The sequence below is a fragment of the Gastrolobium bilobum genome, unplaced genomic scaffold (assembly GCF_033153095.1).
Source record: "Gastrolobium bilobum isolate Gb01-03AN ecotype WA unplaced genomic scaffold, APGP_CSIRO_Gbil_v1 utg25466, whole genome shotgun sequence".
Lineage (NCBI taxonomy): Eukaryota > Viridiplantae > Streptophyta > Magnoliopsida > Fabales > Fabaceae > Gastrolobium > Gastrolobium bilobum.
The window spans coordinates 1028-72581 of record NW_026899095.1 but is presented as its reverse complement, the minus strand read 5'-3'; the positions used below and the strand labels follow the sequence as shown (position 1 = coordinate 72581).

At 36.6% G+C, this 71554-nt stretch overlaps 6 protein-coding genes across 8 annotated transcripts in view; 5 read left to right on the top strand and 1 right to left on the bottom strand.

The window, feature by feature from the left end:
- The window catches only part of LOC133287137 (uncharacterized), a 597-nt gene extending 324 nt beyond the window's left edge, over positions 1–273 (top strand). Inside the window, exon 1 of the mRNA XM_061484693.1 lies at positions 1–273. This exon is cut by the window's left edge and continues 324 nt beyond it. Coding sequence (XP_061340677.1) covers positions 1–273 — 273 coding nt within the window.
- A 3766-nt stretch (positions 274–4039) lies between these two features.
- LOC133287135 (uncharacterized) lies at positions 4040–4420 on the top strand. The gene has a single exon (XM_061484692.1). The coding sequence runs from the start codon at positions 4040–4042 to the stop codon at positions 4418–4420; it is 381 nt and encodes a 126-aa protein (XP_061340676.1).
- A 25245-nt stretch (positions 4421–29665) lies between these two features.
- LOC133287132 (protein NRT1/ PTR FAMILY 5.10-like) lies at positions 29666–33360 on the top strand. Of its 2 annotated transcripts, XM_061484688.1 has the most exons (5): positions 29666–29848; positions 29951–30168; positions 31079–31572; positions 32258–32568; positions 32647–33360. In XM_061484688.1, the coding sequence occupies exons 1-5, from the start codon at positions 29719–29721 to the stop codon at positions 33069–33071; spliced, it is 1578 nt and encodes a 525-aa protein (XP_061340672.1). In that variant the 5' UTR covers positions 29666–29718; the 3' UTR covers positions 33072–33360. The 2 variants fall into 2 exon arrangements, with proteins under 2 accessions (XP_061340672.1, XP_061340671.1); XM_061484687.1 differs by having other exon boundaries at positions 32258–33360.
- A 2334-nt stretch (positions 33361–35694) lies between these two features.
- LOC133287138 (MICOS complex subunit MIC10-like) lies at positions 35695–40958 on the top strand. Its single transcript, XM_061484694.1, has 3 exons — positions 35695–35900; positions 40149–40288; positions 40718–40958. The coding sequence occupies exons 1-3, from the start codon at positions 35768–35770 to the stop codon at positions 40736–40738; spliced, it is 294 nt and encodes a 97-aa protein (XP_061340678.1). The 5' UTR covers positions 35695–35767; the 3' UTR covers positions 40739–40958.
- Positions 40959–42766: 1808 nt separating this feature from the next.
- LOC133287133 (uncharacterized) lies at positions 42767–46568 on the bottom strand. Of its 2 annotated transcripts, XM_061484690.1 has the most exons (4): positions 46389–46568; positions 43489–43783; positions 43134–43366; positions 42767–43040 (listed from the first exon to the last, which is right to left on the bottom strand). In XM_061484690.1, exons 1-4 carry the CDS (start codon positions 46495–46497, stop codon positions 42844–42846), a joined length of 834 nt encoding a protein of 277 aa, XP_061340674.1. In that variant the 5' UTR covers positions 46498–46568; the 3' UTR covers positions 42767–42843. The 2 variants fall into 2 exon arrangements, with proteins under 2 accessions (XP_061340674.1, XP_061340673.1); XM_061484689.1 differs by having other exon boundaries at positions 42767–43366; positions 46389–46567.
- A 5631-nt stretch (positions 46569–52199) lies between these two features.
- Positions 52200–64536, top strand: LOC133287134 (uncharacterized). The gene is made up of 3 exons (XM_061484691.1): positions 52200–52599; positions 62952–63097; positions 63590–64536. Exons 1-3 carry the CDS (start codon positions 52398–52400, stop codon positions 64262–64264), a joined length of 1023 nt encoding a protein of 340 aa, XP_061340675.1. The 5' UTR covers positions 52200–52397; the 3' UTR covers positions 64265–64536.
- The last annotated feature ends 7018 nt before the right edge of the window (positions 64537–71554 follow it).

Here is a 71554-nt window from a genome sequence, read left to right as displayed (position 1 = left end):
GTTCCCATCATTCTGGGTAGACCGTTCCTAGCAACTAGAGGAGAAATTATCAATGTACAAAAAGGGGAACTAACCATGAGAGTTCATAACGATGAGATCAAGTTCAATATTGTAAAAGCAATAAAGTTCCAGGATGAAGGAGAAAACTTGGAAGAATGTTCTGCTCTCACTTTGTTAGACAATCAGCCTAGCAAAAAAACAGAGGAAGAAGAAGAAGATCCAAATAGGAAGAGCAGAGCTGCTATCAGCAAGAAAGAAGGCTTGAACCTTTGATAAGAACTGAAAAGGAGAAGCAACTCAAAAGACCTTCTTCAGAAAAACCTCCTGATTTAGAACTAAAACCCCTTCCCAAACATTTGAAGTATGCATATCTGGGGAACAACAACACCCTTCCTGTGATCATTTCTTCATTTCTTACCAAGGAACAAGAAGAACTGTTGCTTGACAAGCTCAAAAAGTATCAAGGAGCCATCGGTTGGACCATAGCTGATCTCAAAGGTATCAGTCCCTCATTCTGTATGCATAAAATATTATTGACTGATCCTAACAGTTTTTCAGTGGAACACCAAAGAAGATTGAACCCTATAATGAAAGAAGTGGTGAGAAAGGAAGTCATCAAATGGCTGGATGTAGGGATCATATACCCAATATCTGACAGCAGTTGGGTAAGTCATGTCCAATGTGTCCCCAAAAAGGGAGGCATAACAGTGGAGAAGAATGAAAAGAATGAGCTGATACCTATAAGAAAGGTTACAAGATGGAGAATCTGCCAAGATTACAGGAAGCTCAACAATGCCACCAGGAAGGACCATTTCCCACTCCCTTTTACAGATCAGATGCTGGACCACCTAGCAGGAAAAGAATACTTCTGCTTCCTTGATGGATATTCGGGGTATAATCAAATTGCCTTGGCACCAGAAGATCAACATAAAACCACCTTCACCTGCCCGTATGGAACGTTCGCTTTTAGAAGGATGCCCTTCGGGTTATGTAATGCACCAGCAACGTTCCAGAGGTGTATGTTCTCAATCTTTTCTGATCTAATAGGTGAAGGAGTAGAAGTCTTTATGGATGATTTTTCAGTACTGGGAACGTCATATGATCACTGCTTGGACAACTTAGAAGAAGTCCTTCAAAGGTGTATGTCCTCTAATCTAGTGCTCAATTGGGAAAAATGCCACTTCATGTTGAAAGAAGGAATAGTCCTGGGACACAAGATTTCCAGAGAAGGACTGGAAGTGGATCAAGCCAAAGTAGAAGCTATAGCAAAAATACCGCCACCAGTAAGTGTAAAAACCTTGAGATCTTTTTTCGGGCATGCAGGCTTTTACAGAAGGTTTGTTAAAGATTTTTCCAAAATAGCTAGACCTTTGTGCCACTTATTAGAAAAAGATATAAAATTTGAGTTTAACTCTGATTGTGTGAAAGCTTTTGAATCTTTGAAAAATAAGCTCATCACCACGCCTGTCATCCAACCTCCAGACTGGAACTTACCCTTTGAACTAATGTGTGATGCAAGTGATCATGCTATTAGAGTAGTTCTGGGCCAGAGGAAGGACAAACTTTTTCGTAGCATATACGCCAGTAAAACTCTAAATGAAGCTCAGGTGAACTACACAGTCACTGAAAATGAGCTATTGGCTGTAGTATATGCTTGTGAAAATTCAAGCCTTACATTTTAGGATCAAAAGTTACTGTCCATACTGACCATGCAGCTCTTAAGTACCTCTTCTCGAAAAAGGAAGCAAAACCAAGATTGATAAGATGGGTCCTACTGCTGCAAGAGTTCAATCTAGAGATCAAAGAAAGAAAAGGATGTGAAAATCAAATTGCAAATCATCTGTCCAGATTGGAACACATTGAAGTGGGGCTACCAATCAAGGAAACGTTCCCTGACGAACAATTTCTTATCATTAATCACATAGAGACAAATGCTCCTTGGTTTGCTAATATAGCCAACTTCCTTGCAGCAGGGCTGGAACCTTATGAGGCGAATAAAATGCAGAAGAAGAAATTTTTTCACGATTGCAGGAACTAGCTCTGGGACGAACCACTACTGTTCAGAAGATGCACAGACCAAATGATAAGAAGGTGCGTCCTAGAAGAAGAACAGCCTCAAATCCTTCAACACTGCCATTCGTCCCCATATGGAGGACATCTAGGTGGAATCAGGACTGCCTCCAAGGTTCTTCAATCAGGTTTCTTCTGGCCTTCCCTTTTAAAGATGCACTTCAATATGCAAAAAATTTCGATAAATGTCAAAGAGAAGGTAACTTAACTAAACAAAATGAAATTCCTGATAACTCATAGTTTATTACACTTATTTGTTACTCTTGATTAGTATTTTTAGGATTTATTTGAATAAAATAATGATGTTTTGAGTTAATTTACATTTTTAGTGTTTGATTGAGTTTAATTTATTTTCGTCAGAATTTTTCAGCTGTACTTCTGTATTTTGGCCATATCTCGGTCCACAATTGTCGGATTGACTCCGTTCTTATTGGGTTTTTCAGATAACACAGAGAGCTACAATTCTTATGAAGAGCTCGAAGCCCAATTCGGACTGGAATCTGGTTGATTTCTGACGCCACGTATAACGTGTTTTGCGGAAGTTTTAGACTTGTAATTTAAAACCCAATTACATAAGTGGCCCAAAGCCAAGTTTTATTTTATTTTATTTTATTTATTTTATTTCGCACTTTAGATAGATGGTCCGATCAGAACTGAACCCTAACCCGCTTTGGGTAGGGGTATATGACGGCAGAGTAGAAAACACTTGACTCATTCTGAATTTTCGTATTTTGGGATCAAAGCACTTTCTCTAGAGCGTTCTTCGCGTTCTTCATCTTTTTCTTCTTCTTCTTTTTATTTTATTTTAATCATGTTTACCTTAGCCATGCGAGGCTAAGAACTTTTTAATCAACCTAAGGGTAACGGATTCCATGGATTAGTCTTGAGCGTCTGCGCTTTATTGTAAATCAATTTTGTTTCCCTTCCCAACTCAGATTGATATCGTGCGATCGTGGGTATTCAATCTGAGGTTCACGATTGCGATTATGGAAAGGGATTAATCATCAGATTTGATGATTAAATTGATTGACCCTATGACCTTAAATCAATCGGGCTGATACTCTACGACTGTATAAGTAGAAGCACCGTATTTGATCAAATGCTAAGCGATCGCTTAGAAAGGGTCGTCAATTGGAAATAAGGATTCTGATTCAATTGACAATCAATCACGATTCTGACATTTTTTATCCGAGGAAAGACGTCCATGGAACCCTATCCTTAGGTTGGTTAATTTTTAATTACGAATTTTTATTCCAAATTTATTTTCTGCCTTTTTAATTATTCAATCAAAATCCAAAACCCCCATTTTAATTTTCTGTCAGCATAAGCGATTTTTACCAAAACAATTTCCTTGAGAGACGACTTAGGGTTTCCACTTTACTACAAATTTTATGAACCCTAATAAAAAAATAATTTTTAATTTGCGCGAGTTCGACAGTCGTGTCAATGCCCCTCAATCCGATCCTAGAAGTTGAATTATTTGATGTTTGGGGCATTGATTTCATGGGACCTTTTCCTCCTTCGTGTGGGAACAAATTCATATTAATGGCTGTAGATTATGTAAGCAAGTGGGTAGAAGCAGTTGCTTTACCCACTAATGATGCTAAGGTGGTTATAAATTTTTTAAAGAGGAACATATTAACCAGATATCGAACCCCACGTTGTCTTATCAGCGACGGAGGGAAACATTTCATCAACCGCCAACTTGAGAGGTTGTTGGAGAAATATGGAGTCAAACACAAAGTTGCAACCTCATATCATCCACAAACCAGTGGTCTCATTGAAGTCTCTAACCGAGAGGTTAAGAGAATTTTAGAGAAGGTAGTTAATCCTTCTCGAAAAGACTGGTCTCAAGTTAGACGAGGCTTTATGGGCTTACAGAACAGCATACAGATTGAAATTTGGCAAAGCTTGCCACCTCCCCCTCGAACTGGAGCACAAGGCTTACTGGGCAGTCCAAACCCTCAACATGGATGAAAAAAGAGCTGGAGAGAAGAGATTGCTGCAACTCGAAGAATTAGAGGAGTTCAGAGGGAACACATACGAAAATCATAAATTATACAAGGAGAAGATAAAGAAGTGGCACGATAAAAGGATCAGGAACAGAGATCTCAAAATCGGTCAGAAGGTGCTACTCTTCAACTCCAGACTTAGACTGTTCCCGGGTAAACTCAAATCAAGTTGGACCGGGCCATATCAAATTATTAACGATGCAGTAAATGGAACTTTTGAAATCCAAGGTTCAGAACATGGCCGTTCCTTCAAGGTAAATGGGCACAGGTTGAAACTATACAATGATGAAACCTTTGATGAAAAAGAGGAAAGTACCCCTCTTTCTGAAACCCCTTGAGAGGTAAGTACCATGTCTAGCTAAAGACATTAAACTAAGCGCTGACTGGGAGGCAACCCAGTAGATACATTTGCTCTCTGACAAAGAGCAAAGTTTTGGGGTGGTTATCCATAACCACATAGCTCCCAAAAAGGAGGGAACGTCTGATGTTTCTCTCCAAAAAGTCCAAATAAAGTACATTCCGTTCCAGGAACGTAGTTTTGGGATGGTCCCTGACCACACAATCCCAAAATATATATATAAATATATATATATAATATCTTAGCTTAGTTTATTTTCAGTTCTGTTTTAATTTCTTTTCCTTTCCGTTCCCTTGTAATTAATCTTTTTTGCAATGAAAAAGACTTTTTGATCAAACTGCTTGGTATATGCATGTATTTCAGTTATAGTATTAAGATTGCCCAATTCTTTTGGATTAACTAACATACATGAAACACAAAGTCACTGACTAATCGTGCTTGTTCTTTCTCTGAGTACTTGAAAATAGAAACAGTGCAGGGAATTTAATCCTCAGATTTTTGAAAGAAGCTGATCTGTGTGAACTCAAATAGGTAAGGAACGGAAAAATGCCAAACACCTACTTCTGAGAGCATTCCTGAGGTGTAACCACAATTAAACTTCTCAACTTGCCTTAATGCTGTAAGTACTGCTGAAGACAGATGAATTCTGCTGTCAAGGATCAAAACAGAATCACACACTCACCTCACCTCCATTATACACCATCTGGTCAATCAGAAAGAACAAGGAACGTACTCAACAATGAACAAAAAAGGGACAGAAGAAAAACAACGAAAAAGGGGAACAACCATTCAAAAGAATTCAAGAAAAACCAGAAAACCTTCCTCCAAAGGGGGAAAAAGGTTCTAGAAAAGGTGTTCCCTCAAAACAGAAAAAGATCAAGTTCAAAGGCAAAAAAGCTAAAGGTTCCTTGATCCCACAAATCAGACCACCACTTCTTCCACATTTCCATACACTTACCCATCAAAGAATCCTTGGAACGGAAGACAGTTGTACTTCATAGGAACGCAGCAGAAAGGCAAGTTCTGAAGAATCACATCCAGGAATGGACAAAGCAAACACCAACCCATGAGTGACAGTGAGACAAAAGATCAGCAACCTACTCTTATCTGGGGACAGAATCCTCTTACTGTTTACTATGGAGAGTAGTTCATTTTCTGAAAAGTTCATGGTTGCTCCCTGGCTCAAGTTCCTTTCTGTTATGCTATTCTTTTAAATGGGGCAGAAAAATACAATATTTCTGAGTTGTTTGAGGACAACCAACAGTTTAGTTTTGGGGTGTTTGATGGGACGTAAATTCGTTCCCATCTAAGCCCATTTTGATGGCAAAATACCATACGTTCCCTCATCTGATGAGCAACTTCAGCATGAAAATCACTTGTTTTACACATTTGTGACAAAAACACAGTGGGAGAACGGATGGTAACGTATTCCTTTAAAATATATTAAAAGGGGAATGGACTGAGACACATTTAATGCACCTGCTCCATTCATTTAATGTTTCTGTAGACTTTGCAGGTAACGTAGAGTTAAAGACTTCTAAAAAGCAAGGCGGTGCACCAACTGAGCAGCTGGAAACGTGAAGAGTAGAGAATCAAGAGTTCTCATTGGCTGAAAACAAAAGCAAAGCATGGGAAGGTCTGCAAACAACAGCTAATCATCACCAAATCTTGTTCCATCCAGCAATTCACGCAAGCTTCACACTATGCTGCCACAGTCTCGTCCCCTCATTCAAGCAACTAGCTCCAAAGGAATTACAGTCTTGCCACTCCTCTTCCAGCTATAAATAGGACCACCCTCACACAAAAACATCATTGAATCCTGGAGGGTTTGCAGTCCGAAAGGAAGAGATCACTTAGTAGTAGTTAGTAACTTAGTTTAATTTTAAGTTGTAACTGTAGTTAAGTGACAACCCCTCTTCTCTTCTTTGTAAACAACCATCAAGACTCCTCACGAGCAAATACCCATCTTTCTCCATTTTCTGTTTCTTTTTGTAAACTGTCTTTTAAATTAATATAAGTGTTTTTCTCTTCGTTCCAATTGTTATCTCTTGACTAAATCTCGGGTCTATGTGATCTCAGTTGAGAATAATTATGTTTAAACTATCAGCCATGAGCTGAACTATCTGTGGAACGGGTAAACTGTGAAACTCTTAAAGAACTATTTTCAAAACTCTTGACCGAAGCTTTTTGTATTTCTTTGGCTAAGTAAGCTATATTCATTGTGTGTCAATGGAAATTGGGTACATACTGAGAAAGGAACTTCCATAAGGAAGGGATTTTAGACAGCTTAGCCATTGGGGGAAGGTAGATGTCATGGCAAAAACGCTACTGGTCACCTTAGGAATAAGGGGCCAACTCGTCTATTTTAAGGTTCTGAACTAAGTACCTGTTGGAGTCAAGGGAGCCATAGGAATATGGAAACTTGTGAGCCATCTAGACCATGAGCTGAGGAATCAGAGTTGGCAGGCAAAGAAACTGGGACAAAGCCAAAAGGTGTTAAGTCTTGAGCAGAGAAAACAGCCCCTTTAAGAGTGAAGCAGTGAATCTGTTCCTTCTGTTAAACTGTTTTAACCACCACCCTGTTGTCTCTTGATTATAGTTATTTTTGTTTTAGTAGTTTTTATTTTATTTTATTTAGTACTTATAAAAACTCCAATGATTATTATCTCACCTTCTTCTAAACAGGAAGGATCACATACATAACGCAGCGAGCAAATGTTTGCCATTAGGTTGAACCTACTGTTCCTGAGGAACGTTGTCAAGACAGTAGGGAACGGTTGACCAGACAGTTCATTTACTAACTTTTCTTCTCATTTTCATTTTTTATAAACAGTGATAAAACAATAATTAGCACTCTATCCTCGTGGCAACGATAATTTGGGCATTAATACTCCCTTTATTACTTGATGCGTGCACTTGCGCACTTGGGTTGGAACTAAGGGACGAATCTGTGTTCTGCAAGAACAGAGGAACGTCCCCTATCAGAACTTATATTTTTCCACCATCAGCAAACAACCCAACAAGCACACAACACATCATCCAAACAATTTTAACAATATCAATTCCCCATTTATCCCATTTAGGCCGAATTGTACATAGGTACATGTTGGGTGGTTTGTTGTTGGTGGAAAAATATATATTCTGATGGTGGATGTTCCTCTATTCTAAATTAGCAAGAGAAAATAGATTTGTTCCCTTACTTCCAACCCAAGTGCACAAGTGCACGCATCAAGTAATAATGGGTGTATTAATGCCCAGATTATCGTTCCCACGAGGATAGAACTCTAAATAATGCCTTAAACTATTTTATAAAGAATGAAAATGAGAAGAAAAGTTAGTGATGGAACTGTCTAGTCAAACGTTCCCTACTATCTTGACAACGTTCCTCAAGAACAGTAAGCTCAGTCTGATGGCAAACAACTCCTCGCGTCGTTATATATGTGATCCTTCTTGATGAGAGAAGGCACGACAATAGTCATTGGAGATTGATAGATACAAGATTGAATTGATTAAAAATAACATAGTAATAACTATAATCAAGAGACAACAAAGTGGATGGTTTTAAAATAGTTTTAACACAAGGAACGGATTTAATGCTTCATTCTTAAATAGTTATCTTCTCTGTTCAAGACTTAGCACTTTTTGGCTTTGTCCCAGTTTCTTAACTGCCAACTCCGATTCCTCAGTTCATGGACTAGATGGCTCACAAGTTTCCATATTCCTATGGCTCCTTTGACTCCAACAGGTACTTGGTACATAACCTTAAAATGGACGAAGTGGCCCCTTATTCCTAAGGTAACCAATAGTGTCGTTGCCAAAACAAACCTTCCCCCACTGGCTAAGCTGTCTGAAATCCCTTCCTTAAGGAAGTTCCTTTCTCAGTATGTGTTCAATTTCTATTGATACACAATGAATATAGCTTACTTAGCCAGAGAAATTCAAAAAGCTTCAGTACAAGAGTTTTGAAAATAATTATTCTAAACTGAAGTCCTATAGACCCGAGATTCAGTTCAGAGATAACAAATGGAAAGGAAAGAAGGAACACTTATATTGAAATGAAACAAGAAAGATTACAACAAAATATAAAGTGGAGAAGATGGTTGATGCTCGTGAGGAGTCTCAAGTGAATGTTACAGAATAAAGAAGTGTTGTCACTTAACTATAGCTACAACTATAAAAAATTAAACTACAAATTAACTAAATAATACTAAGTGATCTCTTCTTAAGGAATTCGATGATGTCTTCGTGTTTGGGATGTCCTATTTATAGGAAGAAGGGTGAGTGGCAATCTTGTAAAATCCCTTGGAGTTGGTTTCTTGACTGTATGGACGGGGCGGTGGCAACAGTGTTTAGAGGCTTGCAACTTGCTGGATGGGACAGTTATTGTTGAGATTTGCCATTTCTTGCAATCCCCCATGTCTTGTTTTCTTCTCAGCCAATGAGAACTCTTTATTCCTTGTTGCACATGTTTCTTCGTGCTTAATTGATGCACCGCCTCTGCTTTATGGAAACTTCGTTTCAACATTTCCTGCAAAGTGATCAGAAGCATTAAATAAGTGGAGCAGGTGCAATAAATGCTCTCAATCTGTTCCCTTTTTAATATGTTTGCCAAAGGATTACGTCATCATCCGTTCCCCCACTGTGTTTTTGTCACAAAGATGTAAAACAAGTCATTTTCGTGCTGAAGTTGCTCATCAGATGAGGGAACGGATGGTATTTTTCTATCAAAATGGGCTTAGATGAGAACGAATTTACATCCCATCAGTACACCTCAAAGGATTCTCAATCCAATTCAACTATTCCACACCTCATACAATGTTATTACAACATCATACAACCATACAACAACTCACCAACACAATCCTAACAAAGTTCCAAATTTCAAAGTCATGGTATCATCCAAAATTTCCAAAGTTAAAATCATATTTTCACCAATAATTTTTATTGCATTTATAGCTCTAACACATTATTCTAAGACATAATCATCTAAAAAACATTTTCCATATGAGCTCTCTAACAACACAAATCATCAAAAACCCCTTTAGGGTTCATGAAATCAATCCAAGAACTAGACCATCAAAAAGGTGAAGAAACTTACTCAAAAGCTTAGCACAAGGCTCCTCCAAGACATACTAAACCATTGGAGCATCAATCAACAACATGAACACACATCTAAGCAAAATGGTTGCAGGTTTGGGGAGGGTTTTTCTCAAAATGTAGTAGGTTTCATGGCTTAATACTACTACCAATGGGTTTGGAAGGTTGTTTCCAACAAATTTCAAGTTAAGGATCACTTGATTTGATTGAGTTTTGAGTGGTTTAGAGGAGGAATAAAATTTGAACCAAAACTTGCCCTCCAAAGATGATGGGCGCGGGTTTAGAGAGAGGAAGGGAAGGGAAAGTGATGATGAATAGTCCTAGGTACATGTGGCATAAGTGATTTAAGTGGGGTGGGTCTCACCGCCACCTCACGTGATTTCAAACTAATTCGAATTTTCCTCCGATTCCACTAAACGTCCATAAATTCATAACTTATTTAGAAACTCTAATTTTTAACATTAACCATTGTCCTTTAATCACCCTTTATCAGATGAATCCTGAGTTTTTCGGTCGTTCGGAGAAAATGCAGTTTTAAGCTGTTACGCGCGCCGTAGGAAAACTTCCCCAAATTTACTAATTTCTGTCAAATTTCATCAGAAATCATATTTTCTAGTTCTATAAACCATTTATAACTCGTATTCAAAACCTAGAGCTTAAACTCAATCGGCACGTTTTAAGGTGCAATCGTACCGCGGTATCTTTACCCGGTAAAAACACTATTCACTGAATTTTCTGAAACTTGCCTATCCACTCAATTTTTCGTTCTGAATCCATTTCCAGGGTTATTTTCATCATTTGATACCTTCTACTCAATTTTACCTTCCTAGGGTTGTGTGTTTGCTATTTACCGTTTTACCATTTCTTTGTCTTTTAGCCTAATTTCCATAATTTTCACTAATCCATTCCTTTAATTCTCATTTAATATATTAATACATGATTTATAAATGTGAGGTGTTATAGTTTTGGTCATAGACAAATTAAGTACTGTTCGGGAATGAACATTAATGTCTAGCAGGATAACTAATATTTGTATCTACAGAGCTTATGGTAAATATGACAGACAACGAGAAGTCTTGGACCTTAGAACAAAGTTCGATGGTATGAACAATGGGTGTGGGTGTGATCGCCTGCCTAGTGGATAGGATGTGCTCTGAGCACAAGTGTGTAGGTTGTAGCCATGGTGGCCAGCCTTGTGAATACTGAGATATGTTATCACATGAGTTTTTCCTTTTGTTAGATATAAGAGGTTATATATAGATAAAATGCACTAGGAGGTTGTGCCCCTAGTGGATAGTTTGCAGGTGACTTAATGATGTGAAGCAATGCTTAGTGGGTGGTTATTTGTAGTGGATGGAAGTTAGGGGAGAGTGGTGGAAATTTGTAGTGGATGGAAGCTATGGGAGAGTGGTGGAATGAGATGCTCCATGTAGTGGGGATAAGACAACTTAGTATAACAACAGTATATAAGTAAGTCAATTTACGGATTTAAAAACAAAAATAGCAATAGTATAGATATAGAAGTTTCAAATAAGATTATTTATTTATTTAATTAATTAAAGTACATATATATATATATATATATATTTATATATATATATAGGGAAAGTTATATTTATAAACTTTTTGTTTACAAACTATACTTATAACACCTCACAATTCTAAATTAAGTATTAAAATATTAAGTGAGTAATTAAGTGAAGGATTAGTGAAAAATCCTGAAGATTAGGCCAAAATACAAAGAAAGGGAAAAACGGTAATTAGCCAACACGCAACCCTAGGAAGATAAAAATTGAGTAGAAGGTCTCAGATGGTAAAAATAACCCTGGAAATGGATTCAGAACGAAAAATTGAGTGGATAGGCAAATTTCAGAAAAATCAGTGAATAGTGTTTTTACCGGGTCAAAATATCGCGGTACGATTGCACTGTAAAACGTGACAGTTGATTTTTGAGCACTAGGTTTCAAATATGAGTTATAAATGGTCTATAGAACTAGGAAATATGATTTCTGATAATATTTGATGAAATTAAGTCAGTTTGGGGAAGCGTGCCAACGGCGCGCGCAATAGCTTAAAACAGTGTTTTCTCCGAACGACTGGAAAACTCAGGATTCATCTGATCAAGTATAATTAAAGGGAAATGGTTAATGTTAAAAATTTGAGTTTCTAAATAGGTTGTGAATTTACGGACATTTAGTGGCATCGGAGGGAAAATTCAAGTTAGTTTAAATCGCGTGAGGTGGCGGTGAGACCCACCCCACTTGAAAGTCACTTAAGCCACCTCACCATATGACTATTCATCATCTTCTCTCTCCCCTCATTCTTCCAAAAACGCAGCAGCCCCCTTCCCTTGGACCATTTGAGTTCAAACTTTCTTCCTCTCATAACTTCATCAATCCTTAACCGAATCGAACGATTCTTGTCTTGAAATTCGATGGAAACGATCATCCGAACCCGTTTCACCGATTAGTTTCGCTTGAAACCCTCTCTTTGGTGAGTTATTTCCCATTTACAGTTGCGAATTTTTGGAGGAATTTGAGGTTCATGGAGTCATTTGAGCTTCCATTGCTTGGATAAGTCTTGGGGTAGCATCAAGCCTTGGTTGTGAGTACATTTCCACCCCATTTACATGGTTTGATTGTAGTTTATTTTCATAAACCGTAAACCTTGAAATTTTGATGTGTGATGTTAGAGAGCTCAATTGGGAAAAGTTTGTACATGAAAGTGTCTTAGAATAATGTGTATTAGCTATAAATGCAATGAAAATTTTAGGTGAAAAATATGATTTTGTAACTTTAGAATATTTTTGAGGTGTCATGACTTGGATTTTGGAAATTGTGTTAAGATGTTATTGGTGAGTTGTTGGATGATTATATTTTGATGTAATGGTGTTCTGTGAAGTGTAGAAGGGTTGAAAATTGAGTGAAATCTATTGGAATTCTATAAGTACCAATTCGGTCATATTAGGGAAAAGTGAGGAATTGTGTTGGAAAAATTAATTGGATGAGATGTTGTGTAATTAAATGGTAGTTAGATGGGTTGTGTGGTGGTTGGATGGTTGAAAAACCAAAGGAAAAATATTGATGGTGTTAAATGGTTAAAAGGAACCTAGAGTGAATTATTAAGCAAAACGATGCTTAAAAGACGTAAAACAAAAAAACGGCACTTGAATTAGCTTTGTGACAACCTAAGAGTGTATAATAAAATGAGAAAGAAAATTTAGAAAAATAAATTTAGAAAAATGCCTTAGAAGGCCGAACCTACCTAGTGTAGGAGTGAAAATTTGACGTTTTCGCGTTTTGATGGATTTGCCGTGTACTGACGATTCGTACATGGATATTGTAGGTTGTCGTACGTCAACTTGAACCCCGAACCGTGAGTCGGTGGATTGCCCTTGGTTCTGGACCAAGTGGATTGAGGTAAGTGGTTAGATCAATGCATGTATAATGGTAAATTGGCATGTGTTGTATGAGTTTTGAGTAATTGGGAATGTCCTCCGTGTAGGCGTCCTGTTGAATAACAAGTTTGGAAAACAAGCTGCTGTGGAGCAAAGTGAAGGAACATATTGAGCTAATCTCTTGGTACTGGGGCTTGTTCCCCTTGTGTGTTCCACCATGCCAGTTGATCGTATTGGTAGGAAATGTATATGAGTAGTGTCGAACAGCATTAGCATGCATGTAGCATTTATGAGGGTACTTATGTACCGAGTCTCTGGCCAGTAGACAGTGTAGCCTTCGGGCAGTGCGGACTTCCACTGAATAGGTCTTCGAGAGGGAGTTCCAGTTGACCTAGGGTCGTGGTGTGTCATCCGGATAAGAACACACTAGGAAGTCTCGGGTGTATATGGATGGAAGGGGTACCTTGGTTGTGGTTTTTGGAACACACCTTGGATGAGACTCGTAGGCTTATATGCCGAGGATGTTGCGTGGTATTGGTAGCTACCATTCCAGCTCGTCGTATTTTATATCTCGATATTCCCCAGTTTTTCTAAATCCCTTGCTATATCCCGTTTTGAAAGTTGTTGTTTTTATATTACTTATATGCATCGAAGTGAGCCATTGGGCGGAGTTTTCTCCGGAACCTCTGGGTTACTGAGATATATCTGTATATCTCACCCCGTCTTGGGGAATTTATTTCAGGAGCTAGTAGTGGCGTTGGAGCGGTGGGCAAGAAGCCCGTAGGATGACTAGTGGGAGCATACTAAACCCAACAATCTCCCAAGCCCGTAGGATGACTAGTCATAGCTCTGATACCAATTGAAGGTATATCATCAGAAACGCGAAAGCGCATCGTACTGATGTGATGAGGAATGAAGAACACCGCTTTGATTACCTGAGATGAAGCAGCGAGCGTGACAATTTCTCACGTTCTGTTCTCCTCTTCAAGCCTCACGATCTGCAGCAACGCACCATGAACGGTCGCAATTCCGCTCTACGGTTGATCTTCCAGGCTATGACTCAAGGGGATCAGGTGGTCGTGTGGGCAACCGTTCAGATGATGAATGTTTGCCTCTTAGGTGTGTTTCTGATGTCTGTAACCCTAGGAGGCACTTGAGAGAAAATAGAGTTTATATACTCTGCCCAATTCAAAACTAACCCTAAGCTTCATGTGTTAACATTGGGCTTTGGGCTCACTCTCACTAAAGCTATTGGGCTTAAGTGAAAAGAGCATACTAAACCCAATAATCTCTCACTTGCTCTTTTGGACACGTACTTGAGTTCATAAACCCAAGACAATGTATCCCATAAGCCATCATCATCTGATTATACAACTTATCCCTTGTCTCAAGCTAGCCTGGGGATCTACCATCTGTCACTCATCAAGGCTCCTGATAATCTTTGAAAGATTATCTAATTCGGCGCTACTCCACTAAAAGCCCGAACGCTACGGGTAAACTTTTTTCCTTTATTAAATCCTTATTGTTAACCATTAACCATTTTCGTAATCAACTAAAACCAACACCGTAATTATAATTGCAAAACTCACGGAAGCATAATACTTATTCTTTATAACCCCTCCGAGCAATACCATCAACTCCGGGTTATAAAATAACATCTTTTTAAATTTTGCAGTGTGGTAATTGATTACCATACTTGAGGTAATTGATTACCAGAAGTTACTGTAGAAGTCAATAGCTAATATTTGGCTCCCATGTTTTGGGTAATCGATTACCATTCTCTAGGTAATCGATTACTGAACTAGGTAATCGATTCCCATATAAAAAGTAATCGATTACCAACCCTCACAGTGGCTGAAATCTGCATCCCCTGTTTCAAGTAATCGATTACCACACTGAAGGTAATCAATTACCCTACTGGGAAATCATATTTTGACAGCTTTTTGACATTGAGAGAGACCGAGTATCTCACTCCTAACACTTTAATACTCAATATACAACTTGTCCCATTACTAATGTAGGCCAAAGGCCCATCCATCATGCATAAACCTTATACAATGTATCGATTTACAATATTCACCATTTCCTTTGCCATTTAAACATCATAGGGCCAATTTACATCAATAAGTCCCTAAAAGCCTCAAAACATAATATGTGGCCATGGACAAGTCTCATGCTCACCAAAATACCAATATACATACGAGGCATGAAATGTACATCAATTACAAAAGACTTAGAATCTAGTCATGAACATCCAAAAGCATGGCAATATCAACATGCAATATGTTCATAATCTAAGTCCAAAATACTAGTTACAATGCTAGGTTCATCAAATATAACTCTCCAAAATGCTATGCTCTCCATATGCACACCATGATCAACTCCTCCGCTATGCAGGCCTCTTGCCCGAAGATCCTCCATGCTCACTAGAACCTGAAATGATGCCCCCAAACACGGGGTGAGATATACAAATATATCTCAGTAAACCAAGGGTACTGGAGGATCACTCCACCCAATGGCTCACTCAATGTGTATACAATGATACACATATAAAATGCATAACATACAAATATCACATAACATTGGGCTCACATCCAAGAACATCCACACAAGAATTCTGTTCAAGGACCCCATCATATAACTCCCGGGAAGCTTCCTGGTGCCTCTCCCATGGTTGAGACAACTCCATTGCAAAACCCAAATGGAACTCCAATGAGACCCATCCAGCGGAAGTCTCACGTTTGGATCATCCTGGTACCGCTCCCAGAGACGGCCCCACGGCAAAACCCGACCGGAATTTCCCAAAGGAATATCACCAGCGGAAGTTCAAACCACACACATCTACTGGTCAGAGATCACAGATATGTCACACAACATGCTCCAAGCATGGCATACAATCATGTTAATATGCATGAACATACATTCTCATACAATGCTAAGGAGCACACAATCCAACCACTACCCTCCACTGGGTATGGCGGAACACACAAGGGAATAAATCTCAGTACCAAGAGTTTAACTCAATTTACTCCTTCACAAGCTCCTCTTCCTTGCTCCTCAATAAAGCTCTCCAACATAAGCTCCAAGTCAATCCTCCACTATAGAATCCGTGGGAGGAAATCTACAAGACCATATACAATATGATCAATCCACAAATTGCATAGCAATCAATTCAATTTCATAACAATAATACCCAAACCTAACCACTTAGGCCTAAGGGCTATCTTACATTTATTTCAACTATTCCTCTCATTTTAGTCGTTAAACTAACTCACCATTCCACCATTTATGCACCAAGGCATCAACTATTGATTACACAATATTTTTCACATCATTTTCCCCAAAATTCCCTATAGGTCGAATTCTTCATGCTTGTGCACCAAAGGATTTTTGATTCATTTCCACACTTCATCACACCATACAATCCTACACTCATACCAATTTCACAAGTCTTGAATTTCAACATTTTCCAATTATAAATTTCACTAAGTTAAAATTTACATATCACTATATTTTTTATTGATTCAATCATCATCATACATCATTCTAAGCATTTAATTCCAAAGGAGACATACCATTTAATGCTCTTAACTATCACAATTCATCAACACATAACCAAACACTCATCCATTTTATGATTTCAATGAAAACTCAAAGAGAGTGTAGAAACTTACCACCAATGGTCTTCAAATGATCATAGGATAGGTTTGCAACCAATTAATCAATCCAAAAGAGCTCCAAAGTTACTCATCTACTCAACAAATTCGAAATGCTCATGGAGGAAGAACTCTTCACACACTCACTTTTAAGGAAAAACCACACCTAGAAAGTTGCTCACTAGGTGTTTTGGATGAAGTTTGATGTTCACACTTTTCTCTTACAAGGCCTCTAGCTCAAGATAGGATTTCAAGCTCTTTCAACCCCTAAAATGGTGAAGACTGTAAGAACCCGCACCGTTAATTAAGGTATTTAATTAATTAATTATGCAAAAATAGGAAATGATTCCATAATTGACCCTAATAATTATTTATGAGGCTTAATAATCATAATAAGTGGATTAGAATGTTGAAAGTCGTTTTTCGGAAGAAAAGTGCAGATACCGGTTCTGCTAGTCGGTATAAATGCGTACCGAAAAAGTATCCCAGAAAATTAAAGTAAGTGCATGATAATTACTAGAATAATATGTAGGACTTTCAAAACGAGTTTCAAGCCCAAATAATGAGAACTAGTGCTAGAAACCGGTACTGGCTTTGAAAAGCGCGTACCGAAAAGGTGCTCAGAAAAATATAAGAAAAATATGATAATTCTTGGAAAAATGTTTATTTTCAGAATCCAAAGTTTGGGATTAAAATGCTAAGCGTAGAAATTAAATTTAATACTGTGTGTTTAAGTGTGTTTGGGCTATAAATACTCCGATTATGGGCACAAAACCCTAGGATCATATTCTCTACGTGAGTTTGGGGCTGACCATTTGCTGGTTACTGTTCCATTGGCTTTCCCTTCCATTTCTTGAGCCAAGTTGTGATCTTTCTTGATTTTTCTTCACATTTCCACCTTGTAAACACTTGGGAGCATCCTTGTGGGAGTGAAAGGAGGGTCTTTTCTGATTCTTAGCCACTGTTTGAGTCAATCTTGAGGGCTGAGTTTGGAGGTTGAGTAGTGGAAGCCTTGGTCTTGCCATTTGTGAACTCCAAGTGTCTATCTCTGTGGAGAAAGGAGCCATCTTGTTGTGCATTTTCGTGCATCTACCTTGAGTCAGACTTGAGGGGCTGTGTTGAGCTCCAAGAGCATCATCATTCTAAGTTTTGATCCTTGGTATGTTGTACCAACCTTTAACTTGAGTTTTAAGGCTTAAAAATGGTACCTTGATGCATCTAATGACTAAAAGATAATAACTTGTTGTTGGGTAATGTTGAACACGCCTAGAAATGCATGATTAGGTGTTTAAAATCGGTAAAAAGGGAACCTTTAAGGGATATCTTCACGAAAATGCAGAAACTGCATTCTGTCGTGAAATATCCGGATATTTGTCGAACAGATATCCGGATATTGGATATCCGGATATGTGGTTTTGGGATATCTGGATATTGGATATCCGGATATGTGAATCTGTATATCCGGATATTGCATATCCGGATATGGACAATGAGATATCTGGATATTGCATATCCGGATATGGTCCCGAGGAATATCCAGATATTCTGGGATTTCGCAGAACAGTAGCTGTGCTGTGTGTACAGTAGGCTATTGGGGGTTTGTGGACCCTAGTTTGATGAAGTTGAACTTCTGTATTTTATGGACTAAGCCAGAATCACGGGATTAAGGGCTTGTGGCTTTGTTAGAAGCTTTAAGACTTGAAAACGTAATGAAAAGGCGTTGTCTTTAATTTGTATGCATGTGGTACATGTTTATTGATTTATATTTGGTCCATATCAGATTGTGATCTGCTGTGATTGGACTTTGAACTTGTGGCATTGGATAGCTAGCTTAGAGGTAAGCTTTCGTGTCCTCGGTTTAGCCATGTTATGGTTCCACCATGTCCCATGGGGATATGGTATATGCATGCTGTGTTACATGCTTTTGATGTTTTGGAAATGCTGTTGAGCTATTGTATGTTAGTGCCTTGTTGATATGCATGGAGGTGTTCCACCTATACGGTAAGCCTGAGTATGTAGAACATACAAGAGGGTGAGGCTGTGGGTGAGGTGCAAGCGGTGTTCCTTGTACTACATGTAGGGAATAGACGTATTCCTACATTTCTCTGGCCAGTAGATAGTGATTACACACATGCCATAGATATCTGTTGCACTACATAGTTTTGGAACTGATAATGATATAAATGCTTTTAGAACTTATATTGCACATGTAAGTGAGCTTGGGGTGGAAGATCCTTCAGGACCCCTTGTCTTACTGAGATTTCTTGTTTGGAGATCTCACCCCACGTTTGGGGAATGCTTATTTCAGGGTCAGGTAATGTTGAGACCTCAGGCGGCAGGAGGCCGGAGCTGAGTTAGATTGTTGTTATATTATGCTACCATGATTGGATGCTGGATTTGCATGTTGTTTATATGCTTATAGCTTCAGTTATGATTATAGAGTTTTATGTTGAGACTTGTTGTTTACTATGTTTATTTGGTGAGCATGGGGATTGTCCATGACACATAGTATTGTTATGTCTTGATTATGTCTTGAGTCTTTTGAAGTTGTAATAATGTATCAGGATATTGTCCGGATTACGTGATGTAATACCGTGATTTAGATACTCACTTTATTTATATATTGAGGTATTTCAGTAGATGTCTTATTGCCATTTACATACAGGCGTTATTTAATGAAATTGATTAAGTAATCAAGTTGGTAATTGATAATGACGTCATAATTGAAAAGAAAAAGAATATTCCGCATTTTTAATTAAGCACCGCTTAATACGATGTAATGTTAATATTCCGGGTATACACGGGGTGTTACAAAGACCGCGTGAGGGAGAAGAAGAGAGGAGAGTGTGTGTGCAAAAATCTGATTTCATGCCTTTAAGCCACTTAAGTTACTTAAAGTGGGTCCCACATGTCACTTTACTTTCTTAAATCATCCATTTTAACCCAAAAATTCGTAATCTACATGTTTTTCTCATTCACATCATATTTTAATTCCTAAAAATACTGATCATATTTTTGCACTTATCGGTACAATTATAACGCAGTATTTTACACCCGTAAAATCACTATTCATCAAATTTCAACTTACCTAACCATTCAATTTTTCGTTCTGAATCCATTTCCAGGATTAGTTTTCTCATTTGAGATCTTCTACTCAATTTTTCTTTCCTAGGGTTACGTGTTTGATAATTTACCATTTTACCCCTTTTATGTATTTTGACCCTAATTTCAGGATTTTCACTAATCCTACCCCTTAATCCACATTTTCATATATAATTATTCGTTTTAGAAATACAAGATGTTATATCTGCCACTGCTAAATAGCAATATGAAAGCATGACTGTTAAAAGCATATTATTATCTAAGAGTTGACTATGATTCCTGATATATAATCTAACTTTCTAAAGAAAAAATGAAAATCCACCCATGATATGCATCAGATATGTCTATATATCAACTATTGTCTTTAAGAGTACAAGTGGTTACCTGTTCAACATTCTAATTGAAGACCCTTTGATTTCTAAACCATTTATCTTACAATCCATATGATATTGCAAATGAATGGATTCTCCGTTTGCAGATGAAGCTAATGGAATGTGCAAATTGCTTCTAGATAATTAAATGCATATTTACTTTAAATATTGAAACGAAAATATAATCATGTGTATATAACATCATCAATTTTATTTTGCATTTGGCTTGTCACTATTGGCTGACCTTATTTCATACTTACTCAGTGACAAATAAATGATAATAATCCAACAATAAGTTTTTGTTGCAAAATGACCCATTTTCACACCATGATATCCCCACCTGCAAGAGATCTGTGATTACCACTTCCTTTTCATTTTGTTTGTTTTAACACAAGGGACCATCTTTTTATTTGATTTTGTTTAACAGGCAGTCTCGTTAGTGAAGTTATTTCTTAATTTACCCATTGTAATGTTACTCTCTTAACATATTTCCCAATTTATAAGATAAACTTGTGCAGAGACCCAGATTTCAACACCATCAAGCCAACTTTTCGAGGTGGTTCGGACCTACTACATAGTTGCATGACATCCCACAATTGGAACTCTTGTTCAAAGCCACAAGTCATTACATACAAGGATTTCACTCTTTATATATGATAAGCGGGTTGCTTGCACAAGGGATACAAGCTAAGTATTTTATCTTTTCTCATACCTTTAACTCAACTCCAATTGTTTAAAAAAAGCGTGATTATTATTAACAATGTAATTCATAAACATTATAGTATGTTGCAAGCTTTTGCCATTTTCTGTTAAGATAGAATTTTATAAACAATAAGATGATGATGCCTTAGTAACAAAATAATCACCAGCTAGATAATTTCTCACCATTAGTTGTTTTATATGATACAAATATTTGAGTGAAAGGAAACGGTTACTTGACATTGCTCGGTCCATAAAACTAGGAAATAATTGAAAAGGAAAATAGAGAGGTTGTAGGGTGGCAAAATTTAAGAAAATGCAATAACATAACAGAGAGTGCAAAGATGAAGAATTGATTTACATGCACTGACAGATCAAAATTCAAAATGATATGTTTATACGCCCAAGTAAAGGCATCATAGAAGAAAGTTACCAGCGTATATGAGATGGTTGTAAGGGTATCACCAATCTAGAATTCCCTTTTCCATATATGCTAGCTGTAACGCTTGACAACTTGCAAGGATCAACGATTGTCTCCACACACTAACACGAGACTTTTCAGCGTGCTTTGTCCTCACTCGCACACTTTCCGAGAAAACTTCTCAGAGGTCACTCATCCCAGAATTGCCCCAAGTCAAGCACGCTTAACTATGGAGTTCTTCCGTTCCGCGCTACCGAAAAGTAGATGCATCTTGTTAGTATAGGTAGTACCAATTAATTCTTATAAGTCATTCCCAACTATACCGTCCCATACCAGCACAGTCTCTGGAATCCGTCTCTTTCAGTTTTTGATTTGATTCATTCATGTACCCCCGTCGCTAGAAGCCTGCCAGGAGCCGCTCCTTGTCTATGCCCTTTCGCACCGGCGATCACTCCCCGCCCTCGTCAGCGCCCGGGATGTTACATGCCCACCAGCTTCCGCCTGGTTCGTCCTCGAACCACACCGTACTGGAAGAGAGGCCCTGCTCTGATACCACTTGTAACGCTTGGCAACTTGCAAGGATCAACGACTGTCCCCACACACTAACACGAGACTTTTCAGCGTGCTTTGTCCTCACTCGCACACTTCCCGGAAAAACTTCCCAGGAGGTCACCCATCCCAGAATTGCCCCAAGTCAAGCACGCTTAACTATGGAGTTCTTCCGTTCCGGGCTACCGAAAAGTAGATGCATCTTGTTAGTATAGGTAGTACCAATTAATTCTTATAAGTCATTTCCAACTATACCGTCCCATACCAGCACAGTCTCTGGAATCCCTCTCTTTCGGGTTTTGATTCGATTCATTCATGTACCCCGTCGCTGGAAGTCTGCCAGGAGCCGCTCCTTGTCCATGCCTTTTCGCACCGGCGATCACTCCCCGCCCTCATTAGCGCCCAGGATGTTACACTAGCAGAGCTACTTATTTGTTCTTATAAAATAATTTATAGAGAAGAACACACCTACACAACTAGTATAAGGAAACCAAATAAAGAAAAAAGAAAAACACTTTTTAATGTAAAGTTACTTCGAGGAAGCCGTGATTTTTTATGCAAAATTGGTCAGCAGTATAATATTATGTAGTGATTTTGGTTTTCGTTTAGTCTCAATGTTTTCTAACGTTACTAGAATACAAAGTTAAGTAAACATTGTGCATTGCATATTATATAGTTAAAGATGATGATAATTATTTTAAGGTCATTAAGATGATTCGGTGTAGAATAATTGCTGCAAAGAATTTTTGTTCGTATCTAGTTGTCTTTTTATCTATTTGCACGGATCTTAGGTTTGCAATATTATAGTCTTGCTTCATGGTTGACTATCTTAACATTTGAGACCAGTAGTTGCTTTGGCTTCTTTAAATTCTCATCTTTTATTAGCAATGATATATCCCAAAGAAAGAAAGTGAAGTTAGCATATCAAGAAATTCACAACATTTATCAGTAATTGCTCCCATCATCAGCGTTCTGAATTTGGAAAAGAAGCACCTTGTGCAGTACAAGGGGAAACATATCTACCAGCATCATAAATCACGAATGAAGCAATTATAATCCGGCTACAAATAAAAGTCCCTTGCCACCAAAATATGGCCTCTTGGGCACCTGTCCAATTCCTACTCGAAAATGGGAAAATTGAAGTCCCTTGCCGCCAGCAGATGGCCTCTTGGGCACCCGTCCAATTCCTACTCGAAAACGGGAAAATTGAAGTCCCTTGCCGCCAGAAATGGCCTCTTGGGCACCTGTCTAATTCTTACTCAGAAATGGGAAAATTGAAGTCCTTTCCTGCCAGAATTGGCCTCTTGGGCACCCGTTCAATTCCTACTTGGAAGCGACAAAAAACAAAGTCCTTTGCCTCCAAAAGAAGACCAGCTCTCCGGGATAAAAATGGTTTATTAAAAGAAGACCGGCCCTCGGGAATAAAAATGGTTTATTAAAAGAAGACCGACCCTTGGGATAAAAATGGTTTACTAATAGAAGATCGGCCCTCCGAGATAAAAATGGTTTACTAAAAGACCTTTGGGGCACCTGTTCAATTTCTACTCGGAAGCGGGCATATAAAAGTCGCTTGCCTCCAAAATATGGCCCCTTGGACACCTGTCCTTTTCCTAATCGAAAGCAGAAAATTGTTGAACATTTGATTCTAATGATCCAAATCAGCACGTAAAACATCACCATATAGGGTTCTCATACCCTACTCAGGTACGCAATAAACAATTATTGCTTTTATTTATTGCAGTTCTAGGCTGACAAATTCGAGAAATCACCTCCAGCTTCAAACTCGAAAGTAATTACAAACCCAGAGATGACTACAACCAACGAGCAACACAATAAAGCAACATAGAACCAGGAAGCAGTCACAAACTGGATTTTCCTGGCATTCATATCCTTTTTCACAACACTAAATATTATTTGATAAGCACAGGGGCTTTACTTTTACCCTGGCATTTTGACTATGCGCAATGTCAGGTTGAGGGGCTTATGTTATGGACCACTTAGGTGGTTCCCACTTCCTATCCCCAATACATGGAGCATCTCATTCCACCACTCTCCCCTAACTTCCATCCACTACAAATAACCACCCAGTAAGCAATGCATCACACCATTAAGTCACCTGCAAACTACCCACTAGGTGCACAACCTTCTAGTGCATTTCCTCTATATATAACCTCTTATAGCTAACAAAGGAAAAACTCATCTGATAACATATCTTAGTATTCACAAGGCTGGCCACGATGGCTACAACCTACACACTTGTGCTCAGAGCACATCCTATCCACTAGGCAGGTGACTCACTCACACACCCATTGTTCATACCATCGAACTTTGGTCTAAGGTGCAGGACTTCTCATTGCCTGTCATCTTTACCATAAGCTCCGTAGACACAAATACTAGCTATCCTGTTAGACATTAATGTTCATTCCCGAACAAGTACGTGCATGATTCACTATAGCAATATATAAAAAAGACAAGACAAAAATAGAAACAAAAATAAGATATTTAATTAGTCTATGATTAAGGACTAAAAATGATTTTGCTTGCATAACTTGTGCTCTCTGTGTACTCTTATCCTAAATTCCCTCCGCAATTGAAGGTTTACTCGTATAGAGATGGCTGAAACTGAAACTAAAACTCTGCTACTATTGTTGGAGACGGCGGTAGACGACATAATTGACTTCAAGGCTTGTAGATGTTTTGATGACTTGTAATACAAGCTAGTATTGATGAATGTAGTGAATGGAATGCATGGATGATATAGTTTGAGATGTAATGTACTTGGAATCAAGGATATGTGTTTTGTATATGTAAGAATGTTGCATTATATTGAAATACAAGTATGGAAAGGTATTTGATGTATATGAGATGTCCTGAAGCCACATTAATAAATTCATTGGTGAATCCTTTAAGAATAAGTATGTAAAGTGATGTATTGTATTTGGTTGTATATGGTGGTATGGGAAATTAGGTTGTAAGTGTAGTGCAAAAACTCCAAATTAGGGGCTAAGGTACCAAAAAGGAACCTTAAATTCCTGCCTTAGAGCGCTAAAGCGTGCTATATAGGCATTTTAACACGCTAGGGTTGAAAGATCCCCTGATGGTTCAGTTTCATTGCGTTTTAAGCGCTGGAAACGCACTTTGACACACTAGCTTTCTGGTTAAGCGCGTATTAACGTGCTCAGAGTGCTCTTTGATGCATTAGTGCGCTTTGACGCGCTATACCTAGGAAGATTGCACCTGTTCTGCGCGTTAAAGCACGCTTCAGGGCACTTTAATGAGCTGGACCAATTACTATTTTCTATCTTTTACCCCTCAAGGCTTGTGTGAGCCACTTGTTATGGGGTTATAAGCTTATGTGGGACTCTCCTACCCAATTTAACCATTGTAACTAATGATTTAGGCGTAATAAATGTGAAATGAACTTATTTATTTAAAAAGAAAAAGTTTATTCACATTTTCACTATATCTACCTTTTATTTCTCAATCTCATATACAAAGATGTTATCTTATCTCTAATTAATTGTTTAAGAAATGAATTTAGCTGCGCTTGATACCATATTTGAGTTAATACACCGGGTGCACACGATGTGTTACAACAATGTTCAGAAATTGTAAAAATAGGGGGAAAAAAACCCTTTATGATGTTGCCTTCTTTTCCTTTTAAACCTTTTTGAGTGCTTCTTTATCTGATTGCTTCCTAACCTTCCATTTTTCCCAATCTAACAATCAATAAGGTATTGGACAGCAACTTGCTTAGGCAGTTGAGATGTATTCCATATCTTCCAACCAATTTCTCACTTTTTAACCATGTTTCCATCCTTTTAACTGTTAAATAAGCAATAAAGTGTCAATCCACCAACTTTCCATAATATCAAGTGTTTTTAAAGACATATTTACACAAAACTCAAATTTTCCAATGAAAACAAACATTTTTCTAATTAATTTCCATTTGATAATAGCCTATCTAGACATTCTAACAATGTTGATCTCTGGAGGAAAAGTATGCTTGTTTCAATCTACAAAAACAATGGAGATATCCAGAATTGTTCTAACTATAAAGGCATTAAGCTTATAAGCCATATTATGAAGTTGTTGGAGAAAGTTATTGAACATCACTTGCAAAGAAAAACCAATGTATCTCTAAATCAATTCACATTTATATTGGAATGATATACTATGGAGGTTATTTTCTTGGTACGATAATTGATGGAAATATATTGAGAAAAGAAGAAAGACTTAATATGGTGTTTATAGATCTTGAGAAGAAAAAAGAACCAACAAAGTATGTATAGTCAATCAAGGATATGTATGATGGTGCTACTACACGTGTGAAGACTTGTAATGGAACATCAAATTATTTTCCTATCATGGTAGGTGTACACCAAGGCTCTTCTTTAAGTCATTCTCTTTTTGTTGTCATTATAGATGAACTAACAAACAATATCTAAGATAAAGTGCCATGGTGTATACTACTTGCAAATGATATTATGATTATTAATGAGACTAAGGCTGGTGTTAATAGAAAACTAGAATTGTTGATAAGCATGTTAGTGTCTAAAGGATTCACGCTAAGTTGAAGTAAGACTAAATATATGAAGTAAAAATTTACTTCGGCAAAAGATGGAGATCAAGAAAGTTGGAGTAAGCCATATTATGAAGTTGTTGGAGAAAGTTATTGAACATCACTTGCAAAGAAAAACCAATGTATCTCTAAATCAATTCGCATTTATACTAGAAAGATATACTATAGAGGTGATTTTCTTGATACGATAATTGATGGAAATATATTGAGAAAAGAAGAAAGACTTAATATGGTGTTTATAGATCTTGAGAAGAAGTATGATAGGTTCCAAGAAAGGTTTTATGGTGTGGTCTTGAGAAGAAAAAAGTATCATCAAAGTATGGATGGTCAATCAAGGATATTTATGATGGTGCTACTACACGTGTGAAGACTTGTAAGTTGTAATGGAACATCAAATTAATTTCCTATCGTGGTAGGTGTACACCAAGGCTCTTCTTTGAGTCATTCTCTTTTTGTTGTCATTATGGATGAACTAATAAACAATATCTAAGTTATGTGTCTCAAATTTATTATGTATTAAAGGTTAATATGAGCATGAAAATGATTTAAAAATAATTAAAAGTTATGAGAATTATAATTAAAGTGTTATTTTATTCTCAATAATATTCTCATAAAAATTATTATATTTTGCAGTTATTTTCAGCTCAATAAAGAGATAAATTGAAGAGCTCAAGAGGATTTGCTTTGGATTTATGAATCATATAATTTATTGAAGATCTTATTGAAGATTCTCTTGAATATTTTTAGGGAAGTTTTCCTTTAAATATAAAAGGGGAGATTTGAAGGATTTGATTAAAGATATGATTGGAGATCCTAGTGAAGATTCCATTGAAAATCTTATGGAAATTAAAAGATATGATTTCATCTCTATAAAAAGGCAACTCTTGGAAAAAGAAAGCGGGTTGACACATTCAGAAAGAGAGAAGTTTTTGCTGGAGATTGGAGAATTTCATAGAGAGAAGACTTGAAGAATTGGGCGACATTGATTTTTTTTCTTCTTCGTCTTCATGACTTCTTCTACTTCTTTTTCTTTCTTTGTTTTGTTTAAGCCAGTTATGTCTAGCTAAGTTTCTTTTGTAGTTAGGGTTATGGATCCAACGTGAATCTTTGTTTGGTATAAATTGTTTCTTTAATAAATTGTCTCAAATTGTTAGTGTTTTATCCTGGAATAATTTTATGCATTCTTGCATGACTTGATCATTCATATAGGGATTTGAGGGTTAGGGTTCACAATAGAAATATTAAGATTTTAATCCTGATAGGGGTAAAACATCAATTCTTGCATGATCTAGACATAGGCTTGTAGAAATTGTAAACTTTTATAATTCATTGCGCTTAAGGCTTAATCTAAAAGGGATTACTAAGACATTACAATTTCAATTGGGTTAAAGGGTTTGAGTCACTAAAAAATTAGGATTTAACCAACCAATTAATTAGAAGATGAATTATTTGAAACAATTGAGATAAATTGTTATTTAAAATAATTTAAACTACTCAAGGGGGATCAGAGGTAAAGTATTCCCTAGCTTCAGTCTTGTTATTGATTTCTTTAATTTCGTTTTAATTCTCTGCGTTCTTTGCATGAATTATTTTAATTGCAATTGTCTTTAAATTTAGTTTTATTTTTAAAAATTACTCTTCCGATTACTTTGTTCTGTCCAAATTAAAGGAATAGCGAGAATATTGCTTGGTGCAATTAATCCTCGTGGGACGATAACTCTACTCACTTCTTTATTACTTGTACGACCGGTATACTTGCTGTGATCGCAACACTAAGATAAAGTGCCATGGTGTATGTTATTTGCGGATGATATTGTGCTTATTAATGAGACTAAGGTCAATGTTAATAGAAAACTAGAATTGTTGATAAGCATGTCAGAGTTTAAAGGATTCACGCTAAGTTGAAGTAAGACTGAATATATGAAGTGAAAATTTGATCCGGCAAAAGATGGAGATCAAGATTTCGTGCATTTGTTTGGACAATAGATACTCAAAAAAGATGATTTTAGATATTTGGGATGTATTTTGCAAAAATGTGAAGACATTGATGAGGATGTAAACCATAGAATCAAAGCAAATTGGGTTAAATAGCACAGTGCATCAAGATTTTGTGTGATCGCAAAATTCCTATGAGGCTTAAAGAAAAGTTTTATAGAACAACAATATAAGACCTGCAATGTTATACATAGCTAAATATTGATCAACACATAAGCAACATGAGTATAAAATGGGAGTAACATAAAAGAGGATGTTAAGGTGAATGTGTTGTCGTACAATGATGGATAAGATAAGAAATAAAAATATTGGACAAAATGTAAGAGCGATATTGATGGTTGAAAAGATGAGAGACCATAGATTAATGTGGTTTGGGAATATAATGCGAAGACCCCTAGATGCTCCCGAAGAATAAAAGTTTCTTATCAAGAGCCTGATCAAAAGAGAGGAAGATGTTGGCTGAAACTTGAAGAAAAGTAGTAAAACAAGATTCAAATGAGTGAGATATAAATTGATGGATTCTCTTAGGACAAATTGGAGGAAAACTATCAGCATTATAAAGAGTTAAATCCATTTTTTTTATTCTTATGTTCCAGATGGTCTGTTTTTAGTCATTTTTTTATATCTCCCTCTATTTAATTTAAAATTTTGAAATAAACTGAAATTTTCAGGATATTTTATAATTCATTACCATCGTATGCTCACTGATCATTGATCTGTTCATGGCTAAATCTCAAACGGATGAATTATAGCATTTTACTAACCAAAAAATTGTCATCACTTCTTCCGGTCATGCAAAAATAATTATCATTCACAAGGCATATATATTTACTACTGAAAAACATGTAACTTTAGAGAGAGAAAAATGATATAAATCATACAATCATAGTTCAATTCTTATCAAAATGTTTACAAATGATATCCGGAGAGATTCAAAAATGTTGAAGTCATGATTCCTAATAAACAAGAAATTTGTTTAAAATTAATTTTGTATTTTTTAACCTTAATTTCAATTATCTTTGTAGTATAATCATCCTATTTTTATACCTTCCTATTTTTAATTTTTATAAATATGTTCATAACATTTTCTTAAAATACTTAGAAATTCATTATGCAATTCATGTGAAAGCTTATCTTAATACATTTTACGTTTTTAGGGTCTAGTTTGATTTTACTTTTTTTTCTAAAATTTAGTTCGGTCTAATAGTTTTGGTCGCAGACAAATTAAGTACATACATGAATCATTATAGCAATATATTAAATAAGACAAGACAAAAAATAGAAACAAAAATAAGGTATTTAATTAGTCTATGATTGAGGATTGAAAATGATTTTGCTTGCATAACTTGTGCTCTCTGTGTACTCTTATCCTAAATTCCCTCCGCAAGTGAAGGTTTACTCCTATAGAGATGGCTGAAACTGAAACAGAAACTCCGCTACTGTTGTTGGAGACGGCGGTAGACGGCGTCGTCGACTTCAAGGGCCGCCCAGTTCGGCGGTCAACCTCCGGTGGTTGGAGAGCAGCTGCCTTCATTATAAGTAACAATCAATCTGAGTGAATCTGATCTTCAACTTTTTTTTATTTTATTTTAAATTTACGATTTATTTATTTTGCTTACTTACACTACAAATCTACAATAGGCGTGGAAGTAGCAGAGAGATTTGCTTACTATGGAATCACCTCGAATCTGATAAATTATTTGACGGGGCCACTTGGTCAATCGACGGTAACGGCAGCGGAGAATGTGAACATCTGGTCTGGAACTGCTTCATTGCTCCCTCTGCTTGGTGCTTTTCTTGCTGATTCTTTTCTTGGCAGATATCGCACCATCATTCTTGCGTCCCTTCTTTATATTCTGGTATTTTTATTTTTTTCTCTTCTAAATAACCAAATCAATAGAAAAATTTAAGCAATTGGGCGACGGTAGATTAATAGTTTTATATTTCTTTAATGGGAAATAATTTTAATGTTCTGTTTAGGATAGATATGTCTAATCTTGTGAGTAGTGTTTTAATATTGGATCCGTGTGTCCTTTCTCAGCTATTTATATATCTTAGACATGAGTAAATCACTATGCACGATATAGCCTGGGTGAGCTGTATGCACATTGACGGGTCACAGCCAAGAAAAAGATGGTTTACTTATTCACTTGACTCTTTATTTATAGATGGGTTAAGAGTGAACTCCTGGGCATCTTAAAAATTAGCGATCCAATCGTTAGGATTAATATAATTATGAAATATTTTCTTAATTCTCTTTTACCCGTTAATCCTTTTTGGACCTTCTAGGATGTGAGTCTTTGTCAGTCTATAACACTTATATTGTAGGAAAAGTGTTCTATCATGTAGTGGAAATAAAATTATAAATGAGATCCGTAAATAAGAAGAGAAAAAAAAATAGAAATGGGATCTACCCCTCTTTTGTGTATGTAGAAAATTTATTTCTCTTATAAAACATAAGAGAAATATATCCCTTCTTTAACAAACGAAAGATCATTGAGCTTGATACATCGTACCAAGACTACCTCTATTAAAAAAAAATTATAATATTTAATTACTTTTATAAATAAAATACGACATTTATGATAAGCTTATAACCACTCAGTTCTATGCCATGTAGAGAACTATAGTTTGGGTTAAGCTATGTTAATGTTTTTATATTTCCTTAGCATTTTTAAACAAAATCAAAAGAAATTTTGTTTGGGTTGTAAATAAGTGCGAGTTTCCCTTAGAAATAAGATCCAATTGTTTTATTGGGATGAATTGCAGGGACTGAGTCTGTTGACGTTGTCGGCTATACTTCCTGTAACAAGCCAATCAATATTGTTCTTCTTTTCTCTGTATCTTGTTGCACTTGCACAAGGTGGACATAAGCCTTGTGTTCAGGCTTTTGGAGCTGATCAGTTTGATACGAACGACCCTGAGGAACGAAAGGCCAGAAGTTCCTTTTTTAATTGGTGGTATTTTACTTTTACTGCAGGTGTCCTTGTCAGTGTTTCCATCTTGAACTATGTTCAGGATAATGTTAGTTGGGTTCTTGGGTTCGGAATCCCTTGCATTGCCATGCTAGTTGCATTGGCTCTTTTCTCACTTGGAACATGGATTTACCGCTTTAGCATCCCAAGGGAAGATAAAGGCCCTTTTTTTAGGATTGGTGGCGTGTTTATTGTTGCACTAAAAAATTGGCGAACTACCCCTTCAGCAATCGCTTCTGATGAGGAATCTCGTGGCACTCTGCCTCACAAAGCTTCTGAACAATTTAGGTAACAATCAACATCAACAAGCTTCTTTTTTTACCTCATATTTTGATGCCTTATTAGAGTTTTAAAATAAGAAACAATTACAACTCCTCTAACCTAATGAAATGGAATTTGGATTAGCATCAATTAACTAAGGAACAACTGTTTTCTCTGGATAGTTTTGAACTAAACTAGATTTCATTCTCCTAGTCATTCGGGCAATTTTAGAAACGAAGTTATTGTCCATTTAACACCACTCCCCAAGTAAACCCGAGTAGCGAGTGTAGGGTGAGGGTAATTCTTGTATGCAACTTTACCCTTGCAAATAATTGCAAATAGGCTGTTTTCCTGATGCGAACCCGTGACCTTTCAGTCACAAAGGAACAACTTTACCACTACTCTGGTTCGCACTCTTACTTTATTGATGTGTTTAGCCCATAAAAAATAAGTTTATATTTACCATATATAAACTTTTTTTTGGGGGGTATAGATTATATAAACTTATTTTGTATGTCACTGTCACTATAAATAACCTTGGGATTATTTTGTCATCATTATTTTTTGGGACCATACTACTTTCTCTTTATGGAGCAAAATTTCTACCATAATTAGAGGGATTGCTAGATTTGTACTTTGAGGGCATAACTGATTTTATTATTAATTTTTGCTGAAATAATTTTGGCTTGCACATTACACTGGTTTACTGCAGTTTCCTGAACAAAGCATTAATTGCATCAGACGGTTCAAAGGAAGAGGGGAAAGTTTGTAGCGTTAGTGAGGTTGAAGAAGTAAAGGCAGTCCTCAGGCTTGTTCCAATATGGGCTACGAGTTTAATTTATGCTATTGTGTTTGCTCAGTCTTCTACCTTCTTTACCAAACAAGGTGTTACACTGGACAGGAAAATTGTGCCTGGTTTTGATGTACCCCCTGCTTCTCTTCAATCCTTTATTAGCCTCTCCATTGTTATTTTTGTTCCTGTCTATGACCGCATTATTGTTCCCATAGCTAGAGCTTTTACTGGTAAACCCTCTGGAATCACAATGCTACAGAGAATTGGAATTGGGATGTTTCTTTCTGTAATTTCTATGGTAATTGCAGCTTTTGTGGAGATGAAAAGACTCAAAGTGGCTCGTGAACATGGGCTAATTGATATGCCAAATGTGACAATTCCAATGAGCATATGGTGGTTAATTCCTCAGTATGTGTTGTTTGGAGTCGCTGATGTGTTTACAATGGTAGGTCTGCAAGAGTTTTTCTATGATCAAGTCCCAGATGAATTAAGAAGTGTTGGTCTTGCCCTCTATCTAAGTATTTTTGGGGTTGGGAGCTTTCTGAGTAGCTTTCTCATCTCTATTATTCAGAAAGAAACTGGAAAAGATGGCAGTGATAGCTGGTTTGCTAGTAATCTTAATCGTGCGCATCTTGATTATTTCTATGCAGTTCTAGCTGCTCTTAGTGCGGTGGAGATGTCTGCCTTCTGGTTCTTTTCGAAATCTTATATTTATAAGAGAAGAAGCTCATAAAAGAAGCTGAAAATCTGCAACATAGGGTTTTGCTGGGGAAGAATTTAAATTCATATATGTGGAATTCACTGATCAGACTTTTGGACAATCTGTTGATCCATTTTTAGGAGATATGGTGCACGGCTAATAGTCAACTGGCAAATGAAATTATAAACCAATTTCATTTTTTTTATTTTATATTTTATGATACGATGATGATGCCGATGTAAACTATAATCTCATGCATACTGGTTGTATAGCTAGACGCCTAGACGCGTGCTTTTCTGAGTACATTGTATGTTGGAGTCATCTCATTTATTTTATATGTATATTATTTCTATACGATATTATATATTTATACAGAATTAGACAGGTGTGCAACATAATAAAAAGGGGTAATACTTTTTTCATGTTATAACAAAAATCTTCTAAGCTCATATTTTTTAAATGGTCTCATAACTTTTTTTTTCTCTTACTTTTACCTCTTTTCTCTCTTTCTGTTTATTGTTTAGGTAGGAAATAATATTTTTATCAAAAGTATTATCCGAGAAAAAAATGGGTCTATTTTTTTTAAGCTTTCTTCCCATGTGTTCTAAGACAAACAATTGGTCTTTATTTAGTCATTTTTCTCTATATTTTTCATTCATTTATTTTTATTTAATTTATTTCCTCTTTGTTTTATTTTTTAATTATTTATTTTTATTTTACTATTTTTTCTCTTATCTATGTTTATGTGTATTTTTTTTATTTAATTATTTTTGCCCTTTTTTTCTCTTAATCTTGTTTTGTTTTTTACTTGGGTTCATCCACTATTAATTGGAATAAAAGTTTTGTTGATGAAATTGTGATTTCGGATCAAATATTTTCTATTTATAATTATGTATACGATATTTTTTTTACAGCACTTAATGGATGCAAAATGCTTCCACTTACAATCTCTGATCATTATTATAAATTGATTCCATATAATATAAAATAATCTGATCATAGATAGATAAAAATAAAAGAGTAAATAGAAGGGGGGAAATTCTAATCTCGATCCACACAAAAAATAGAGAGTATAATTTGGAGTGCACTCAAATAAATTTACGCCTGAATACGATACCTGGATCACGAAGGGAAGTTATTTGTGATCCAAAGGACAATGACTAGGGGTTCACATTAATAAAATATGAAAGTATAGGATACCTAGACATATGTATATGTATATATTGATATAAGTATATGTAGGTATATATTGATATAAGTATATGTATATATTGATATAAGTATAGTCTGTGTATCCGTGTTTTAAAATTCGAACCAGTCATTAATTAGGTTGAGATATTGGGTTACTGGATTATTGGTTCACCGAATATATTGTTCATATACTAAAAATATATAAATATACAATGAAAATGAATGGTAATAAATTCTATAAGTGAAGGAAGAATGTTATCTCTATATGCAACAGAAATGGCAGCATTATAATTTTTATCTTAATAATTTGATAACTTCCAATTTTTCAATCAAATCATCGTAAAGGTAACTAGAATGCATAAAAAAAAAAGAACAATATTAACTAAATACATAAAAATAAAAGAATAATACTAATTAAATTATGTAAAAGTGATGCATTCTATCATCTCTCCTAGTCCAATCCCTTCAGAGAGGTATAAGAAATTTATGAATCAATGTTAAAAGTGGATCTCACGAATCAACAACCATAACAAGCTAGTAAAAAAGCGAGGCAGAATAAGATTATAATCTTCAAGATTTTATGCATTTTGAGACGATACAAAGCAAATGTCAGATAACAAATTATTGCACTATGGATATTTCTTATAAATATAAAAGCATAACCGATGAAAACAATAATAACGATTATCCAAATGCTTTCATAAAATATAGGTTTTTTCCAATTACAGAATATATTAATAGGAAGAAAAGAATGAATGCACATATGGTAAAGGATAAATAGTTGGCTATTATACATAGTCTCAATCAGAATTTTTTTTATGTTGAAAAGTCAAATTATTTTTAGGATTTTCCTTGTGTTTCCGGCTCATAATGTAGATCTAGCTTGGTTAAGACTTCCCTCTTTCTTTTGTTTAAATAAGAAGCAAACTAAAAAAAAAAGTCAGTTTTCAAAAAAAAAAATATATGGGTCAAACGAGTTTCGTTTATCTCACCGAGTCCCTGAGATTCGGTCGGGTCAATCGGTTATTGGTCTAAATTGAGTCAAGTGAATGGCCTATTCAAATAGCCACTTGAATCGGTGCCCTCACCGAGTCACTAACACCTGGGTCGATCCGAGTTTTATAATACTGGTGTAGTGTTCAATTCTCATTATATGTTCATTTGTGTAATGAAGTGTCGTGTGTGTTTTGTGTCGGTGTTGGTACAATATAAGATATGAGAGAGAGAGAGAGATATCCTTATGGGAAGATTGAAAGTCTAATCCCAGCAAGGCAGCAATTGGGTAATTTACGTAAAAAGTATTTATATGGGTCATGAGTCCATAAGCTATTAACGGGATAAAGGTTATTAAAGTAGTTGGGCCAGGACTCTTAACCGAAGCCCAGAATCCAGTTATGGACTCGGTACTGTAGAAATGCAAACGCACCAGATACGAAGAAAACCCATAAATCAAATCTAATCAAAGAAAGGCATTAACATTACCAGATACGAGAAAAAAGAAGAAGGAATAAGCAGCAGAGGTGGTTCTGTTCCTCCAAATGGGTGTCAACAAAGAAATGATTCCGGCAGAGTATGACCTCAATGCCAAATGGGACGCATGCCTTGATCTCACTGTTCGCCGCTTCGTTTACTCCTCATTTGCCGGTGCATTTGCCGGTCTCTTATTTTGCAGTCAGTACCTTCTCTCTCTCTCTCTCTCTCTCTCTCTCTCTCTCTCTCTCTCTCTCTCTCAATTTTCTTTAGTTGGAGGTTCTGTATTTTGGGTATTATGTGCTTTGAATCTATCTTTTCTCCAATATTATTGCGGCATGACTTCGTTTTTTTTTTCCTCATACACACTCTTTGATTGCCTCTTAAATTAATATAAAAAGGATGGGGTGCTTCTCTTAGTGGTATCTGCTTTTCATGATTCTAGAAGAAAACACCGCAATTGGAACAAATATCCTTATTACATATTTGATCTTCCCTATTATATCAACCCCGGTTCAAAGGGACTCCCTCATATTCCTCTTAATTCTATTCATTATCCCCCTAGCTTCCCAAAGAAAGACGATTAATTAGGACTAAGGAGGAATGCTAGATGACGCAGCTATTTTGTGTGTGTGTGTTTGTGTGCTTTCAACTGAGATTTCATTCATAGCCTGAGGTTGAAATCTGTGTCATTTTAAGATGATTGTTACTTTTTTCATGTTTCACGTAGTCCCTCATTAGAGCAAACTATTTTCTAAAAAATATTTTGATTTTGTTGTTCCAGCAATGTTCATATCTCTGACGTCTCCAGCATCCTTGAGTTTTCTTTCTAGCCATGTTTTGTGGAGCCCAGATATATTTTTTCGTTATTTTTCCTTTTTAAAGGGTTTATTTGTAACAAGCCTAAAGCTTATTAAGCTTATAGCTTAAAATAGTTTAGAGTATTTTAGATGATCTCTTAGGAATAGTTCCCCTATTTCCTTATATTTTATGATGTATTTCCTTATTCTAGGAGCCCCCTATTTAGTGTAAATAGGGCTTATTACTTTATATTTTTATTACATCCTTCACAACCATATCAATATAATTTTATTCTAAGTATTCATTTTCCTCCCTTTATACCTAAATCCCTATAATCTCAACAATTTGTTTCCTTATGTTATTAATACTTTAGTCTCATTCTTAGTAGAGTTGGGTCTGTACTACTTGTACTGGTACTTGATCTAATTATTAGAATAAATAGGAGTATTAGGTTAGAGTATTGTAAAGCATTACATCCTATCAATAATGTATTCCGTGTTATGATTGTTACATGTCTTTCTCTCTTTTCCTTCTTCCCGAACCCTTAACCTATAGTTCTTTATTAAAATGTAACTTGACTCTGATAATTGCATACTGATGAGGTACGAAGTACTCAACACCGAGTGTTTTGTTTACTAATTCAGATCAAACTCTTAATCATTTAGCACATGGAGCTTCTAAAAAATATCAGCATATTTAAAGTTTTTTATTTTAGTATCTATTAGAAGGTAAAAGAGAGGAAAGGAAAAATATTGATTTCATTGATTTGTGGTAATTAATTTGTACAATATGTGAGCTCTTATATAGAAGAGCATAAGAGAAAAGAGAAAGATCTAGAATATCACTGAAATACTAAACTACCCTTATACCTAATATCTAATACTCCCCCTCAAGATGGAGAGTGAACAGAGAGAACTGCCATCTTGAACAAGAAAAAGCAAGAAAACATAATAGCAAAATAAAAAAAAATAGAAACCAAAATCTTCAGTGTGCTGGAATGAGCTTCAGCGAAATCAACTGTGCTGGTATGGACATCAGCTAAGGATGGGATGGCTGGGATAGACATCAGCCACGAAATACTAAACGGTGCCGGGATGGACATCGGCAAAATCAAATGTTCTGAAATGAACATCAGCAAACTTGAATAACACCACAAACATATGTGGGAATAAAATCAAAATTGCCAAATAGTGAAAAAAAAAAAAGGCACACATATCCATAGCAGCGCCAAACAAAATCTGAAACCAGGAACAAGTCTGGGATATGAATAGACCGGAATGAACATCGGTCATGAGAAAATGCCGGCCGGAAAAGAAGACACAGCCGGAGAAGATAGTCACGGCTGGAGATGACCGGAACAAGCCTCAATGAGCGGCGGAAACATTAATCAGACCGGGACAGATCTGGAGAAGACAAACATACTAGGAACAAGTCCGATGAGAGCAAAAAAAACAGATCGAAGAAAAAAAAAAATGTGTAGATCAGATTTGACTAAAAAATAGAAGAAAATCCAGAAAAATGATCACATAAAATCTCTGCATAGCAACAACACGTAGAGAGTCTAGTAAATCCACGCAGAAGAAAAAAAAAAAAAAAAAATCAATATCAGAATGGGATTCATGTTTAGATCCTGAGAGCAGATCCGAAAATGAGAGCGACGACAAGCGGTGGTGAGAAAACCTGTGTAGCAGGGGAGGTTGGATGGCGACCATGCCTGAATCTTCGACAATAGAAGTTTCACCCATGACAGTTTGAGAAGAGAAAGAGAAAGACGCAAGAGTTTCACAGATCCAAATCAGATCTGGAAGAACAGAGACCAGAGTGGCGACAGATCTGTGCGACGATGAACGACAGAAGGCAAATGAATGACCGGAGATGATGACCGGAGAAGGAGACGCCCTGAGGAACACGTAGAGATAAAAGGTTTTCAGGAAAGCTATTGAGGAAGACGACCTGAAACCAAAATTAAAAAAATAAATAGGAAACAATCTTAGCTGGGCGGAGAGATTGATTGACGAAAATGGGAAGAAAAGAAAAAAGGTGCATAAAAAAAGGGATATGTATGGCAAAGCTCTGATGATAAAATGAAGGAGAAAGAGTAGCTCTGATGATAAAAAAAATTTCGCAGATCGGGATCAGATCCGGAAGAAAGGAAACAAAGAGGAAAAAAAAAAAAAATGTGATTGCAGCGGAATCTCCATTCATGGAGGATAAAAATGCTCTGATACCATATTAGAAGGTAAAAGAGAGGAAAGGAAAAATATTGATTTCATTGATTTGTGGTAATTAATTTGTACAATATGTGAGCTCTTATATAGAAGAGCATAAGAGAAAAGAGAAAGATCTAGAATATCACTGAAATACTAAACTACCTTTATACCTAATATCTAATAGTATCATACCGATATTGTTATATAACTTTGATTGAGTGCTTAACCATGTGTTTGCTACATGCAGATCTGGATGTAAACTGTTCAACTGATTTTATTTACAATCCTGTGCATGTTTTCTATTAGTATGTCTATTTTTGTGTGCACTAAGAAAATGGGTTTTGAAAGTCCTATTAGTTTTGCGTTGTTGGACTTGCATGTCTTTGCATAATGCTGCTTCTCAGGCTGTTCTGGTTGCATTGAAGGCCAATGTCAGCTCAAAAAAGAATGTATGGGTAGTATGCTGCCACTTAAATTGTCCCACAAAAGCATTTAAACTTAAGATTACTGGTCAGTTTTCTTAAAACAGTGGTCAATAATGATCACTTATTTTGCAAAGTCAGCTCAGCATGCATTTACAACATATAAGCCAATTTGTTGAGTAAGTGTTATGATTAGATTTGTCATTAGTAGTCTCATGTAATTAGAAAATTTGGTAACTATAATCAATTCGTGCTGGTGATTCTTTGTATATTATAAAAAAAGAGTTTTAGTTATTTTTTTGTTGGTGATTTAGACTGGTGTTTACGATGTTTTTTGATTAGAGAAGTATAAAATCATTAATGTAGCCTAACCCAATAGCTTAAGCTTTTGGGTTGAATTGGTTCTTTGCTGGTATTAGAGCCTCGGTGTCGGGTTCAATTCTCACCGCCCCCATTTAATTAATAATTAATTAAGTCTTGTGGAGTTTCTTAGCACAGGTAAGCTGGGCCTGATGCATCATCCACTCTTCAAGCCCAGTGGGCTCTTGTGTGAGGGAGCGTGTTAGAGATATATAAAACCATTAATGTAACCTCACCTAATAGTTTAAGCTTTTGGGTTCCTTTGGTTCTTTACAGAGCTTCGGTGTCACGGGTTTAATCCTCACCGCCCCCCATTTAATTAATAAATAATTAAGTCTCGAGTTTCTTAGTACAGATAGGTGAGCCTGTGCATTATCTACTCTTCAAGCCCAATGGGCTCTTGTGTGAGGGGACGCGGTAGAGAAGTATAAAACCATTAATGTAGCCTCACCCAATAGCTTAAGTTTTCAGGTTGAATTGGTTCTTTACATCTTTTTATGATACAATACAGGAATTTTCTACGTATTATCTGCCTTATCTCCCAAATATAATGAACTATTTCTGCATTCCATTGAATATGAAGACTTGAATTTTTGTGGTTTTGAGAGCTCTCAAATTATTAGTATTGAATTTATCCAGTTATTCTAATGTAATAGGGAGTCCTCTGACTCGCTGGGCATCTATTGCTTTTGGTGCTGGAGTTGGAATTGGATCTGCATACACAGAATGTTCTCGTCTGTTTGATGGACCTCCAACGAAGTTAGCACTACCTAATGTCTCAGAGACTCCTACTCAGGTAGGATTTGTCTTTTATTTTCTTGTTTATATGTAATCATTTAGCATGATTTTCTAAAACATCTGTGATATGTCGAAAGCTACACTAGTAGGCGGAGATATAGTGTTAAGAAAGGCATACTTTCTGTAACCGGAAACTGTGGGTGGGTGCAGGGCAGCATGTTACTTTTACTCATTACTAATCTTGCAGGCAACTTGTGCATTTAAAGAAGGCAAATGCACTTCAGCAGTTCATCTGTCACTGTAGAGGAAATTTTTTGCAGCAACACATATTCTGGTTTTTTATTTTAAATGTCAGGATCTACATATGGATCCTAGTATAAATGTGTTTGTTGCAAAATTTCTTATCTGCAGCAACAGTAGAAGTGACGAACCCTTTAAAGAATTGGAAAGCAAACATAACTATCGTGTTTCTTGCTTTTGTTTCCAGAATGTGCAGGACTCTGAGTAGATGCTATAACAGGTCCTGGTTCCTGGACAGTGAAACAGAATTTTCTTTTGATGGTTCTTTACACCATTATAGTTGTTGAAGATGTTGTAATACCATGATTTCATAAATGAACAACATCATGTATGGAGATTTCATTCCCAAGCTATTATCCTTTTGTTCTCCTGTAATCTCGCCCTACGATTATGTGAAGGGTTCTAAAAAGTAACTGATTTGATTTTCTGTTTAATTACTTTCAATCCGATCTAGTATGATTTTTGCATTACTAATGTCTTAAAAATTAAAAATTGAATCGGAGATTGAACTGGCTTGTCGTTGTTCAATTAGTTTAATTGGTTAGACTAATGATTAAACTAGATATTAATAATTAATACAATAATCATATATATCTTAATAGATTTAATAACTAATTGTGAAATACACAACACACAATATAATTGAATTGCTTGATCTCGGTTCAACATGGTATTCAGTTTGTGGTTGGCTACCCTTTTTGTTGCACCTCTCTCGGTTGCCTGATACAATGGATCTGCTGTCATGTGTTCATTCTCTCCAATTAATTTTGTTCTTTTCTCTCTGCTCATCTGGCATTCCCTTTGCTCATTGCTGCTATCATGGTTCATTACCAATTTAGGCTCCTTCATTGTCATACTCATTACATTTCCTCCTCCATAAGAATCAACCTTGTCCTCAAGGTTGAAATGGGGGTTGTGCTGTTGAATCATGGTGCTGTTTTCCCATCTGGCTTCTGATTTGTCCAAACCTTCCAAATGAATTATGACTTGATGCACTTGTTTGTTGCCTTTGAGGAGAATTTTACAGACAATGGTTGAAGGTGGTTGCAATATTGGTCCAAAATTATTGGTTAGCGGAGGCAATGGATTGTACTGTAAAGAGAGATCACCCTTGAATAGTTTCAGTCGAGAAACATGAAACATTGGATGTATCCTTACAGTGAGTGGTAGTTGTAACTTGTAAGATACGGTTCCTATTTTGGCAAATGTAGAAAATGGTCCAAAGTATTTCATGCCAAGCTTCTGATTTCTCCCAAGTGTAACGAGTGTTTCCTGTAAGGTTTGGATTAAACCAATTTCACAAATTATGATCAAGGTCACTCAATTAAGCTTAGAAGAGACTTAAAGAGGTTAAGAATTAGGACAAGAAGAGGTGTAAAAATTGGTCTCATCAATCCGCTGATCTAATCACCCGTCTATTCTCGTTTTGTTAAGCTTTCCTTTTTTTCAGGTTGAAAATATTCCATTTGCGAAAACTTTTCAGTCAAGTGTTTGATTAATTGTATGTAAATTGTTTGTTCAATCATTTAACAAATAATTAAATCTCTTGGGCAACCTAAATTATAAATATTTTCAATGAAACGACTTAAAATTACATTCTCTAATTTTATTACCGGACAAAAGACTTGACTAGAGTTAAAAGTAAATAATTAGATAGAGCTATAGTCTCATTTTACTAGTGTGCCCCTTTATTAGCTTCACATAATGAATTTTGGTTTTAAAATCCATTATCATGAAGTCAACCTGTTTCAATAGAGCTTAGTACCCCCAATGTGCGAGTCATATGTCACTTTTATTTTTTCTCTTTGGGGAAGGGGGTTTACAACTTAGGTAATTCATGGAATTTTTTATTTTTTTTTTAATTTTCCAACTATTTGTCCATTGCTCGACTAATCCAATTTGAGACAGACAGGATAACACTAACGACGAAGCTCCTTCAACTGAGTTTTTAACATATCTGCTGCGTACAACGTGAGAATTTTATTGACTGAAAAGAGAATGCATTCAAAACGTTAGCAAAATAATGTGTAGAAAAGTTGACAGGTGGTCTACTAACTCGAGTATTTATATGCATGTTAAGAGGCAAGTGCTAATTAATACATTTGTATATATAGTTTAGGAAAAAGTGTGTGTTATTTTAAAGGATGTAAAGTTGTGTCATTTTAAGTGAGAGAAAGAGATAGATAAAGGAGGAGAGAAAGTGGACAAAAAAAAATAAATGTGTGGGTCTCATCTCTTTGTGAGAGTAAAATGATATAAGTTATATCATCTAAGAGGATAAACATTTTTTCGATAGTTTAAAAGCATTTTATTTTACAGCACCAAATGATCACATAGCCAGTCTCTCATAATCACAAAGGCTTGTTCTGCATCTACATCATCTTCAGGAGATCCAGGTCGGTGTGCAAAGCCATGACCTCTACCTGGGAATATCACTACTTTGGAGGGCCCATCAATTTTCTTCCGAATATTTTCAATTTCACTTACAGCACAAAGTGGGTCATTGTCCCCTAAAATAAACAACATAGGAGCTTTAGTATCAGAAGCAGCCAGGGAATCCATCCTTGTTCCATAAAAGGAGATTCCAGTGCCAAAACAAGCACCTTGATCTTGGGCTAGAACTTCTAACACTCTGCCACCTCCAAAGCAGAAACCAATTATGCCAAGTTTTTTGGAAATTCCTGCAGCCATGAATTCATCAACCAGCCATGTTGTCCATGTGGTAATGTCTTTTGCAATCCTCTCAGGGTTTTGTCTAGCAATCCATTGTTCAAATGCAGTCTTTGGCTGGTCCTTTGTCCATGAATTTCCACGAAATAAGTCTGGAACTAGAATGCTGCAAATTGGTTTAGAACAAGTTAATATTCTAAAAAGGGTCTTACAACTTGAAAAATGCTATCATTCAATGTGCATTTTGGAACTTATATATTGATGATAACAAGGGGTTGAGGAACATACTTGTAACCATTGCAAGCTACTCGATATGCAAAATCTCTGGTGAAGGAATCCTCAAACCCAAAAATATCAGAAAGAAGCAATATACCAGTTCCATTATTATTTTTTACTGCTGTGAACAGATAAGCACGAATATTATCATCACCCTCCCCAAGCGAAAGCTCCACTCCATTGACTAATTCACATGCCTCATCATTTGTCACATCTTCCACATTTAGTAAACTACATGATATTTTTGAGTCTGCAGCGTCTTGAACTGATTTTTGAAGATTTAAATTGCACTTTTTCTGAAAACAAACTGAAGAGTTGCACTCAACAAGGTAAATATACTCCATGATATGAATAAGGGGCTCTTATGCATGAAGTAATTCAGGAATTTTGAGGTATTTATTTAAAAAGAAACTTGTTCTGGATTGGCCTTCACAGCCCAATACACTTAGGCCGGCTTGCAAAGGCCCATTAAGGGGTTGCACTTCTGCTTCCCCATAGTAAGCTCATGGATCTTAAGGTAGAGGATCTCTCACTCCTTACATAACTCACCCATGTACACATGCACAATTGTGGTGCAGCACCTCAGGTAACAGTGAGGCGTTGAGCAAAACGGATAGGCTCTTCACTCTCCCAGGTGGAATATTTCCACCTATATATACTTTTGAGCTGTATATAATCAATAATTAATTTGATTTTGATTGTGTTATTAATTATAGGAATTAATCGTAAATAGAATTGATTGATAGGAGACATCAATTCTCTAAGTAATTAATTTGATTTTGATTGTGTTAACAATTATAGGAATTAATTGTAAATAAAATTGATTGATAGGAGACATCAATTCTATAATTTTAATTTTATTTTTTAGAGTGATTTGTGGCTTGATTAACGCCCAAAATTTGTATATATAATTATCTCTGTACAAAGGAATAATATACAGACTCCCTTGTTTAACATATACCTATCCTACTACTTGAGGAGGTATCAGTAAATTACCACTTTTATGATGTGCCAAAATCTAAAGCCACCATGCCCATACACCTTCCCCTTTCTCAGCCTCGCCTGAGATAGTACTCACGATGATTCTTCAAGAGCTTTGGTCCTTATCACTATCTACTTGAGCACCCATATAACGAGAACTCCACCCCTTGAGGGACACAGAGCTAGCTCTAACTCTACTATAGCTCAAAACTCAAACACGAACTGAATTTGATATTAATTGCAAGCTTAGGGTCAAAATCCCTAAATGCATGTCTTCATAGCTACCAAGCAAGACAGAATGTGCTATATGCAAATATTCAGGACTTGTACTAGTGCTCAGGGACTGACAGACTTGGCAACTAAAGAAAAGAAATGAAAATACCTTTCATTTCTAGCCATATTTTTATAACTAAGTTGCTTTCTGAAAAAACAAACAATGACCCAAATTCTGGTTGCAGGTTTCTATAGATTTCCCGGGGATGATTGTTGATACCTTTTTAAGTATGTAAGTCAGCCAAATTATCGTTAAAAACCTGCCATTCAATTCTAGCAGACAACTGGAAGTTCCAAGGCTGAGCTTTGCTTCTCCTCACATGTCAACAGGAAAACACACATGGCAAAGAAGAGAAAAAACAACAAAAACATCCACATTTCCTAAAACAGTATTTAACTACAATAAATAAATAAAATAAAAGACAAGGGTCCCCAGCTTGTAAAGGTAAGGGTGAGGGTCGATTATACGTGTTAAAGAGATATAATATAAAATCATTAATCTAGTTTCATCTAACAATTTAAGTTTTTGGGTGAATTATTCTTTACATGGTATCAGAACATCTGTGACTAAGTGGTCACAAAGTCAATCCTCAGCACCCCTATTCTATTAATAAATAATTAAATATTGTGGAGTTTCTAAGCATAGGAAGGAGTCTGTGTATTGTCCGCCATTCAAATCCAATGGCTCTTATGTGAGGGAGCGTGTTAGAGAAATATAATATAAAATCATTAATGTAACCTCACCTAATAACTTAGCTTTTAGATTAAATTGGTTATTCACGGTATGCAACCTTTCCCTTACACTTTTGCAAAGAAACTTACTCGAACATGAGGTCACAAGGAGCAACCTTATCACTGCCGTTGCTCCAAGACTCGCTCCCAGTATTTAGGTACAATAACATCCTTAATTCCAGTAAGTGCAATTTAATCTAGTTTTGCTAATTTATTATTTAAACAGTCCTCTTAGGTCTACCCTAATTTGTTAAGGAATAGAGCAGCTATTGTTTCAAAGTTTTTTATTTAATTTTGTACTTAAATTAGATCAACAGAAATCCTATTACTAATCAACAGCTAGAGAAATTGTTATATTATGCTATAGTTGAGTCATGTGAAAGTTTTGTGGTCTTTAATTTTGTTCTGTTAATAAGATTTAGAGGATAAAGTGATGGTTTTAGGTTTTATATGAATGTGAGTGCTGACCAGCTAGCCAAGTTGAAGCAAGTTATGATACAAATGAGCACAGTGCAGAAGGACAAGGTAAGGAAAGAGACAAGGATCAAAGGAACACCAGCTTGGGCTTGGGACTAAGGGACTTGTATAGCTAGGTGATGTTATGATGATGTGGCATGTAGTTATAGGTGATTGATTATAACTGTTTTAATAAGAACTGTTCAAGCTTTTAAGTGATACCTGAGATTAGTTTCAATGCTTCAGCAGGGAGATACCATCCTAGAAATCTAAGGTTAAAAGGGGATTGCAAGGGAAGAGACTAGTCCATATTTTGGTAGATTGCTTTAACTGTGGAAGCACACACAATTGAAACTTCCAGAGAATATCTCACTGTGACTTCATCAATTGAGTATGTGAACAAATGATGAAAGGGTGCTAAAGCATTAGTATAGAGTATTGAGTGAAAAGGAAGGGAACAAAGAACATACAGTAGAGAGAAGAAGCAGAGGTCGGGAGGAGAGGCTTTGCAATGTTTAATGCAGCACAAACACAAACTGAACCCATGCTTGCTGTTGCTGTTGCTGTTGCTAACCCCATCTTCGCTTAGTGCTAATATCTGCTCCCAATAAACTACAACCTTACAAATAAATGCTTGTTTCCCAATATAGATATTGAGTTCAATCCCTTACATTGTCATTTTCCAAATCAAATAATACCTATCACACTATGCCATACCAGCCAAGAAGGAAATATACCTGTGTCCAATCCAATTTCAAAGAGGGAATTGGAACTTAGTAAGTATGATATGATCAAGTTTTAAGAACGTACAAAGAGCCCGATTTAATTTATGTAAATGTTTTTATTTTTTAAGTTAATAGCTTAGTAGTGTGTTTTTAAACAAGCCGATACACATAGTGAAAATTATTTGAAACTGCAAATGTTATAAATGATTGGTTTAGCAACCCATATTTTCCTAATTGATTTTTAAGTTTGTGATAATTTATGATCTAATGACTCTGATTTGTAAACATGTGACAACGTTGATATGCTTTGATCTAACGGTCCTCACATAAGGTGTCAATTTTTTGTTTAACATCGTTGTCAAAGAATCATACTATATATATATATATATATATATATATATATATAAGTAAAATTTATTAATTTTTTTTGTGAACAGTTAATAATATAAATTATTAAATATTTTTATTGTTATTTAATATTAATTATATAGTTAAGATTGAGTTAAAAATTATTAGTAAAATTACAAAATAAAAAGGGACAAAGAGTAAAATTTATATAAGCTTTTACGTCATAAAAAATTAATTTAACATGTAAAAAAATTAAAATAAATTTTTTAACTCTAATCAAACGAATTAAGTACAAATTTATATAAAAAATTTACTAAATTATTATCACAAATAAAACAAAACCGAATCATATAATTTTTATATTTTGAATATAAAAGTCTTTTGTATTATATTTTGCAAGAATAGAAGCAATTTTATATTAATTTATTTTATATTTGTTGAGATGGTATTATGAGAACTAATTTGATGGGTGTTGCTTCTAGTTTTTTTGGTGTTGAACTCACTAAATGCTCCAAGGGCCAATGAGCGAAAGGGGTGTTACACTTGTGGGAGCTTCAACACTTAAAGTCATGTGAACAAGTATAATATTCCGAAAATTTAATAGAAATTAATTTAGTAAAATAAAAAAATTATTGAGATTTTTTTAGTTAATGTTTTTTTTTTTTGGTGGATAAGATTTTAATTAATAGTCATGTTTAAAATTTAATAGTCATGTTTTTTTTAGTTAATGTTTAAATATTGAAGGATTTAGAATTTTGCATTAATAATGAAGAAATTTTAGAAGTGTGATTAATTATTTTTTTAATAAAAAAATAATAAGATAATTTATAGGGGACGCATAGTATCATTTAGGGGTGAACGAACCCTCATAAATTCAATATGGTTAAAGAAAAATAATAATTAAAAAATATGCAGGAATTAAGTGTCACGTAAGCGACGAAGAAGGTGATTGATTTCCTCCACGTATTCTAATATTATTATAATAGATGAATGTTATACTTACAATTTATTTTTGTTTACAACTTTTTATAACCATAATTTTAACCGTTGATTTCCGTCAATCAACGGTTATCATTTATTGTGAATTAATAATTAATTAATAAATTTAATTTACGAAAAATAATAACCGTTGATTGACGGAAATCAACGGTTAAGATTATGGTTGGCAAAGGTTGTAAACAAAAATAAGTTGTAAGTATAATCTTCCTCATTATAATAATAAAAATAATTAAATAATAAAATAAGGAAAGGATCATGATTAGGGGTGTTAACGGGCCAAGCCGAGCTTTGGTCTTAAAAGGCTAAGTCTGTGTTTAAATGTGTCAGCCAGACCAAGCTTGTTACCTGTTACAAATATAATTATCGACATGTGGCCTGGCTTATTTAAAAAAAAAAAACCTGATTTACCCTGTTTAATAAAAATAAGACAACAAAAATTTATCCAAACAGAATATACAATCAACAACACTAGTAATTGCATAAATATTTATAAATTCAATGTATATCCAAACAACATAATATAAAACAAAATCATTCAAAAAGTCTGTTTAACCAATAAAATGGAGTGAAATGAATTGAGGAGAAAGAGAGGGCATTACAAGTAGTATAAAAAATAAAAAATAAAAAATAATATACTAGGATAGCCTGAGAGGCTCTAAGGCCGAGCTTTTGAATTGGAGCCTTAGGCCGTTTTATTAAACGAGCTTTTATACAAGTTCAAGTCTGGTGCCAACAATCAATTTTAGACATGAAGTTAAGGCCTTCACGAGCCGAGCCAAAGGCCCCTGGTTCGTTTAGCACCCCTAATCATGATATCGAGTTGTTATCAGAAAGGAAAACTTGGGGAAACGAGAGAGAGAGTTTTAAAAAGAAAGAAAGAAAGTTGGAATTTTAGAGAAAATGTAATATTGGGAGTAGAATTATTCTCGCGATTTTTACCTTTTGTCTTTATTTTTACTTCTTTTCAGATATATAAGTTTTAGATATTATTGGTGCTCTGTTATTATGTTTAAATTAATGCTTCTCTTAGTTTTTGGAAATTTTGTTGATTAAATCTATATTCTTTTCGTACCAAATAAATATTTAAAGAATATGTAATTCTTAACTACAAAATTATGATGTTAACTAACCTAAAGAAGTTCATGATTAGACACTAATGTATTAAAGGATGTCTTGTTTTTTTTTGGGAAAAATATAAATTTGTATTAACCCAAAATGATATACAAAATAGACGGGGCATACCCCACTACAAGATCAACAAAATAACAGATGTACAAATCTAAAACACCAAGTGCAAGTGGCTAGAACTGATACAATAAGAGCAAGTGGCTTAAACAGATGTACCAAGTGCATGTGGCTAATACAGATGTATCAAGTGTAAGTGCCTAAAAACAAGAAACATGATCTTGTTAATTACACCATTTACAAAAAAGGGAAATTCTCAAAAAGTATCAAATTCCTAGTTGTCCATATGCTGTACACCGTGGTAGCTAAAGCCAAGCAACGAAGCTTTCCCAAAAGGCTAGAGGCAGCTCTCCTATGAGTGAGTATATTGATGGTTCCTTGCAAAGAGATGGTGCGCCTGTTGAATGGCAGCCAGTCTCTAATAATAGCCCAAATTCGTCTTGAGGTGTTGCAAGAGAACAATAAGTGATCATGGTTCTCTATGTCAGTGTTGCAGAGAGGACAGATGACACCTCTTTTAAGGAAATCAGCCTTCTCTAGAGTAAGCAATCTATTTTTTGTTGCAAGCCATAAAATAAAGGAATTTTTTTTTTTTTTGGGGGGGGGGGGGGGATGGCTGCATTCCAAACAATAGAAAACCAATGAACCTTTGGCTTGCTGGTGCGGATGTAGTCATATGCATTGCTAGCTATACGATGATCATTTTTTACCCATGAATTCAATTTTTGAATTGCTGACTCAAGACATCCCTCTCTGTGTATGATCCGATCACGGATTGTAGCAATTCTCTTGAGAAGGATAGAGTTGGAACAATTGCTTTGGAAGTCCCAAACAGTTCCACCTTTGAAATAAAAGTGGTGCACCCAACGGACCCAAAGAGAATCCTTCTTAGCATGCAGATCCATAGGATGCGAGAAAGAAGGGCTTGGTTCCAATCTTTAAGGCAAAATAGGCCCAGGCCACCTTCTTTCTTAGGGGAACAGACATCCTTCCAAGCAACTAATGGTTTCTTTTTTACCAAGTTCGATTTGCCCCACAAAAAGTTCCTGCAATAGGCATTAATTCTATCAAGTACAGAGCAACGCAAAGGGAAAATACCCATCCGGAAATTAATTGTCCCTTGAATGACTGCACGAATAAGTTCCAGCTTTCCTGCATAAGAAAGAGTCTTGCGGTTCAATCCCAGAATAAGCCCAGAATTGATTTCAGATCTTGCAATATCGTGCATCCAGCTGGCCTGCAATAGTTTTGCTTCCAGATCTTGGATATATCGTGCATCCTCTTCTCGTTGAAGTTGGTTTCGTCTCTCCATCTCATCTATCCTTTTCAGGATTGTAGCAACAACCAAATTTGTAACACGCTGGTCCTGATTGATTTCAACTGGGATCTATATTGCATCTGGGATTTGCGCAGCAAGTGGTTGCAACCCCTGCATATATGGCGCATTCTTATTCACCGTTGGAGTTGATGCCGAATCGAAATGCACATCACTAATATGAACAACATTATGATCACCCGTATGTTGATTCTCAGGAGCGTGTGGACCCGGAGGATCCTCCTGAATCTCCGGGATTTGTCGTGGCTCAACATTCAGTAGTGGTGGCTGTCGATGACCACTTCTGGTAGTGCGTGCCATGATTTTCGTGGGATTTGAAATTTTTTATTTTCCCACAGTCGGCGTCAATGTTCTGTCTATGCGATATAGATGTCTAGCCTAGGGCTAGTAGATCAATATAGGATCTTGTGCTCACTCTAGATATCTATAAATTAGATACCCCAGGGGTCACAAATCACCGTACACAACTATGCGGCTTTAGCCAATGGGATGGTGTGTGTGCACAATGATTGCGTAATAGTAAGAGAGAGATTAGTCCATATATATGTGGTCTTTATCTCCTATTTATAGAGTTTACCTTTAGGGTGTGTTTGGTTGGGGGAAAATGTTGAGATAGATGGATAAGTGGGAAGTGAGATAATTGGGTTGCTTTGTTTGGTTTAGGGATCTGACCATTTTGCTACCTAAATGAGATTGCAAGCGAAACAACATGGACGTCTAAATGAATGAGAAAGTCGGCTAAAGTATCCGTCTTGACATATGGTATTGTATGTTAGCTAGGTAAATGGTGTCTATAGGCAAGACTGCTAATGACAAGCGTACCCTCCAATTGGTAATAAATCAATTTTATGAAATCATTTCAACTTTTATAACAGAGTTATTTTTGTAATATCATCTTTTTTTTCTCATCTATATTTTACTTACAGTCAAGCATAGACTTTATAAATGTTACCTTATTTCCCTAGTAAAGTTTTTTTTCAACCAAACAACTTTTTTTTTTTGCATTTTCCTACCATACTCACTTTCTCCCCATTTCCCTATCAATAACATTTTCTTATTATTCATAAAATTTCTCCTCAACCAAACGCCCCCTTAGACTTTGAATAACCTGGATCCCTTGCTTCATGAGCCCAACTGGCTCCTTGTTTAGCTGTCAAGTATTTACCTTTTGGTGGGCCATTTGAACATATAGGCCTCATGTAGGTTCATAACAATCATCTACTAAACTTGAAGCACCAGTATCGCAAGTATTATATGTTTGTTTAATTTTTTGTTAGATAATGACATGTGATTTATTATTTTTAATATTAAAATATTTGAAATTTGTATTATTTTTTATAGATATTTGAATATATTTATTTTTTTATAATATAAATAATAGATTTACATATACATATTGGATCATATATTTGAACCAATAACCCACTAATTAAATCAATGGTCCAATAACTAAACCGGATTACTAATCAAGCTAAGTTTAATCAAATTGTTTGAAAGGATAAATGGGCACTGCCAAGGGTTTTAATCGTGTGTGTGTGCGTCAGTTAAGCCGCCAGCGCATTTTTATCTCGCATTAGAGAGTATGGCTAACATACGCCTATGCTGTACACGGAATAGCCTCCGCCCAATTCGGTTAAAATAAGCATATTCTCCCTCTTTCTTTCCAAAGCGTCATTTTCATTGTTTCTTTCGTCCATGTCTCTGTGATCTTCTTTCTTCTGTTTCTCCACTCACTCTTAAGTTTTGTTTGTTTTCTAGTTATTTTCTTTTTCTCTCTCCTTTAATCCTCTTACTTCTTACCTTAGCGGTTGGGTCATCGTTCTCGTTTCCTAAACACACACACACACACAAACGTTAAAAATCTATTGTCTCGGTCAAAGGTCTGTATGGATCTGTGTGCCGTTAATGTGAAAAACCTTTTCCACACAAAGTCGTTTTGCCACAGACCCGTTTCCTCCAATTTGGGAAGGACTGGGGTTTCTTTCAGAGTTGTAGATAATGAGATCACAGTTTTGAGGCGTAAAGGGTATCGTCCATTTGTTGTCACTGCTTCGGGCAAGAAGAATCATGGCAACTCCTCTTCTTCTGGTCTGTAATTTCCTTTAATTTAATTAAAATTATTATTTTTCTGAATTAATTAATAGCTCTTTGTACTGGTATATGAGATGACAATTATATGCAGCAAACGACGGAGAATTAGAAATCGTGCATAATATGCATGCGAATTGCATTATGGTTTATTGATGTAATTATGATGGTCAACTTGGATTTGCGCAAAAAATTGGTGCTAGGGCTTCTATAGAAATCGATGTTTTCATGTATTGATGATGGTCAACTTGAATTGCATTATGATGTATTGATGTATTCGGTGTTTTCATGTTTACCGAACAATATGATAGTCAAAATCTTCTTTGTTTCGGTTCAATTGTAACCAGTTCTATATAATCCTTCTTTTCTTACTATGAAGTGTGAAGTTTAGTAGTTTACCCTTGGTGGCCAGAGTCCTAAAGCATTTATGTTTTGTTCTTTATTTGGGGAACTTTGGAAATTCTTTGATTTTAGCTTACTACTGCCCTTTTCTTCCACAGAATTAAATTCTGTAAATAGCACCTATCATTAGGATGTAATAGTTCATTTTTCACTTGCCGTTTAGCCAACTCTGTTATTCTGTAATGTCTTCCAATCTTCAGTAAATTAAAAACAAATCATGATTTAAATTTGAAGAGATGCATCAAATGAAAGAGTTGATCCAAGTTGTTGTTGCCTGTTGGAGTTCCTTCATGACAATGAATTGGAATTTCAGTCTAGAACTTCCTTCTTCCCTGTTGAGATATATAAAATCATTAATGTAACCTCACCCAACAGCTTAAGCTTTTGGGTTGAATTGGTTTTTTACATGGTATCAGAGCTTGAGTGACCATAAGATCACGAGTTCGATCCTCACGGCCCCCCACTTTCAAGTGGAATTAAAATAAAAAGCACAAAAAGGTAAACCAAAAATTGGGCCTGTGCATAATCCACGCTTCTAGCTCAAAGGGCTCTTGCGTGAGGGGGCGTGTTGAGATATATAGTCCCACATTGGTTATATGAGCAACTAATGTGGCCTTTATAAGGCCTTGGGCACTCCCACCCTTTGAGCTAGCTTTTAGGGTGGTGTATCTCAAGGTTCTTTACATGGTATCAGAACTTGAGTGACCATAAGATCACGAGTTCGATCCTCACGGCCCCCCCACTTTCAAGTGGAATTTCTTTATTCGCACAGGTAGGTGGGCCTGTGCATTGTCCACCCTTTAAGCCCAGTGGGCTCTCGTGTGAGGGGGGTGTTGAGATATATAAAATCATTAATGTAACCTCACCCAACACCTTTAGGTTTTGAGTTAAATTGGTTCTTTACATGGTATCAGAGTCTCGGTGTACCGGGTTCGATCCTCTCTGCCCCCCACTTTCTTTCTAGTGGAATTTCTTTCTTCGCACAGGTAGGTCCACCTACCTGTGCGAATAAAGAAATTCTACTTGAAAGAAAGTGGGGGGGCGGCGAGAATCGAACCCGGGACACGAGGCTCTGATACCATGTAAAGAACCTTGAGATACACCACCTTAAAAGCTAGCTCAAAGGGTGGGAGTGCCCAAGGCCTTATAAAGGTCACATTAGTTGCTCATACAACTAATGTGGGACTATATATCTCAACATTCCCGATATCAGAGAAAGCTCTATATTGAATTGTTGAAAATGAAGAATGGTCATCCCTATGTTTAAGTTTTTCATTTGCCAACTTGGGTGCTATGGTGATGCTTTTAGAATATAGTGATTAGTTTTGCATTTGTGTCACTTAAATCTTATTTCTTACAAACCTTGAAACTTATTCGTAATGTGAGAAAATATGGCATAATAACCAGATAAAAAGAGTCGGTGATTTACTTTTGGGTTTAGGTGAACATTTTTGGTTGACAAGCTTACCGCTTCTCATCTATGGATAGCATGGAGTTCCATATGTGATAGTTTCTTATCTTTCTCAGGGACCTGGGGTATATTTTGTTCTTATGAATTTTGAATCTAGAAGTCCTCTTTCTGTTTGGGAAGGGTAGAAGTGAGGCCAAATGTTCTTGCTACAAGATTGGTCTCTGTTAGTTATTTTTCTGTTACAAAAATTGTCATGAATGGGAATAATATATAGATTCTTTTTTTTTTTTTTTTTGCTTCCCCCCTGCTTCAATTAAAATGGAGCTATTCTTATACAGATTAAAGGCATTTCTCTTCCCTGTATTACCCCCAGTTCCTTTGCTTGTTTAATTTATTTGATACGGATACTAACCTGTTATCCGATATGCAGTTATATATCATCTATCTTATAGTGTTGAATAATGTTTTTCCTTAGTTCTTATAGTTTACACTAGTACTTGTTTAGACTTTAGAAATTGTGATACAAATCATGAATTCCCAAGCTAATTTTTGAATCGTGAGATTTAGAGACACCATCAGAAATAGTTTGAAATATATCTAATGTATAATTTATAATTCTCAGTGTAATAAATTTAAACTAAGAATTGAGAAAAACAACTTAGTGCATTTCTGGATTAGCTTATTTTGGAGAAATAATCGCTTTTTTTAGGGGTTTGTTTCTTGAGAATTTTTGTAAAGAAAAAAAGTGATTATTTCCCCAGAACTAATCTTTCCCAAACATGCAATTAACCATAAGTTTCAGAAAACAAAATCATAAGTGATAATTGAGTCTTGCTATCAACTTATATATTAGCTAATAAATAAAAAAGACATAACACATAAGTAAAGGTTTCTTGGTGCATTCTTGGGTCCCTAACCTGAGTGCAATGGATAAATAAAGGTTAGCATCCTGCAGATATTACCTCTTCAAAGGTTCTGGATTGGACTCTTGAGCTTGTTGTGCTTGTTGTGGTTAGGAATGGCCTTCCTCTTCTTTGAGAACACTATTCGCTTGCTAAATTTTCCATTTTCTTGAATTGGTTGAGATGTCTTTGTGGAAATGAGTCAAGTGTCTGCTGAGGTGTGGGTGGACTTTTGGGAGATTGTGTTTTGGGTGTGGTGTTTGTATGGGACATCTGGGAGAATATGGTTAAGGGGCTTCAGGAATCGGTGATTCAGCACCGGCTGCAGCAGTTGCAGCATCTTTGTGAGGATTGCTATATTAGGAAAGTCCAAGAGAGGGTCCAAGTGGTTTTCCTCCTCCTTGTATTCCTTCATGGTGATCTCCCCCTGAAGAGAAGGAAAGGGAAAATAGCAAAAGTTATCCCAGAAGGTAACATCCGCGGAAACATAAAACCTTTATGCGGGAGGATGGCAATATTTGTAACCCTTTTGAGTAGCGGAGTATCCGAATATATATTTTGGGGCTCTTGGGTTTAATTTTCCTCTGTTTGTGGTGGAAGGCTGGATAGGTTGATTTAGGGATAGAAGCTGGACAGGGCATGGAGAGGGCTTTGGAGGTTTAGGACTTTAATGGGGAGGCAGTTAATACGGTATGTGGCTGTCAGGACAACTTCCCTCCAGAATTGTTTAGGAACTCTCGTTTGGAATAAAAGGCTCTGGTCTTTTGTAAGTGATGGCCGATTTTCCTATTCAGCTATGTCAATTTGTTGTGGGGTGTTCACAACACAAGAGGACTCGAGGGTTATTCCTTCTTTTTGGAGGAAGGGTGACATGTGAGAGTGAAGCAGTCCTTGGCACTGTTAGTTCTAAGTTGTTTGATGCTGGTACGGAATTGGTTTTTAATCATGGAGAGAACTTTAGGCAAAATGGTGCTGATTTCAGATTTTTGCTTCATCAAGAAGATCCAGGTGACTCGGTGTAGTCATCTATGAAAGTCGCAGACTTGCGTGTCCCAAAGATGTTAGGAATTGAGTTGGTTCCCTACACATCACAATGAATGAGATCAAAGGGTTTAGGACTTCTTTCATTACTAACTGGGTAGCTGACACATTTGTGTTTGACAATTCACAAATTTCACTGTGAAGGGGGTTAACATCAGTGTTGGAATACAAGGAAGGGAATAGACATTTGATAATGTAGAATGATGGATGCACAAAGCGGCAATGGTGGAGCCAACTCTGTCTCTTATGCTATAATTGTGTGGGTGGTAGGTCTTGTTCTCTTGTTACAAGTTCTTATATACGTCTCTAGAAAATAAAAGCCATTTTGTTCCTTAGCATGTCCAAGCATCTTCCCCAAATCTCTCTCATGCAAAACACAAATTTGGATTAAAAATGGACAATAGTCAATTTCTTAATAGAAAATAGGCTAGTAAAGAGTTTGAGTACGAGGACATTCTTGAGGATGAGAAGAGGGCAACAGTCAAAAGGGTGTTGTATTTAATAGTATCTATTTAATCTTCATAACCCATTTATTGATGTCTGTATTTAATAAAAGTGTGCCAAGAAACAAAAATGTAAAAACAAGTTGTTTCTTATTTTGTCAATTTGTGTTCCTGGGTTACCGATTCATTTTCTGGAACAGAAAAATAAAATGCTTTTATCAAACACTATTTCCAACCATTTATGTTCCCCTTCCCTATACTTAAAATAAAGAAAAATATTTTTGGGAATGTTATTATGCATGCCCTATCAGAGAAAACAAGAAAGAGATGAAGGAGAGAGAGAGAGTGCAGAGAGAGTAGAAGAGAGAGAAGATGAATGTATCTGATATTTTCACTTGATGATCCAAAACCATTACACGTGAGCTCTTTATAGAGCCAAGTACAGATGCCACGTCACTAATTCTGTTTGAACAGAATTAGTTACATTCTAACTAATTCTACCTAGGCTATTACAAATGTACCCTTAACAGATATTACACATATACCACTATGCTTTACTCTAATAGTCCCCCTCAAACTCAGGGTGCATGAAACAGAGAGTGGAAGTCAACCACACTGAGTTTGTCTCTCAAAACAGCAAAGCGTGAGGCAGAGAGGCTCTTTGTGAGAGTGTCAGCGATCTGATCCACATCAGGATTATGACAAACTCGAATGTCCTTGGCCAGAACTCTTCCACGGACAAAAAATATGTCTAGCTCCATATGTTTTGTACGGGCATGAAGTACAGGGTTGTGGGACAGTGATACTGTGCTGAGATTGTCACAAGGAATCAAGGAAGAGGTAAACTGAATGTGAAGCTCCTTGAGCAGAGATTTTAGCCAAAGAACCTCAGTTGTGGCAAGTGCTAGGCTACGATATTCAGCTTCAGTGCTAGACCTTGCAATCAGTGTTTGTTTCTTGGACCACCAAGAGACTAGGTTGGATCCAAAAAATACACAAGCACCTGATGTTGATCTACCGTCATCTGGATCCCCAACCCAATCAACATCACAAAAGGAAGTGATAGAAAAGAGATGGCTGGGATGACAAGGTTGCAACAATATACCATGATGAATAGTACCTCGAAGATACCTCAAAATTCGTATTACAGCAATCCAGTGTTCCTCAGGAGGCTGAGCCATAAACTGACAAGCTTTGTTCACTACATAGCTAATTTCTGGCCGTGTGAGAGTTGCATATTGTAGTGCTCCAACAACTGAACAATAAAATGAGGGATCTGAATAATAATTAGAACCATATCTAAACAATTTGCAGCCAGAGGGAAGGGGTGTAAAGATTCCTTTTGCTTCAGCCATATTTGCTTTGGTAAGCAAATCTCTGATGTATTTGGACTGGGATAGAAAAAGAGCACCAGATGATGTCTTCTTGACTTCAATTCCAAGGAAGAAATCAAGGTCTCCAAGCTCTTTTAGAGCAAATCCAGCATTCAGATTTTGAACTAGAGACTAAGTAAACCAACATCATTCCTAATAATGATTATATCATCTATATAGACTAAAAGGAACATACAATGATTGGACTTTCTGTAGATAAAAAGAGATGTATCACATTTGCTTGCTGTGAATCCAAGATGAAACAAAGATTCTTTGAGTTTATCAAACCAGGCCCTTGGTGCCTGTTTTAAACCATAGAGAGCTTTGTGTAACCTGCAAACAAGAGATTTGTTAGAGGACTCAAAACCAGGAGGTTGTTTCATGTAGACCTCTTCCTCTAAGATGCCATTGAGAAAGGCATTGTTCACATCTAATTGCTTTAGTTGCCAACCGAATGAAATAGCAATAGTAAAAATAATAGTAATGGGCTTCACAACTGGAGAAAAGGCTTCAGTGTAGTCAAAGCCAGCTTGTTGATGGAAGCCTTTAGCCACTAATTTGGCCTTGTACCTGCTAATAGAGCCATCTGGGTTCTCTTTAATTCGAAAGACCCACTTGCAGCCAATGGCCTTTCTGTTTTTGGAAAGAGGAACCAAGGTCCGAGTAGAGTTTGCTTGAAGAGCATTAAATTCTGATTGCATGGCAGTACACCAATTAGGATTAGCAATAGCCTGCTTGATTAAGGTAGGTTCAAGAGTAGTCAGAAGTATCTGAGGTATATGAGTAGATTTAGAGCGTGTAATTATAGAGTGAGTAGGAGAAGAAGAAAGAGGGCCAGAAGGGACATACTCAGAACCTGAACTGGTGTTGGAAGAGGAAGTAGGACTAAATGAAGTTGAATGTGGAGAAGATAAAGGAGTACCTGAACTTGAAGGTGTCTGATCACTGTTGGAATGTGAAGTGCTTGCTGCCTTGGAGGATGATAATGGTGATACAGCTGAACGGGTGGATTCTGAGGTAGAAGGGACTGGGAGAGGAGAGTTACACTGCTGTAGAGGAGAGTCAGTGCTGGAATCAGTAGTGTCCGAGTGTGAATGCTAAGATGATGATGTTGAACTAGAGGAAATATGTGGTGACCTCTGCTGACTGGAGGTGGTTGAGTTTGGATGCAGAAATGTAGAAGGTACCAATGGAATTAAATTGGAGATTGGCTGTGAGAATGAATTGGTAGTGTTGGAGGTACTCAAATTTGTCCAAGAAGTATATGGAAATTTTGTTTCATTAAAGAGCACATCTTTTGAAATGAACAATCGACTAGAAGAGTTAAGACATTTGTAACCTTTGTGGTTTGGAGAGTAACCAAGGAATATACACTCACTGCTTCTAAAATCCAGCTTATGATTGTTATATGGTCTCAAGAATGGGAAACATGCACACCCAAAGACCTTTAGACTTTTATAGTCAGGTGTAGTTTTAAAGAGCTTAGTGAAAGGTACTTCAAAATTCAATGCAGCTGTGGGAAGGTAGTTTATGAGATGAACAGCTGAGATAAAGGCATGATCCCAAAATTTGCTAGGCAAAGATGCATGAGCAAGCAATGTAAGACCAATTTCTACTATGTGACGATGTTTCCTCTCAACGACCCCATTTTGATGATGGGTATGAGGACATGTAATTCTATGAATAATGCCCTGTTGTTTTAAGAGTTGATGAAAAGAACGAAACTCTCCTCCCCAGTCAGTTTGGAGGGCCTTTATAGAGGACTGAAAATTATTTGAGACAAGAGCTTGGAATTGAGAAAAATTTATTAAGGCTTCAGATTTCTATTTTAGAGGATAAATCCAAGTATACCTTGAGTGAGCATCTACAAAGGATATATAATATGTAAAGCCCAAGGTAGATGTTACTGGGGAAGGACCCCATAAGTCACTGAAGACTAAGTCAAAAGGTTTTTCATAGATTGTAGTTGAGGGAGGGGAGTGCAATCTGTGAATTTTACCCAAACAGCATGCTGAACAAAACTCAATGTCAGTTTTATTAGGAATAGGGAGATTACAAGACTTCAAAACAGAATTAAGAGCCTCGGTATCAAGATGACCTAAACGACAATGCCATAAGGAGTACATGTATGAAGAACCTACATCTTTCTGATGATCAGAAGCTACATTTATTGTACACTGTGAGTTTACATTGGAAGAAATAGAACTAGGACCTATAGGTGTATTACACAGAGACATTGAGTTGGAATGACAAGTCTGTCTTGGGTTTTGAGTAAAATGGACTCCATTGAAACTATACAAGCCATCTGATCCCAAATCACCCTCCAGCAGCACTTCATGAGATTCCTGTGATTTTACGCAGCAAGTAAAAGGGTGAAATTCAAAATAAACTCCATTATCTCTAGCAAATTTACTCACACTAATTAGGTTTTTAGTGATGGAAGGAACAAGTAATAAGTTGTGAAGGTGTAGTTGAGTGTGTGGTTTAAATGGAGAAGGAAAAGAAGATAAACCAGTAGCATTAACTCTTAGACCTTAGCCATTCCCTATGTATACTTGATCTGCTCCTGATAACTGAGTGCTCTGTAGAAGGTTTTGAGGATGTACTGTGACATGATGAGATGCTCCTGAGTCTGGATACCACTCTATGGCTTGAATGTTTTGAGGAGTTGGCAAGATTCCTTGCCCCTGCGAAGCAGCATTGCACTGTTGTTGAGGAGTGTTTTGGAGTTGATTTGCTATGAGCAGAACTTGAGGAGGATTTGTAGGAGGTCGAATATACTGGTGTGACCTTTGAGAAGATGATTGAGCAGCTGGAAAATACTGAGGAGCTTCAGGTGGAGATAGATCAGGTACAAAGTTTTCATCAAACCTGTACCAACAGCTTTGGACACTATGTCCAAACTTATAGCAGAGTTGACATTGTAGGTTGTTGCGTGCGCGACCTCTTCCACTTCTTTTACTTCGAATAAAGGATCTTCCTCTTCCTCTACCAGTACCATATGATCTCTGGTTGGTCAAATTTTGATCATGATTTTGATGAACAACGCCAAAGGGAGCTCTGCTAGGTGCTGATTCATTCTTCTAATCAGCAGATGTTGTTTGCACAATATTTACAGACATTGATTCAGCAAGGAGTGTCTCATTCTGTTTTGCAAGCATCATTTCATAAGACATTAGTTTAACTCTCAAATCATTTATTGAGTAAGGATTCTCACGTGCTCTAACAGAGGTGACAAATGCGTTAAACTCTGCAGGAAGTCCAGCTAGGATTATTTCAGTTTGTTCTTCAACAGATACAGGACTGTAAAGAACCAATTCAACCCAAAAGCTTAAGCTGTTGGGTGAGGCTACATTAATGGTTTTATATATCTCAACATGCCCCCTCACATGAGAACCCACTGGGCTTGAAGGGTGGACAATACACAGGCCCACCTACCTGTGCGAACAAAGAAATTCCACTTGAAAGAAAGTGGGGGGCGGCGAGGATCGAACCCGGAACACGAGGCTCTGATACTATGTAAAGAATCAATTCAACCCAAAAGCTTAAGCTGTTGGATGAGGCTACATTAATGGTTTTATATATCTCAACAAGGACTCTTGATAGCCTTCAGTTCATCACACAACGATTTGAAACGTCTGAGATACTCAGCAATGGATCTTCCACCTTTCTTGATGGTGCGAAGTTCAGATCTGAGCTGATGAGCTTTGGATCTCATCATTCCTTGAAAGAACTTGTGGATCTGGTCCCACGCTTCATATGCATGACTGACTCCCAAGATCTCGTTCAGTATTTCTTCAGAGATCGTCGATAAAAGCCACGAGAGGAGCATTTGATCTTGACGTAGCCATTCAGTGTATGAAGGATTGGTTGCTCCATTAACACGATCTTGTTCTGACTCGTACTGTAGCGGAACTTTAGGGTTAACAAGAAAATTTTGGAGTTGATGAGAAGTGATTACAGTTTCTACAACCTGATTCCATAGAAGAAAGTTGCTCTCAGTTAGTTTGACTGAGATCGTGTGGTTGAACAGTGACAGAGACGAAGAACGATTCTCCATTGCTGCGTTTACGGTTGAAGACGAGGACGGAGATGGCGATGCGGAAGACATGATGAGAGTATTTTGTATCAGGCCCTCAGAGAGAGAGAGAGCTTTGATACCATCAGAGAAAACAAGAAAGAGATGAAGGAGAGAGAGACAGTGCAAAGAGAGTAGAAGAGAGAGAAGATGAATGTATCTGATATTTTCACTTGATGATCCAAAACCATTACACGTGAGCTCTTTATAGAGCCAAGTACAGATGCCACGTCACTAATTCTGTTTGAACAAAATTAGTTACATTCTAACTAATTCTACTTAGACTATTACAAATGTACTCTTAACAGATATTACACATATACCACTATGCTTTACTCTAATACCCTATGTCTCATGTTTTCCACATTGTTTTTTTTTATATTATATAAAAAAAAAACTGCATTTAAAATCAACTGTATCTTATGGAATTAATTTTTTTTTCAAGCTAGGTGCTCTTTCTACTGTTCTTGTTGCTTCTTGGGTTTAGAGTTTGGAGACAACTTGGTAGAAATATATAGTAGACAAAAGGATGAGATTTTGGACTGATCACTTGATATAAGTATTGACATCATAATGAAGATCATAACGTTACTTCCTTATTTTACCATATTATTCCTTCATTTCATTTCATTGTTTTTCACTTTGATAATTATATACTTTCTCATGAGTTGTTTTTTGGTTGATATATATTGATCATTACAGGTAATGGTGAACAGTCTATTCCAGAAGGAGATGGTATTAGAGGCAACAATTCTAATGGTGACAAATCAGATCACAACTCCGAGGGATATCATCATACTAACTTGGATTGGCGTGAATTCAGAGCAAAGCTATATAGAGATGAGCTGGTGATGCATTCATTCTTAAATTGGATCTATATCTGTAATCTTCTCTTATTATCCTACAGCTCTTGTATGCCATTTTAAGTGGATAGAGTCAACCTCATGAATTTTGAAATATGTTTCAAAACACCCGTTATAGTCATTCCTGTGCTTTGTTACAGTCATAGAAGCATGCTTGGTAGTTGGAGATTCATCTCCTTTTGATAAATTTGTCATCAATCTAGGATGCTTCCGTTGTTGAAGCAGACAACTTGACTACACCTGTCCTTTTAACCTGTCTAATGATTTATATTGGTGATCAGGTTTTAGTCCTGCTGGGTTGATTTATATCTTGTTTTAGTTTTCCACTTTCTGTATTCTTTGTGACTTGTTGAAACTTGAAATAGTTTTAATTATTCATATGGACGCTATCATTTATGATTGAGCATATCTAAGAAGCAACATAGTAATTTACTGAATATTTCATTAACTGAGTTTTTTTTTCCACTTCATTAACAGAAAGAAATATCAGATACTGACACTCACAATCAAGGAGGGACGTTGCACAATTCCAAACCTCTTGGAACAAAGTGGGCTCATCCTATTCCAGTACCTGAGACTGGCTGCGTACTTGTGGCTACTGAAAAGCTTGATGGTGTTCGAACCTTTGAAAGAACTGTTGTCCTCCTCCTCAGATCTGGAACTAGACACCCACAAGAAGGGCCTTTCGGAATTGTCATCAACCGTCCTCTTCACAAAAAGATTAAACACATGAAACCTACAAATCATGATCTATTGACCACCTTTTCTGATTGTTCCCTGCATTTTGGTGGACCTCTTGAGGCAAGTATGTTCTTGCTAAAAGCAGAGGAGAAGTTGAAGCTTCCAGGGTTTGAAGAGGTAATTCCTGGGCTATGTTTTGGTGCTCGAAATAGTTTGGATGATGCTGCAGGGCTTGTGAAGAAGGGGATTCTCAAGTCTCAGGATTTCAGATTCTTTGTTGGTTATGCTGGATGGCAACTTGATCAGTTGAGAGATGAGATTGAGTCAGATTATTGGTATGTGGCTGCATGTAGCTCGAGTTTGCTTTGTGGGGCTTTGTCCGATTCTTCAGAAAGTTTGTGGGAGGAGATTTTGCAGCTAATGGGTGGTCATTACTCAGAATTGAGCCGGAAGCCAAAGCAAGACACCTAGTTACATATGTATGGTTTCAGATTTAGAGACAAATGAAGCATGTCTATTCAGGGTGTTACGAAGCCAAATGCAGTTTTAATTTTTCGGAGATAATTTATCCTCCTATCCTGCTTTATTGTTTATTTTAAGAGGGATCGTACCTTGTTGGGTTCTTGTAATTATGTTTGTCAGTATAGTAATGTAAAAAGTTGTCTTAGTTGTATTTTATGGTTAAACTTTAGAATTTCTTTCAGAGCACACACAGTTGAAGCATCTTCGAATTGGCATTTCCGAAACCTATAAATGATATGAAAAAATGGCCGTTCCCCTTTAAAAAGGAGAAACCGTTAGGTTAATAGGTTGTAGTGTTGGATTGGGTTTTCATATTAGTATGATAGTATATATATGGTTAATTCATGATCTAGATGCAACCTCCAGGCTCATAAGAAAGAGCCGCCCTGAAAATTTTAGAGAAGTAAACCATATTGTTGATTGATAAGGCCAGCCATATCAACTTATCAAAGAGCCGCCCTAGAAAATTTCATGTTCTAGATGGCTGCAACCTTGAGAGCCGCCCTGAAAATTTCAGAGAAGTAAACCATATTGTTTATTCTCGTCGATATCTCTTTCTTTCAATGTCAACGTCAGTTTCTTGCTTTTCAAAATACAATGCATCTACTTAATTAGTAAAGGTATTTGTATTTGTTTTGGACTGCTTCACAGTCTTAAGTCATGGGGTGGCCATTAAAGACCCAATTAATTAAGGGGTCATTTCATTGTTTTTCCACATGGAGAATTATAGATGTCATGATAGAGCATCTCTCACCCCCAATATATTTCACTATCATACCCATTGGTAGCTACCTCACTTACAACAGTGGGGGAATAGGAAAAACATTTATGACTCACATTTTCTTTTATTATTAAGGAATATTTTTTATTTATATATCTCTTCATTCACTCAAGAGGCATCTTATATTTGTCGCATTCATGAATTGTTACTCTGCAAAGAATATAGACCACTGTACCCTCTATAATCCTCTCTCTTAGCCATCTCTGAGATACTCACATAGTGTCTTCTCTAAAAGTTTTGATTCATACTGCAACCTCTAAGGGGGTGTTTGGTTCAAGTTATTTAAAAAAATTTCTATGCATCTCACTTTGGTCTTTTGGGATCACCATGTTTGGTTCAAGATATTGAATAATTTCCCCATCTAATATATTTTCCTAGCTTTTCAAAAATAGGAAACAATTGAGATAGAGAGCACTATTTAGAAGACCATTTCTAAGATGGTATTTTATACTTAGATGGATAAATGGAAAGACACATTCTATTGAAAAGACAAAAAAGACACTCACAAATTTTTTAGTATTATTAATCAATTTTCATAAAGTATTATAAAGGGTTATTTTAGTATTTTTAACCGATTTTCCCATCAATATTTTACCCTCAACCAAACATACACTCAGAAAATTTAACCCAATTTCCCCGGTAATATTTTGGCGTACCAAACAACTTTTTTTAAACTTTCCTACCAAACTCATTTTCCAACCATTTCCCTATCAATTACATTTTCCTAGTATTCAAAAAATTTCTTCTCAACTAAACGTCCCCTAAGAGCATCTTTATAGTGATATATTTCACCCTTAAAGGGATATAGACCTAGCTCTCTAACACAAACAACTCATTGACACTATTTGATAATGATATTTGTACTTGGTATGGACCAGTCTCATAGCCCAAAGCCATGGGTTGACCCTTAGACGCCCAATTAAGAAATCAGTTCCCTATCTTCCTATAGTGAGAATCATATGACTTATGGCAAATGATCTCTCATCCTCGATACAGCTTAACATTGTATACATTGGTGGGGCACTACCTCACTCACAGAAGTGAGGGAAAAGGCAAAACGATTATGACTCACATTTTCTATTATTACTTAGGATTATTTTTCACCTTTATATATCGCTCTTTATTCATTGGTTGTATAGGCAACTAATGTGACCTTTATAATGCTTTGTGCACTCTCACCCTTTGAGCTAGTTTTTGAAATTGTGACCTCAAGGTTCGTAATATTGGTGCTTTCATTGAGAGTTGAGGTCACGAAAATGACTATATATAGGCTGGATTAAGGTGTTATACCTCCTAAAGGAGGGTTGTACTAAATACTGATAGGTGAGTGAAGCCGCCATATAATATTCCAGAAAATAATAGTAATTTATAATAATAAAAAATTAATAATAATAATAAACTATAAATTAGTAGTAATAATATATATATATATTATGGTAATAGATAACAAATTATAATATAAATTTTACTTTTGATAAAATGATTTTGTGCGATATATATATGCAATATGAGTGCTATTGAAAATTGATTTTGATATTTTGTAATACTCCAGATTATTAATAAAAATAATATATATATATATATATATATATATATATATTAGATGATAAATTGTGATTAATTGAATTATTAATTGATTGATGATTTATGCATTAATGTTTGATTGGTCATGTTTGATTAGTAATTTGATTAGATATGATGAGTCAATCATGAGTCAGCCTTGAGTTAGCAAATAAGTTAGCTATATTCTGAGTCATAAGAAATTAAGAATAAAAAGAAAATAGTGTATGAAGCCAATATCTGAGCCAGATACATCAATGAAGAATAAAGGAACAATTGAAACACATAAAATTTTGGGAGAGGATTGAGGATTCAAATTATCAATCAATTAATGGAGATCTCAGCGATTGGTGAACCATCCGCTGAGGAGGTTGATCTCTTGAAGCGTAGTACTGACAAAGCTAAAGAAGTGTTAGGGAAGAAACCGATATCTTATAAGGATACACTCTTACAGTTGAATGGGCTGAAAGTTACGGATGACGTCGAGGAAAGGGATTGGTTTGAGGAGTTGGATGTTCATGGTATGGAGGAGGATGTTCAATCAAATGACCAAGATGATCCTTTCTGTCCTACATACATATTTTCAAAAGAGCTATATAAGGAGAGTTGCAGGCCTTGGAAGCAAGCTGTGATTATCAAGCTCTTGGGAAAAAAGGTTGGTGTAAAGTTTCTGCTGAACAGACTCTTGAAGATGTGGAATCTGTCGGGGACACATGAGTTCATTGATATGGAGAACGATTACTTTTTGTTTCGTTTTGCGGATTTGAATGACTACAACTTTGTTTTGGAGGAAGGGCCTTGGATTGTGGCAGACCATTATGTTTATGTTCAACGGTGGCGGCTATTATTTGATCCTTACGAGGACAACCTTAAAAAATTAGCTGTTTGGATCCGTATTCCGGGGTTACCTATGGAGTTCTATACCTCCCAACATTTGCGGAACATAGGTGATCTATTTGGGAAAACACTGAAGATTGATAGGAACTCTATACGTAAAAGTGATGCTGGTGATGGGGTTGTTACGGAAAGGGCCAAGTTTGCGCGTATTTGCGTAGAAGTAGATCTCAGTAAAGGCTTCTTGTCTAAATTCAATCTCATTAATAAGGTTTATACGGTAGGGTATGAAGGCCTTCACATGATCTGCTTTGCATGTGGTAAGTATGGGCATAGGCGTGACACTTGTTCTTCGGTTTCGGTGTCAACCGATAGTCATTCTCACCAAAAGGATGTTCGTGCAGAGGTTGTTAACAATGGTGTCAGGCGTGAGATGGCAGAAGGTGAAGCTTTTGGTTCTTGGATGATTGTCCAAAGGAGTCAACGGGGAAGGAAGGCAAAAGCTACCATGGAGACTGCCGCAATCAATGCTGCCGCAATCAATGCTACCGCAATCAATGCAGCCGGGAATCAGGGGTCATCCGTTACAACTGGCCAAAGGAGAATTAATGCTCAAGGAATAAATCATTCTGTTTCACGTCCAGCTAAAATCAAGCAGCAGAAACCCGATAATCATGTGGGAATTAAATCGGCTACAATGATTAATGCAAAAAATAACGGTTCTGGAGCTTCAAAGGTGGCGTCTTCAACGGCTGGATCAAGATTTTCAGTTATTTCTGACGAAGTTAATGATAATCATGATGTTAATTATGAGAATATTCAAATCATTAATGATAAGCATGGCCCCTCTAAGGTAACCGCTAGTGCTGATTTGAAAAAGGGTTTAAATAATAAGATTTCGAATTTTCCTCGTGATAAACGTCATCTTTCAGCAGCTATTCTCCCTAGCTCAAATACAGTTACAAATTTGGTGGGACCCTCTATGCCAAATCAAAATCTAAGTGGCCCTGAGCTTATGCCAGTTGTTCAAAAAGGTACTGTTATTCCTCAGGTAGAAGAAAGGATTTTGTCTCGACCACAGGAGGCTACCGTTTCCAAGTCTTCTACTTTGTCGCAAAATGGAAAAAAAAGAAAGAGTTACGTGATGAAATTAACAGGAATAAAAAGGCAGTTGCCTTATCTATTGTCCCAAAGAGTTTTAAGCAAAGGGCTAAGCCGTTCATTGCTTCGAGCTCGGCAAAAAAAATTTCAGCAATGGACATTAATGGCAGAAAGCCTCTTGTTCTCTCTTCTACATCATCTCCTCCACATGTGGTAACTCCCTCAGATTCCGGTAAAAGGGAGGATGGGGTTGATATTTTCATAATAACGCATGACAACAAGAGTTCGGTTACTCTTTCCAGCTCGAAGGATGTTGAGGCTTCGAATGCTAGTTTGAGACCTGCTGATGTACCCTCGGTGATGCGGGATAGTTTTGATCTCCCCAAAGTCTAATGACAGGGTGTTTTTCATCCTTTCTCATTATTTTTTGTGGTTTTTTTATGAGTGTGTGTGTTTGGAATTGCAGGGGGGCTGGAAAAAAGGGTTTTTCTCCCCTTATTAGGGACTTGTCTCGTCGTTTTAATATTCAAGTTATGGCTTTGCTTGAAACTCGTATCAGAGCTGACCGTGCTCAGAAGGTGGTGAAAGGCTTTGGCTTTCAAAAGCATGTTATGGCTCATCCTCAAGGTTTTTCTGGTGGCCTGTGGGTGTTATGGAATGATAATGAAGCTCAGATTCAGATTTTAGAGTCTCATCGTCAGTTTATCCATTTAAAAATTTTTTGGCGTAATAGGAGGAAGGAGGAAGCTGTTACTTTTGTTTATGCCAGTCCGCGGCGTCTTGAGAGGGTGTCTCTGTGGGATGCTCTAGGAAGGTTACAACAGCAATCCTCGGAGGCTTGGTGCATTTTGGGAGATTTCAATTCTTATTTGCATGCAGCAGAAAAGGAGGGAGGTGGCCCGCCTGATTGGAGGAGTATTTATGATTTCCAAAATTGTATTATGAACTGCAATCTGGAAGACTTGGGTCATCAGGGGCCTACTTTCACTTGGCATAGAGGCAGATTGAAGGAACGTCTTGATAGAGTTTGTGCGAATGAGCAGTGGCAATTGTTCTTTCCTGACAGGGTTGTGACTCATCTTCCCTGCTACTGCTCGGATCATAGACCTCTTCTTCTCTGGGAGGGTCCTTCTCCTCACCATCCTGGAGGGAGCCGTCCATTTAGATTTCTGGCAGCCTGGCTCACTCATGAGGATTTTCCTGGCCTAGTGCAGGAGTGTTGGAATGGGAGTACAGGTTGGGGCACAGCTAGTGAAACTTTTCGATCGAATGCTTCTCACTGGCATAGGGAGTGCTTTAGGGAAGATGCCAAGCTTAAGAATAATCTTCAGGCGAGACTAAGGGGTATTGATCGTAGTCTTAGTCACCATCCTTGCCATGCTCTAGAAATTCTGCAGAAAGATCTTTGGTGTCAGTTGAATCTCATTTATATTCGGGAGGATCTTACTTGGTTTCAGCGGTCTAGGGCTAGCTGGTTGAAATATGGTGACCGGAATACGAAATTCTTCCATTCTACTACAGCTGCTAGGAGGAGGAGAAATCGTATTGATGCTCTGAAAAATGATGCTGGTGATTGGATTGGTGATCCCTCTATTCTGATGAATATGGCGGTGGAGTATTATCGTAATTTGTTTAAAGAGGATAATACTGCTAGACCTGGGCTTCCAATTAGAGGCTATTTTCCTCACCTTGTGCAAGAGCACAACATTCATATTGGTAGCATTCCTTCGAATGAGGAGATTAGGAGTACAGTTTTTTCCATGGGACCTCACAAAGCTCCAGGGGTGGACGGTCTTCATAGTCTATTTTTCCAATCTCAATGGGATACTGTAGGAAGCTCTGTTTGTGATCTGGTGAAAGATGTGTTTAATAATCCCCAAAAAGTTCGGGATATTAATCAAACTCTTATTTGCCTGATCCCGAAGATAACTTCACCTCAATCCCTTAAAGATTTCCGGCCTATTAGCCTTTGTAATGTTATTTATAAGACTATTACTAAGCTTATTGCTAACCGTTTGAAATTGCAGATGGATAAAATTGTTATGCCTAACCAGTGTAGTTTCATCAAAGGAAGGCAAGGGACAGATAATGTAATTATTGCTCAGGAAATTATTCACTCTATGAGGTCAAAGAAAGGCGCCAAAGGTTGGATGATGATTAAGGTGGATCTGGAGAAAGCTTATGACAGAATTAGCTGGGACTTTCTCCGAGATACTCTTCAGGATGTGGGACTCCCCCCAAATCTCATTAATCTTGTTATGTGGTGTGTTTCTTCTTGTTCGATGAATGTTCTTTGGAATGGTTCTACAACTCAGGAGTTTTTCCCATCCAGGGGGCTTAGACAGGGTGACCCTTTGTCCCCATATTTATTTATTCTTTGTATGGAGCGACTTGGTCATCTCATTTCCCATGCAGTTAGGCAAAAGTGCTGGAAGCCGATCATGTTGAGGAGAAATGCTCCTCCCATTTCTCACCTCTTTTTTGCGGATGATCTTATTCTTTGTGCGGATGCATCCTTTGATCAGGCCCAAACCATTTCCAAGGTGCTAGATGATTTTTGTCTTTCTTCTGGGCAAAAGGTTAACCATGAAAAAACAAAAATTCTCTTCTCCCACAATGTGAATCATATTTTGGCAGAGGAACTTAGTGGTGAGTTGGGCTTCTCAAGGACGGTGGATCTTGGAAAGTATTTGGGTATTCCTCTTCATCATCGCAGAGTTGGGAGGGCGGCTTTCAGTCATATCCTCGATCGAGTTCAATCTAGGATTAATGCCTGGAACCACACCAGTCTTTCTCTAGCAGGAAGAATTACACTTTCGAAAGCTGTTCTCTCAGCTATTCCAGCCTACACAATGCAAGTTTCTGTTGTTCCTCTCGGAATCTGCAATGATATTGAGAAACATATTAGGAGGTTTTTGTGGGGTTCTAATAGAGCATCTACTCGTCCTCATCTGGTTGCGTGG

What these genes read in the sequence shown, in the direction of transcription:
- LOC133287138 (XM_061484694.1), top strand. Translation starts at nt 35,768, where the DNA reads ATGGGTGTCAACAAAGAAATGATTCCGGCAGAGTATGACCTCAATGCC. An exon ending in TGCCGGTCTCTTATTTTGCA is followed by an intron (nt 35,901 to 40,148) that starts GTCAGTACCTTC and finishes CTAATGTAATAG; the next exon opens with GGAGTCCTCTGACTCGCTGG. An exon ending in TCTCAGAGACTCCTACTCAG is followed by an intron (nt 40,289 to 40,717) that starts GTAGGATTTGTC and finishes TTTTGTTTCCAG; the next exon opens with AATGTGCAGGACTCTGAGTA.
- LOC133287135 (XM_061484692.1), top strand. Translation starts at nt 4,040, where the DNA reads ATGGATGAAAAAAGAGCTGGAGAGAAGAGATTGCTGCAACTCGAAGAA.
- LOC133287133 (XM_061484689.1), bottom strand. Translation starts at nt 46,497, where the DNA reads ATGGGGTTAGCAACAGCAACAGCAACAGCAAGCATGGGTTCAGTTTGT. An exon ending in CTCTGCTTCTTCTCTCTACT is followed by an intron (nt 43,784 to 46,388) that starts GTATGTTCTTTG and finishes GCAACTCTTCAG; the next exon opens with TTTGTTTTCAGAAAAAGTGC. An exon ending in GTAGCTTGCAATGGTTACAA is followed by an intron (nt 43,367 to 43,488) that starts GTATGTTCCTCA and finishes ACCAATTTGCAG; the next exon opens with CATTCTAGTTCCAGACTTAT.
- LOC133287132 (XM_061484687.1), top strand. Translation starts at nt 29,719, where the DNA reads ATGGCTGAAACTGAAACAGAAACTCCGCTACTGTTGTTGGAGACGGCG. An exon ending in AGCAGCTGCCTTCATTATAA is followed by an intron (nt 29,849 to 29,950) that starts GTAACAATCAAT and finishes AATCTACAATAG; the next exon opens with GCGTGGAAGTAGCAGAGAGA. An exon ending in AAAGCTTCTGAACAATTTAG is followed by an intron (nt 31,573 to 32,257) that starts GTAACAATCAAC and finishes GGTTTACTGCAG; the next exon opens with TTTCCTGAACAAAGCATTAA.
- LOC133287134 (XM_061484691.1), top strand. Translation starts at nt 52,398, where the DNA reads ATGGATCTGTGTGCCGTTAATGTGAAAAACCTTTTCCACACAAAGTCG. An exon ending in TGGCAACTCCTCTTCTTCTG is followed by an intron (nt 52,600 to 62,951) that starts GTCTGTAATTTC and finishes TGATCATTACAG; the next exon opens with GTAATGGTGAACAGTCTATT. An exon ending in AGCTATATAGAGATGAGCTG is followed by an intron (nt 63,098 to 63,589) that starts GTGATGCATTCA and finishes CTTCATTAACAG; the next exon opens with AAAGAAATATCAGATACTGA.